Source organism: Uloborus diversus, chromosome 1 (assembly GCF_026930045.1).
Source record: "Uloborus diversus isolate 005 chromosome 1, Udiv.v.3.1, whole genome shotgun sequence".
NCBI lineage: Eukaryota > Metazoa > Arthropoda > Arachnida > Araneae > Uloboridae > Uloborus > Uloborus diversus.
The window spans coordinates 266980935-267053023 of NC_072731.1; the positions used below are offsets into that span (position 1 = coordinate 266980935).

The 72089-nt window shown below is 33.2% G+C and overlaps 1 protein-coding gene across 2 annotated transcripts; it reads left to right on the forward strand.

Moving 5' to 3' along the window:
- Positions 1 to 1409: 1409 nt before the first annotated feature.
- Positions 1410 to 37595, forward strand: LOC129227499 (protein misato homolog 1-like; the record flags this gene model as incomplete). Of its 2 annotated transcripts, none has more annotated exon segments than XM_054862079.1 (12): positions 1410 to 1496; positions 7462 to 7580; positions 13223 to 13284; positions 19963 to 20101; positions 21419 to 21533; positions 23333 to 23473; positions 28563 to 28715; positions 29860 to 29991; positions 31254 to 31438; positions 36063 to 36146; positions 36229 to 36338; positions 37321 to 37595. In XM_054862079.1, coding segments are annotated over 12 exon segments (1527 nt in total), but the record flags the coding sequence as incomplete, so codon positions are not given.
- Between the last annotated feature and the right edge of the window lie 34494 nt (positions 37596 to 72089).

Below are 72089 nucleotides of genomic sequence, written 5' to 3' on the forward strand. Positions count from 1 at the left end.
AAAACTACTTTTGTCATAACATATGATAACTTCTTGTGAATCTTTTCAATTTCGAAATATGGCTCTATAAATCTGAACTTCCACATTTATTGACTATTGCAAGTTAATCAATGCAAGCTGAATAAGCTCAAGTTTGCATTCAGAGTATTTATCACTGTTTAAGCTGCTTTTGTATATTTTGAGATGTAGAGACTGGACTGTGGACTTTCATAAACTTTTCTTACTTCCTAATTTTTAAATTTACTCGAGAACAGTTGAAATGCCTTATTGGCTGAACAGCTAATAATACATACATACAAATAATTGATTTGCATACTTATAAATGATTTGCAAACCTAATATTTTTAGAACTTAATAGTGCAAACTGAAATAACTTTCTGGGTAGTGTTTTTGTCCTAACCGCCCTTATATTGTAATAAACCACTCTATAGCTATTGTTAATAAATGTTGAAACCAGGGGGGGGGGGGGAGTGACTTCAAAAACTCCTCTCTGGCAATGCCATTGAACTTGGGTATTTTAGTTTCTTCCCATGAAAGTTAAAAGCACTTATGAAAGTTTTTTTTTTTTTTAAGTATTAATTTGCTGATTCTAGAAAATATACCAACCTCTGACAGCTGCAACCTTTGAAAAACCTCAAAATTAGACCTCTTGGTATCTGCTTCTCTTTATGACCAAACTTTTCAAACATTTTCAGAAAAACTTTCGACGTAGTAGATCTTTCATCAAAGTGTCTCTCGTTGTAAAAAAAGCAATTTTGTTTTCCTATACTTTTTTGTATTATTGCCTTATTTCTATGTGTTTGTTGTAAATGAAATCTGCATACAATATTTTTAGTACAAATTTCTGATATTGCCTTGAAAACAAATTTTTTTTACCTTGAAAAGTACTTGAAAAGTGCTTGAATTTTTTCTGGCTAAAGGGTATGAACCCTGAAACCAAAACTTTAATATAAATTCACATGCTAAGCATTGATTAAGCACTATTAAAGCAGAAATAATGATTTTTTTTAAGAGTGAGTTAATCGATTTGGCAACTGAGGCATCCATGTATCTTTTGCTTATAGCTTGAAAATGGAAACATTGCTAATGTTAATTTTACTACAGGTAACAATTTCTAGGTTAGGTATTTGTTGCTTTTTGTTCCAACAGTATTTTATGCTAAATTGCTTGACAAAGTGTTTAGCATCAGCAGTAAAAATTAAAATTTAATTTATTAATTCAATTGTTTATTGTTAATATATAAATATGTATGCTTTGAACATTTATTAACATGACTTTGGTTCCTTTTAAATTTCCTTTTCTTGATCATCAGAAGGTTTTTTGATTTGCTGAGTAATTATTTAACATTGTTGAAATGTAGGGAGAAGGGAAAAATAAAAATGCTTCATATATTTTTATTTGAATTTCAGGAGTCGTCATTTTGCTATGATCCCAGAAATAGTGCTGATATGGATATTGATCATGATGTATTGTTTCGAGAAGGATTAAACTTGCAGGTATTTAGAATTTTAATTTTTTTGCAATTCCAGTTTAAAAAATAAAACTGGAGATAGTTTATTAAACTGGGAATTGAATAACAAAAATTAAATCTTTTTCAAAATGTTTTTTACTACATTGAAGGAAAAATGTTCAGTTAGTAAATTTTTTTTTCTTTTAAGTGTTATGTTCGTTACTTACAAAGGAAGATTGAGTTTTGTCCTTGTTAGGCTAGATTTAAAGAAAACTTTCTGAATAAGAACTATTTTTAAGTAAATGGGATGGAAATTGTACAAGTAAACGGTGCAAATAGTTTTGAGAAATTAATGGAAATGTCCCAGGCTTTTGTGCCAGATTGTTGTTTTTGATTAGAGATGTTTAACTTGAAATTTTGAAGTGGTGGAAAAAAACTGGTTTTTTAGTTTCGGAAAAAATGGAAAAATTGATTTTTTTATGAATAAAAATAGGGTTTCTTAGATCTGTGTTTCTCATAACCAGTGGTTGGAAGTAGCGCGCTACAAGTAGTGACGCTACTGTAGTAGCTACATTTTTTAGCAGTTTGTAGTGTAGCACACTACTTTTGAAAAAATGTAGAGTAGCGAGTAGTTAGCTTCAAAAAAAAAAAAGTAGTTTGTAGCGATTTGTGAAAACTACGTTTGAAAAAAGTTTCAAGAAATAATTGACCCCCCCCCCCCCCCCCCCCGAGGTTTCAAACAATCTGACTGCTGCAAGTCTTACGCGAGTAAAACTTGCATCAATCAGATTCGTAAGACTGAAACATACGAGCTGTCATCAGACATATTTTGACGCCATACGTTCTATCTGTTAGACACCATTAGTTTGTTTGGCATCGAAATGTTCACATTTCCCCAATATTTGCCTTGTGTAGGGCATGGCTTAGAAAGAAAAGAATAATAACTGCCAAATAGTATCACGTTTGTGTTTTCTGTCAGCAGAGAATGTCCTGTGGATGAACATTTTAGATGCCAATGAGATTATTGTGCCAAAATATCCTCCTAATATGGAAGCTGCTGTAAATGTTATAGAAGAGGATGACATTGAACTGCCTTTTGACCGGCTGACAATAAATATTACAGTGTAATAAAAATGTATGATAACGGAAATGCTTCCGTTTCATGCAAAATTTGCCCGTTAAGCAAAAAGGTATGAATGTCATCTGCATTTACTAACGAATCTCTACTTAAGTGAGGGGTGAGTTCCAAAACGTAGGTTGACATTTCGCGTTGAGGAAAAAAGTATCTATACGATTTTTTTTTATGAACGTACCAATTATTTTAGATATTTGTAAACACCCCTAAAACTACATTATTTTAGTCCATTGCTTAGGTTCAATTTTCCGAATTTAAACATAGAGAACTGATATTTTACTGTATTCAAAAAGAAACTGTTATTGGATAAAAATACAGTTAGGATGCACAAAAGCAATGGGAGAGAATGGCATAAAATGAAACAGTACGGTACGTATTGTATGTAGCAATAATAAAATGCAGCACTTCAATAGTACTGTACAGTAGATACAGTAATTATATTCGACGCACCTTTTACTTGTTCAAGAATATCGAAAATCTTTTAATTTCTTTAGTTGTCAGGAACTTTCTATTATTCCTTTCAAAGCTTTAGATAAACAGCCCGCTTATGTGAAATAATGTTTCATCAACTTCATATTTAGAATGAAAAAGATGCAGAGTGGCGATTTGTAAATTAACAAAGCGATGTTTCGACTAGTAGAGTGTGGGGTACTTTTTCTTTCAGTGTTGCTGAAAGGAAAATCCATTTACGAAACTAATATTTAGGACCCAATAAAGAAGGTGATGCTTAGGCCTTGTGATTCCTTTCCCAAAATTTTCGTGTTACGGGATGAGGAATTCGCTTAGCTCCAAAATTCGTTACGCGAGAAAAACTCGCTATTTATCCAGTCGAGTGTCGACACTAGCACATTGAAGTAAAGTAAGCATTCTTAGTTACTTTTCATATTTCGGATATTTATTAATATTTGACAATAAATACTCGTACAGCTTGATATATTTAAAATATTTCTTTAGTTTTTCTTTTTTATTGATTGAGGGTTGATATATCAACAAAATAAAGGTCAGTTATTAAGTATTTTTAGTTTTCTAGGCCATTCGGTAAAATTGAAAAATGCTCTTAGTTCTTTTTATCATTGCGTATAAGAGAGAAGATTGTGTCCAGGTCTGCCCCCCTAACTTGAAACTCAAAATCAATTAACTAGTTCCTACAAAATATAAGTCCTATAAAATTAACTCCTATAAGGAAAATTAAGTTTTTCTCTTTTGTTTAAAAGGTGTTTCTCACCATCTAAATCTTCTGTACATATACACTATATGGCCAAAAGTATTGGTACACTTTCAAAAACTTACATTTTTAAGGATTTTTCGAGAATTAAGAGAACAATTGCTCTGTAATTCTTTCACATTAAAGGCTCACTCCAGCTGCCATTTTTTAACAAAAATTACGACTACTATTCATTTAGGAGACGAGCAACAAATTGAGGAAACAGAAAAAGTTTCTGATCATTTTCCATTATAAATATCTGGTAATAAGCTATAAATTTCAGAAATAAGTTAAAAATCTATCTAGAACTCATTTTTATACTTTCGTGGAGGTATCTCTTATACCCACAGAGATATAAGCATTTCTTTCAAAAATGCAAAATTTTTTGAAGGTTTTCGACTCATATCGCGCAGAATTTTCCGTCAAACGCTACTAATCTTTCAGAATATTTGACAGCATATTAGAGAAACATAATAATACAATTTGAAGCTAAAATATTGAAAATTTTCTAAAATATGAAAGGTTAAAACCAACTAATTTTTCACTTCGCATGCGCGAAAGATAGCAATTTATAACTTTCATAATCGGAAGCCCAGATACATTCTACAACTCATAAAAAAATCCCACCGTGATATCTTTAAAATGTTAATAAAAGTTATCAGCGATCTAATGAGCCGAATTTTAATATTTCTTGGCTAGACGACGAATCGTGAGGGATTGTTCGCCAAAAATCCATTCTGATCATGAATCACTCTGCAACGATAACAGGAAAGTGTGTCCTTACCATTCATCACCTATCCAAGAATTATAAAAAATTCGGCTCATTAGATCCCCAATAACTTTTTGAGTTTTAAAGATATTGAAGAGGATTTTTTTATGAGTTGTAGAATACATCTAAGCTTTGAATTATGAAAGTTATAAATTGCTATCTTTCGCGCATGCACAGTGAATTAATCGTTCACTGCGCTCGAACGTGATTAATTGCTTTAAACGTTCATATTTCATTAAATTTTCAATATTTTAACCTCAAATTTCATTCTTATATTTCTCTAATATGCTGTCAAATATTCTGAAAATTAAGTAACGTTTGACTAAAAACTCTGCTTGATTTGAGCCAAAAACCTTCAAAAAAAAAAAAAAAAAATGCATTTTTGAAAAAAATGCTTGTATTTTCGTGGGAGATACTTTCAATAAAATATAAAAATAAATGTTTGATAGTTTTTTAACTTATTTCTGAAATTTATAGCTTATTCCAAAGTATTTGCAATGAAAAATGATCAGAAACCTTTTTTCTGTTCCCTCAACTTGTTGCTGGTCTCCTAAATGAATAGTAGACTTAGCTTTTATTGGAAAATGACAGCTGGAGTATACTTTTTATGTAAAATAAATTACAGAGCAATTGGTCTTTTATTTCTCCAGAAATCCGTAAAAATTCTTTTTTTTTAAAAGTGTCTCAATACTTTTGGTCATATAGTGTGTGTATATCTATATGAAATTTTAATCAAATTATGACTGCATCTATTTACATTTTCAAGTAGCCGAGTTGCACTTCTTGAATGAAATACTCACTGTCAGGAAAGGCTTAAAAACTTGAAGGTTGAATTCCTTCAACTTTTTAAATCCTTTATTGCAGCGGATATTCGTAAAAAATGTTTGGAATGGCCTAGTAAAGGAATGAAACAATAAATTATTCTTAGTCTATGTTCAAGTGAGCAAATTTATTAGTCTAAACCAGTTTTCTAATTTTTTCGTTCAATCTTCACACGGTGTGTATATATATGCATTTTATTTGTTTATTTTTTTAAAAGTAGCGAAGTAGCGACTACTTTTCAAAAGTAGTTTGTAGTTGCTACATTTTGAAAAAAGTAGTTGTAGTTTGCTACAAAAAAAAAAAAAATAGTTTTTCCAACCACTGCTCATAACATGTAAAGAGTTAAGCATAAAAAAATACTAGATGCAATCCACACATTAACCCATCTTCTTTTTCTGCTTGACAGAAATACAAATAAAGGTAAGTTAATTCGAATTTTTTTTTGTTTGTTTTATAACTTGGTCAAACACTAGAAATAAGTCAAGTTGTCGTTCAAACTATAATATTGAGTATGGTGTATCTAATCATAACAATGACATTTTTAGATTGCCTTGAAACTTGAAATAATAATTTTAATTTTTGACTTTCAAACATGAATAATATTGTTTGAAAGAAAAATAAGTATGATTTCTCTCCCTTACAATGTAATTTTACTGTCTGAAAATGAAAGCTATTGAGTCTTGATTTTTTTCCAATCCAGTCTAAGCCCAAAGCAAAACGATATTTATTTTTCATTTTCTTTCCAACAGAAACTCCAAACAAAAACTGTGTAATGGTTTCTAAAGGTGATCCGAAACTTAAGTTGGAGTTTTAGTTTATTCATACGGCAGTGCTAAGCATAGTAGTAAAAGTAGTCATACTTGCACTTTGGAACAAAACTGAGTTATTATAACCAAGTTTTTCTCTGTAACTAAAAACTCTAAAGCTTTTGTCGGATGTCTTTTCATCCATAAGCTCATTACGTTTTGCATTGAAAAAGGCGTTCCCTGTAACGCCGAAACACATGTCTGCTGTAATCGGCAATTTGTGCTTTTTTGACGTTGTTTTTTCTTACTTTACTGTTCAGCACAAAGGTATTTATTTATCTTACTAGCCTCAATGTTTTTGTAAAATTAGATTATGACAGCCAGGAAACTGAATATGAGAAAAATTCTGGACATTACTCAAGATTTTCCTTGCAATATTAATTAAAATTCAGTAAGATATTGTGATCTTCTTTTATATTTGCTGTGTTGTGTAAAAATTTATTATTTCGATGTGTATTTATACCATATTACCCCGCATTATCCAGTATGCCGCAAAATTCAAGGGTCACCTGATTTTCAATAGCACTTGCCTGGCCCTTTCCGGCATGCCAAAAAAATCGAGGTTAGAAGAAAAAAATTAATACTATAAAAAATATATGTTCAGCTTAAAAATGAATATAAGTTCTATTCATATCTTATTAGTATTAATGAACAGTTTAATTTTTTTGGAAAAATATTTACTAACAATGTCATTTGTTATTTTAACAAAAAAAAATATTGCTTAATAACGAATAATTTTATAAAAAATTTAAGTTAAAATTAGGTAAGCAGACATTTAAGCAGTAAGTTACCGCCCCTTAACCAGTGCTAAAGAATTTACCACAGCTATACAGTAGATAAAAATTAAACTAACATAAAAACAAACCTAAAATTTATTAAAAAAAATTATGAACAAATCGCAACAACTTTGATTGCTTCTGAATCGATTACTTTATTGGTATATAATTAAATCCATTAATAATGACCTACCATAAATAACAAGCTCATATTGTAAGAAATACATATATATATTTTTTTGAACGAAGGTTTTTGAAGAATTTTTGGTTGAAAGAATTTTTTCCCCTTACAGTGGTTTGCTTTCTGATTGGAACTGAATGGGGAAATTTACTTTTGCTTTGTTGCAAAATGAACCTCAAATTATCCGGCATGCTGGAAAATTCGAATTTCCCGGCGTGCTGGTCAACCTCACTGTTTTTTTGGCATGCCGATAATGCGGTGTAATACGGTAATATTTTGTTATTTGGCTCCCAATTTCAAATTATTCTTTTACTTTAGCAAGAAGTTACGTATACACCACGTCTTGTTCTTCTTGATTTAAAAGGTAATCTTCAGAGCATAAGCACAGAGAGCCCCTTGTATAGGAACCCTCATGAGAGCAAAAACGAAACATTATGGTATGTCAGATAATATATTTTTATTATTTACAATAAAAGTGTTTTTGGTCATTTTTAAAAATATTTTAATGTGTTTAATGAATGTTTCACATTCTCACATTTGATTTCCGGAATTTGAAGCACAAGCATTAACTCTTAATATTATAATATACACAAGTAATATGCATATTCGTTGCATTTAAATAATTATTTACGAAAAAACAGCTGGGGAAGTTAAATGTTTCTAAACTTGTAGCATTCACTATACTATGGCTAATGTTAAATTAAGGGGTGATTGAGCACCCTCTTAAAATTTGAGTAAGAAGCTAAAACTTTTACAGCATAATATGAGTCTAAAAAAAATAAGGGGTGTTCTGGACTTTAGCTTGATTTTTTTTTTGAACCACTTTACTACACAGTACATTTTGTCCCCCCCCCCCCCCCCTCCAAAATTCAGTATGTGTGGCTTAAATAGGTAAATCCAACTAATTTTGTGATTCGTTAATTGTTATCAAAATCATTGTGTCTCAAAGTGATCACATTAAGTGGAGAATACTGTATTAAAGATTATTTTTACTTTTAAAGCAACATAATCAAATATGTAGCATTGTTTTTTCAATTCAATGTACTTTTTTTAACCCCCCTCCCCATGCATATGAAGTTTGGGGGAAGGGGGTTGAGCACCCTCTTTCAGTTGAAATAGGAAGCTTAAATTCTTCCAGTAGATTTCTATAAACAAGTCTAAAAATATTGAGGGCTGTCCTGTTATGTAGGAGAAACGTTTTTTTTACATGTGTTTTTGAACCACCCTACTGTGTACTTACAATCACTAAGTACATCAAAGCATGAAAATGCTACATAATTAAAGAAAAAAAGGTCAACTGTTGATTGTCTACAATGGTTCTGAAACTCATTTATAGCTACCCGTCTTATCAGAGTCAGAGAAGTCCGACTGCAATGGGGAGGTCCCAGGTTCAAATCCAGGCTAGGCCATGTACTTTCTCTCTCCTGTCCTTTCTTGGTGTGAATGTGTTGTTGCACCGTGAATGGTTTCCTACCCTATCAATGGGTTCTTATGGCATGTCTGTATGGCGGAAGTCGGACTTTACACCAAATTACAATACAGTTGGAAAAGTGAAGCAATGCATCCTCCAAATTGCTAGCTTAGCTGGCAGAAGACAACAACAACAATCAGGGAATGGACCTTTTCTATACATGATAAGTATTATATGTAGGCTTGCCAGCTTTCTGAAATATTCAACCGGGACACCAGAATACTCCCCCCAGAGGAGCAAGTATTCAAAAAGTTACAATTATGAGCCTAAACCAGGGGTACCAAATAATACATGACGCAAGCAAATACTTTTAAACATTTTATTTCCTACAATTAATTTTTTTAAGTTACTTTAGTAAGAAGAAAAACTTTGAACGGGAAATAAAAATTTGAACAGTATTTACAGGTTGTTTGTATTAACTAAGACTTTTTAGAAAGTCTTTTTAATTTTTAATCTTGTTGTAAAAATCCTCACAAGCTAATCTGGTAGAAATTTAGAGCCAGACTAACAAGTCACATAATCGCTATTTTACAGGAGATAGGGAAAACATTTTTCTGGCGCATGCAAAGGATAGGAAGTGCGCTCTTTTAACACTGATAAATAATTACCAATGATTTCTTTTTTTTTTTGCAATTTCGTTTGTGTGACTCGATATGAGCTAGGATTCTACATACAATGCAGTAATTATCTGAATATCGCAATTTTTGGACTTATATCAGTCTGGCTCAGGCAACTGTCAGTCTGAGGTACAGAAATGACAAAGTTATTATTTTAAATAATCTTTCAGTTGATTATTTTTGGTCATTTGTAATCAAATTTCTCTTTTTCCGGGACATGGAGTAATCCGGTCGGGACGCCGGGATTTTGTCTGAAAACCGGAACTGTCCCGGTCGAACCAGGATGGCTGGCAAGCCTAATTATATGTGTAGTATATTGAATGAAATTTTTTAAAGGGGTTGAGCTCATATTTTAATAATTATTATTTTTTAAAATACAGTAGACCCTCTCAATAAGGAACACTAAGGGGACCAGCTATTTTGTCCCTTAAATAGAGGTGTCCCTTATTTGGAGGTGGATGAATTGATGCATGCCATGTACTTAGTAGTATAACATCACAATAAACATTAACTCTTAACACTTATGATTAAATACTGAAAGGGTCATTCCATATCAAATCAACCAATAAAAAATAAATTTTGAAGGTTAATGTTTTGGATTGTTATGATTTTTTGTCTGTTTATTATATTTACCTCCAGGTTGAAAAAACTGAAGTTTCAAATTTTTTCAACAATTCTTTGCAAAGTTATGCATTTTTTAAATTTTGGAGGAATCCAAAATTTTGCATTGATTAAAATCTCTAAGGGCTATTATTAGAGTATTATTTGACTTAAAAGGTTAAAACTTGTGCTGTTTTGTTCAGTCTTTTATAAGGTTTTCAAAAATATATAACAAAGCCCAGTTGCTAAAAAAAATTTTTTTATAATTTTTTTAATAAAAAAGTTTTTTTTTAATTTGTAAAAATTCAAAATCGAAATTTTTAATTTTCTTGAAAAAAATATATGTTACTTAGCCTTTTGTTAGCAACATTTATTCAAAATTTCAAGACGGCATTCTTTTGGTATCATGCAGAAAATTTTTTTTACCTCTTTCAACAGTGCTTTAATGGGTCATTCCATGTCAAATCAACCAATAAAAAATAAATTTTTAAGGTCAATGTTTTAGAATGTAATGATTTTTTATCTGTCTATGATACACACCTCCATGATGATAAATCTGAAGTTTCAAATTTTTTCAACAATTCTTTTCAAAGTTATAAATTTTTTTAACTCTGGAAGCATCATAAATTTTACATCGTTTAGTAATCTTTAAAAGGCTATTATCAAAGAACTAATTGACTTAAAAGGTTAAAACTTGTGCTGTTTTGTTCATTATTTTAGGTGATTTTTAAAAATATATAACAAAACCTAGCTACAAAAAAAAAAAAAAAAAAAAAAAAATCATTTATTTAAAAAAAATTATTTTGTAAAAATTACAAAATCAAAATTTTTAATTTTCTTGAAAAAAAAGGGGGAAAAAAAAACAGGGTACTTAGTCTTTTTTAAGCAACATAAATTCAAAATTTCATGATGGCATTTTTGTGGTATCATGGAGAAAAAAAAATTTCTCTTTCAAACAGTTGCTTTAATTTTATTTATAAAAAACATTTCTTCTAATGAAAAGTAGTTAAAGTTTAAACCGGGACTATTGCGTAGAAAAACAAGTACTTGGCAGTATTGCAAGCATATTAACAAGTTCAAACAATTTTTTCGGTGAAAAAATATTTATTATTGAATAAAAAATCTAGATTTTATTTAAATTTGAAAACTTCAATTTAAAAGTTACTGAAGCTTTTTTAGCCATATTTTAAAAGCAAATTTAAGTTTTATTTATATATAATTTAATTGCTACAATATAAAATTTAATATTTTTTTAAAGCCCATTAAGAAGCAGTTTGAGATGTGTGTAACTCACTTTGCTACTATAGAACTCAATTTGTAAGTCCTAGTATAGATATACTTGATTTTTATGTAAGATTTCAGTTGCTTTTGCCATTTCCTCTTTCGAGACTTGGTATATTCTGCTTGTAGCAGTGACAGGATGTAATTTGCACAGAACAAAATTTTTAGGAATGATCAAAATGTCTGCTTTTCTTGGATAAATGAATGATGATGATGGTTCGCTAGGATGAAGGAAAGAAACCTGGATTTCTTCTTCTACCTGATCTTTTGAAATTACATATCTTATCCACCATTTGCTGTCATAAGCACAAGCAATATAGCCCACAATTTCTTCAAACTGTACATCCTCATTATGAGGGATCATGAACTCGGGATCCTCTGTACTAGAGCCTGGTTTTGGATCTTTGCTAAACTTACTCATAACATCATCAGTTTCAGGAACTGAAGAATGTTTTTGCTTACTTAATTGTATGCGACATGCAGTACAAATTTTCTTCCTTCTTCAATGCCATATGTTAGTGTTGTCATCCACAAGCTTGCAGTTCTTAGATCTTATTTCATCCAATGTCCTTCCTTTTTAAATGGATTGCAGCAAAATATGCTCCATATTGTGTATCCATTTTCAACTGAAAGTCGGCTCTCAACAACAAAAACATGCATAAATTTAACATTAAAATAACAATATATATATATATATATATATATATATATATATATATATATATATATATATATATATATATATATATATATATATATATATATATAAAGGAATCAAGCCAAGGGTACCAATAACACCTCCTCAAATACTGTACAGCCCCCCCCCCCCACACAGGGATGAAACCTCTTTACAGAGAAAAATGCCCCTTAAACATTCCCTTAAATCTTAATGGCACAGTCTCTGCCATCCCTCCACCCCCTTTGGATGATAGAGCTGATCAAGCAGTATGAATTGTTACATGAATAAAGATGTTGAAAGAGGAAATATTTTTTTTTCTTATGATACCACAATAATGCCATCATGAAATTTTGCATAAATGTTGTTAAAGTAAGACTTAATAACATAAATTTTTTTCAAAAAAATTTAAAATTTCGATTTTGAGTTTTTTTAAATTAAAAATTTTTTTTTTCAAAAAAATTAAAAAAAAAAAGAAAAAGGTAGAACTAGGTCATGTCATATATTTTATAAAACCTTATTAAATACAGAACAAACCACTACCAGTTTTAACTCTGAGTCAAATAGTTTTTTAATTACGGCCGTTTAAAGAAAACGTGTCGGGAAAAATTTTCAACTTCGTCAAAACTTTAAAATATTATAACTCAAAAACAAATGAGCGAAAAAATCCAAAACTTTGTATATTTTCTCTGTTGTGGTAATACTCCATTGGAACAAAAAATGAGCAAAATCTAAAGACATGATGTTTTGACCATTGGTTGATTTGATATGGAATTACCCGAAAATGTTTCATATGCTAAATAAAATTCACAATTATTCAAATTTCTAAGTTTATATTTTATTAATTAAAATTTAATCAAAAATTTTGTAATGACAAAGTTTTGTAGCATACAAAAATAATTTTGAAGTAATTCATTACATATATTTGCTTTACGTCACGTAATTTACAATGTGAATTACGATTAATGTTCACATTTAAAGTTTTATATACAAAACTAATTAGTTGCTGTGCACTCTACATCGGCTTTGAACCTGCTTGAATAAGTTGTTGAGAGGGCAAATCATGCATTTAATTTCAGCAATTTTTTTTTCAATACATTACTTGTTTCCTTCATATATGTGTTTGTGTATGTCAAACATGCCTCAAATAATTTTTAGAGGAATAGTGGAACTTGAATTCCAGTAAATTCACTATTTCTTATGTGCTTATACATTATTTTTTAGACTTTGTGACTGTCTCTTAAACAGAGTGTTCCTTAATTAGCGGTAAATACATGGAAATCCCTATTCAAAGGGACTGGTACCAGAAAAAAAGTCCCTTAAATAGAGGTGTCCCTTAATAGAGGTTCTACTGTAACTTATATGTTACATTTCTTGAAAAAGAAATTTTTTATTTATCTAAGCTAATCCTTCAAATGCTTGTTTTTTCTTCAGGGAAGGGGCAGTAGATGTTGTGAAGCAAAGTAGCAAAAGAAAGAATCCATTTTTAGAAGAATGTAAACACACAATTACTTTATCTTCTAACTATGCAGTATGTTGTTTTAATAGTAACTACTGTAATTTTTTTAAGAGTTGTGAATAATTTAGTGTTTTATATCTACCTCAGAGCCTTACTAACGTAAGTCCGAAAATTGCGATTTTCGTATTATTAGTGCATTGTATGTAGAAATCTATTTCACATCGAGTCATATGAACATATTCCTAAAAAAATCTTGTGTAATAATTTACCAGTGTTGAAAGATCGCAAGTCCAATCTTTTCTATGCAACCATTTGTCCACTCAACTGTAAAGTAGCAGTTATGTGACTTACGCTACTCTAGCACTGAGGTACAGATATTTTGATTTGATTCTGTAAAAATTGTTTTTTTTTAGTTTAAAAGTAATTTTGTCTTTGAGCCTTGCATGTATGCTTTATTTTTAAAAGCTCCTTAATTTCTGAATCCTAATATTGTGGTTTTATTCTGTTTTTCAAATTAATATCATGTTTTTTTTTTTTTTTTTTTTTTGCAGTGAATTTAACTGAATATTTTATCATGCATTTTTATTGCATACCTTATTTATTATATCTTGAAAGCCGTTTGCTTAGTTTTCTGGGCTTTTCGTCCTGGTGAATGATATTTTTTACTAATCAGTGAATTTTTGATTTTTCATTTTTTAATCTTCTACTATCAAATTCAGCTTAGCATTTGGCTAAAAGCTGTTCAGATTTGATGTGGTTGTCATTCCAGTGACTGCTTAGAGTGTTCGTTTTCCACAACCTAGTTAGAATGGAAATTAAAAAAAACCCCTCACTTTTCTTCTTTTTAAGCAAAATATTCAAGATGAAAAAAACTGAAGACGGTTATATAAAAGGAAAAATAAAAACTATAATATTTGGTGTGAAACTACTCCCCCCTCCTCTCTTTCCTTTACAAGAAATAAAGGGTAAATTACATGAAAGGGATCACTCCCTTACCCTTGTTGACCCCAAAAGCAAAATTTGAAATCATACTGGTATGACTGGCATAGCATTGTTATGCATGCATTATTACCTTGGTAGAAAATGATCAAATGATCCATGAGTTGGGTTCAAAAAATGAACATTCATTTAAAAAATATTAATCTACTTTCTTTATCTATTCTTAAGGTAAACAAAAAGAAAAAAAACCCAGGATCATGATTGGACCTGGATTTAGGTTTTTATTTGTGATTTTAAACCAAACCACAGAAAGATAAACTGGAAGTTGAATAGGTGAAAATCATCTATTGAGAGGAAGCATTAGCATAAAAAAAATATAAGAACTATAAAATTTACCACATTATTTCACCAAAAAAAGTTTCTCTCACTCCAAGCTCTGAGCTTGCAGTGGCAAATTTAGAGGTTTAGTGGCTCATCACAATGTACTTTTCAGGCCCTGCTGTGTCTATCACAGAACTATATAAAACAGTCATCATGTGCATTTTTGTATTGCCTTTAGGGCCCCTATTGTCACGTGGCCCCTTCACCATTACGACATGGTAAATCTGCCACTGCCAGCAAGTACTTCTTGCTGCCACAAAATTTTGTAAACAAGCAGAATAACTGACTGAAAACACATGTCTGGTGGAAGCCAGTCAGTGTGCTTTGCACCTAACAGACTTGGAGTGAAAAAAATATAGTGTTGCAGGCTTGTAAAAAAAAGCAATGGTCATGCCACCACCAGGAGATTCAAGAAAGTTTATGAATTAAATCAGAAGCAATATGAAAGAAAATTAGTTTAACTTGAACACAGGGTTGGCCGAAGAGTTGACGGCGCCTGGGGCAAAAGTTTCCTGTTGCCCCCCCCTCCCCTTACAGACAGAAAAATCAATTTAGTTATAACATCAGTGCATCACACGCGTGAATGCGTCATACTTGCATTTTTTAAATCTTAAAGAATAAAAAATCAGAGGGCTATGGATAATCATAGCTGCCAACTTGTAAGATTTAGCCTTACAATGTAAGATTTTTGAAGGTATTGTAAGTTTGTAAGATCTTATGGCATAATTGTAAGATAATTAGGTTTTAGATCTCTGGAGGGTATTGCTTTTTTGTAATGAGTTTCCTCTTATGTTGCTTCAGAAGAATAGAGAAACTGCAGATGAAGGTCCTAAGATAAGCTCCAAAGTGAATTTCGCTCTGTACAAATAGATAATTTGCCCGATGTTGTGCTAAAAAAGGGGAGGATCAATAAGAAATAGCTTGCTTTGGGAAGAAATTAGTTGATGTCAATGTTTCATTGAAGTAAGAAAGGTTCTCCTTTTCTATGCTTTCCATTCTAGCAAGCCATACCTCATAGCAATGCAGAGTGCAAAAGAATATTCAGTAGTGTCAGAAAGGCGAGGACAGAGCTGTGCAGTTCTCTGTCTGATAATAACCTGGGTAACATTTTAATCATTAAGAACTTACAAAAAAAAAAAAACTTTTGTTTTGAATAAGTTATTGAAATAAAATTTTTGAATGTTGCTAAGTCAGCAACTTAAGAAAGCTTAAGTTCCAGTTAAAGTAGTTTCAGCAAAAGCAGCTGACTGCATTAATTTACGAAAGAAAAAGTAAGATAATACAACAAGTTATTAGTTTCTTCCAAAAGAATATTTTTAAAGATTAATATTAAATGATGCATCTTACAGAAAAATATTAGACAATATTTTAAAAGTGCACACTTGTATTCTTAAATTTTTAAATGCGCTGGCCTGCCTTTTTGAAACTAACTGCTTGATGTAATCCTATATTTCTCTATTGTGAATCCAGTTTTCTTTTTTCGTTTTTTTTTCTGTGCTGATTAATTACAAGTAAAGATTTTAAAATATAATGTTTTTAGTTTTAACGGTTTGTTATGTGTTGGTTAAAAAAGTGTACAAATACAACCACGACATGCATTGTAAGATTTTTAAAGTTGATATGTTGGCAGCTATGGATAATGCAAATTAAAACATTGTTCTTAATACACTCTAAGACAAAAAAAAGTTGCACCAGGAAGGTGTGGACCGATGTGAATGAAATTTGGAGGGATGGTTCTTCTGCCTAAGATATGCAAATGATTAAATTTCCAGGTTAGGGTTGCGCATGCAACGCGCGCAGGGTGGCCCTAAGCACAGCGCAAGACCAGCCATATAAGGGCGTCCAGTAGAGCAGCAATTTTAATTTAACTCAATCTGATTTGTTAGTTACATCGTTTAACATTGGATTATGCCTTGAAATAAAGTTCGCAAGCAATTTACACAACCAGGAGTGTTCGAAAGGGGTCGCATAATTGGCCTCCGAGAAACTGGATGGTCATTTCGACGGATAGCACAGCACGTTGGTTACACTGATGTTACTGTTGCACGCATTTGGCGGCAGTGGACTCAACAAGGCACATATCAGCGTCAACCAGGCTCAGGGAGGCCGAGACAAACCGTACCGAGGGAGGACCGGAGGCTCGTAAGGCAAGCTCGTAACGATCCAACCAGCACAGTTGCAGACATCCAACGGGCTGTGGGACCTTCCATCAATCAGCCAATAAGTGGTCGCACCATTTGCCGACGGCTGCACGACATGGGACTGCGCTCACGTAGACCGTTACGATGACTGCCATTAACAGCATTGCATCGTCGGAAAAGATTGGAATGGTGCCGTACAAGACGGACATGGAGCGTCGAATGGTATCGCGTAGTCTTCACTGATGAGTCCCGCTTCTGTCTTGGTGGAGACGACAATAGAATCCGCGTGTGGAGGCAACGTGGTCAGCGCCAAGATTTACGGTTTATTCTACAGCGTCATACGTCCATGAGACCTGGTGTCATGGTGTGGGGCGCAATTGCATATGATGCAAAATCACCTCTAGTGTTCATTAACGGTGCTTTGACCGGCCAACGTTACGTTCAAGAGATCCTGCGGCCAGTTGCTTTGCCATTCCTGAGCACCCGTGTTCGGCCGCTATTCCAACAAGACAACGCTCGACCCCATATTGCTGCCGTCTCTAGAGCTTGTCTTCAAGGCCTAGACAGCATGGAGTGGCCGGCATATTCACCAGACCTGTCCCCAATCGAGAATGTGTGGGATGCCATGGGACGAGATGTCAACACTCCACCCGTACCTCGAAATCTGCCGGAACTCCATAACAAAGTTAAAGCAGCATGGGATAGACTACCACAGGACTTCATTAAGAACCTGTACGATTTGTTACCAAGACAATTAGCATGTTGTATTCGGAATAATGGCGGCCATACCCTATACTGAATGTTACCCATTTTGTGTATGTTGTTCAATAAATTTTGCTTATATCGTTCTCATTTTCTAATCATTTACTCTTCCATATACACTTAACATACCTTCCAAATGTCATTGTATTCTAAGACTTCCTTCATGGTGCAACTTTTTTTTTGTCTTAGAGTGTATTTATTATACATTGATACTCCAAAAACTTTTCGAAAAAGAAAATGTTAAAAATCCAAATATTTATCTTGTAAAATGTCACTCTAAAACATAAAAAATAAACAATTACAACTGAATTAGATACTCATATTGATCACACTAAGAACACGAATAAACAATTTGTTGATTTTAAATAGAAAATGTTTTTATCGAAGTAAATTATGAGATTAAAAATTATCGAAGATCAAAATTAAATTTTGATCTGGACTCATCCAATGCTTTGTTTCAAGAGGTTTTTGGTTTTACTTGTACCAACTTAATACCAGCTTTTATATATATTAAAAACAAAGATGTCATTTTTTGCATCAAATTTTTGTAAATTTTAGAGGAATTCCAACAACATCGAAAATCGCTTAGAATTGGGTTTTAGGAGCTTTAATTTCCGGAAATTACTGGCTTTAATATTGAATAATACTGCCTTACAATTGTATTTTTCAGACTTTAGTTTCAGAAAATATTCAGGCAAGGGTCTCCATACCGCCTTTCTTTACTATCACAAGCAATGGGTTTTTTAAACGACATTTACAAAACATTTAAGTGGAACAGCCCCTGAATATGAAACATTTCTTAAGCTTTTAGGACCATAATTTTTTGAAATTTTCCAAGGAAGGGCTTCAGATCCTCCTTCCCTTAAATCTTCAAAGTTTGTGTAAAATTGCGTTTTTGAAACTTTAATTTCGAAAACTTGCAGGGGAAAGAGGAATTGATTTCAACCTTTAAAAAAAAAAGCGATCAGGAATAGTCCCTGAGCTCCATCCTTCACCCTAACGTCAATAAACATGGCTTATAATCGCGTTTTTAAGGCTTCAATTTCTAGAAATTTCTACTGAGACCCCTATACTTTTTTTTTGCTATAGCATCTGCAAAGAAAGTCTAAAAATTGCGTTTTTAAAACTAAAAGTTTTAAAATTTTGACCCCTCCCCCCTTTCCTATCAGATCAAAAAAAATTTTTTTTCAACGTGCCGCCTTAAAACTTTTTTCTGGTTGCGTCACTGGACACGGAAAGAATTCCAAGAAATTTGGCGAGAACTAAGCAAAGGAGATGTGCCTTTTGTTTGATTCTAAACAGTTATATTCCCAGAATTTATTTGCTTCAATGATACAAAAGAAATGAATGTTTTTGAGACTGAGAGATAGGAATAGCTTCATCCACTAGGGAAAAGTTGAGAATTGTTGCAATGTTCTCCGTTTCGTATGTCTATGACTACATCTACGTATCTTCTTGCGTATTATCCGAGGGCGACCTATAATCCGCAGATCCTAAAATCAGCCTGAAGAAAAAAGCTTCATATAATCCATGGATAATACGATGCTAAAAAATTGGATTTAACGTACCAATTGAGCAACTATACTAAAAATGTGAAAAAGTAATGACTTTGAAGTTATAATCAAAATTAATCTGAAATGTAGTCTAAAAAAAGATTTCTTCTTGAAATAATGATTATAGTACACTAATTACTAGAAAAACAAAGAGTCCAGACAAAGGAGCAAACGGTCTAATTTTGTGCAAATGAAGGCTTCCTCCCTCACTGTATTGTTGTTTATTTTACATGGCCTGAATCGTGTAAGAGAAACATTCAAAGAATGAAAAATAAGCAACTTACAGGCAGCCTATGGTTTCTATCGGTAAATCCTGCTGTAAATATTGAGGTTTATTGCGTTGGTGTTGAGGAAAAAAATCACAGATAACCCGCGGCAGCGTATAATCCGCACCTCATTAACTTTGCACTTTTTTAACAGATAATTAATCCATGGTTTGTACGCAAGAAAATACTATGTTACATAAAATTGGGGGGGGGGGCTTGCAGCACCCCCCCATTTTGTGGTGTACGGGGCAGTTGCCCTGCTCCCCCCCCCTCTTGGGACGGCCCTGCTTGAACATAACCCAGCATATTGTACATTTAAAATGCATTGAAATTTATAAAGAATGTTAGAAAGTTAAAAAGAATTGTCCCTATGAATTATAAAGCCTAAAATTTAATTTAAAACAACTTTAAAAAAACATAGTCAATGGAAGAGGTAATATTTAAAATACACTATATTTTGCAATGAAAATTCTATTGAAAATTAACTAAGAGCAGCCTTTAAATTGAAAGCAGTGTTGAATTTAAAAGAAAAAAAAGTTTATGGTTTGAATGATTACAAATAAATTAGAATGGAAAATTTGCCCAGAGAACGGTAATTAAAAACAATTACTATGAAATATAAATAAATTGAGACTTGTAATGTCACTTTATTAATAGTTACTTATTATTTTAGCAAATGAGACCCCTGAAAAGAGTGAAGATTTAAACATAATCGAAGCTGTTGATTCTGATTCAACAGCATGGTCCGATTACTTGAAAACAAATCTTCATCCAAGAAGCTTTTGTCTTTTTCAAGAAAATTCATCTTCTGAGTAAGTTTTTAAATTTTCACATTTGTACCAGTACAATTTTATTGAAAGTGTTTTGGAAAAATCATTAAATTTTAAAGAAAATGGTGCATTGGCACTCCTGCCATATTACATAGAATATGATTCAGAATATGATTCAGATCCATTTCATAGCATACTGTATGTACAACAAAATAATATTTAAAATTATTTACTTATAAACAGTGAAGCATTTTTATTCTTGACTCAGAATCTATAAATCTGTTTAAACTTGAACTAATTTCTAAATAAATTTGTTACCATTGATTACAACATATAATGATGTGGCATGTTATGAACTCAATTCCCCAACAGCCCATGGGGGCCAAGGCCTACTGTGCCCATCTCGTTTTTTGTGACTGAGGGCTTTAGGAAGCAAGGCTCCAGTTAGGTGGTCAGTCAAACGTAGATTCCCTAGTGCTTTGAGTTTCCAAGCACGCTTGGTACTCATTTTATTGACTCACTGAAGGGATGAAAGACTGAGTCAACCATACTCAAACGCGAAGTGGCATGATATTACTATTATTATAACATGTGGCTGTTTGCAGGAGAAGCATACTGGCACATAAACCTTCTCTTGTACACTAGCCTGTCATCTCATGCCCAACCTAACAAAAGAAGAATCATGCATATTAATAGAGTAACCCCTTGTTACATCGCACCTCATTGTATCTCTTATTCGGATATATTGCGCTTATATTTACAAAAATGTTGCTTTTAACAGAAATGTATATAATCTTCAGAAGGAATGTTTTCTCTCTGTCTTAAATCATTGAACAAAACTGATATATTTTCCATGCATGTAGATTTGTTGCAGTTTAAGCTGCAAATTTTATTTGTATTCCATCATAAAACAAAAAATACTTAAAAGCATTTTCTTTGTATTAAAATAATAATTAGCAAGCTACTTGTCTTTGGTTTTCATAAAGAAAATTCTCTTATTGTGATAAAAAAAATCTTTTTTTTTTTTACATCTGTACGTCATTAATGTGTACGTTAAATTGAAATTGAATCGCTACTTTTTATGACCTCAGTTATATCGGGTTTTTGGATATAGCACGCTTTTTTGTTGACTCCTGGCAGGTGCAATATAACGAGGGGTTATTGTAGTGAGTTTATGTCAGTGTTTATGTAGTGTTTGTTTGCAATAATTGGTATGACTCTTGTTAAAAAGTGCTTTATTTGTACATGTACTAAATGGTGTAATTGTATCTATTCTCTTTATCATTTGTTTATTTAAAAATACAACTTTAATTGCTTGAACGTTTTAAGATCAGTCAGGAAGTAAATTTCTCTTTAAAGGGATCAACCTGCTCTTGATATTTACAGTTCTGGGGATGAAGTGTATATGGAGACTGGGAAAGATATGGTTGAAAATGCCTTACGAAAAACGATTGAGGAATGTGACTATCTGCAGGTGTGAAATGTATCACAGTTCTTTATATTCATGCATGAATCTTAGTATTAATTTTTATTTTCTACTTTTTAAAATTTCATATTCATTAGTAAATTAGCATGCAACTGCTGTAGATTTTGTGTCTAGAAATGTGGCCTTTAATTTGTTTAAGTGAATTTAAGTTTGTGCCTTTCATTGTTTAAAATTTTATCCTTTATGTAAAATAGAGCTATTGTTCATCAGATTATTTCTTTGATGCAAGATATTGCTATTGTTTTCCAAAACTTTTTCTGAATGTATTTTAATTACATTGACTTTGATGCATTTCCTTTGATTTTCCGCCTACTTGAAATTATCCATTCAAAAATCATGTCTTGTGTTACTGATTCATTGCCCATTCTCCCGTTACATGATTAGTCCATTGTGTTTTTTGTCAGGAAAAGATAGTCTGCTCTAATTATCAAGTAAACAAGCCCATATCTTGATGCATAATCAAATCGAACTGTAAAGTTTGTGAACGTAAATTTGCTGCATTAATCAAAAAGTAATTGAATTGCTAGAAATGTGGGCATATCTTTTACACAGCTTAAATTACTCATTTCTAAGTGTTCTGGTGGAGAACTGGATGTACTTTGTTCATTCTGGAATATCAAAGACTTAGGCAGAAACTATTTGCACCATTATCATTTACTGAAAAAATTTTTTTTAGTTAAAGCATTACAAGTAGTAATTGAAAATTTGTTGATGCAAGGTTTCTTCTCTCACTCTCAAGCAAGAGATCAGAACTGTTATCTATCTCTGTTAACAAACCATTAAAAAACTCTAAAACTATGATTTGGCACTGCACTATGTGTAGCTATGCCACTATAAAAAATCCTACCTCAGTGGCAAGACCAGAACAGGGCAAGTGATATTTTGAAAAACTTTGTGCATACATATAGTTGTAAACCTATTTTGGATGAAAATTTTGATCATATTCAGGGAAATGAAACATAGTGGTACAGAGATATACTGAGCGAGTGCTAAGATTATCAACTGGCAAATAAGGTTGAGACATAAATTTTTAAAAAATGTTAACTTCTTTACCTACCAAACAATTCACCATCCACCAAAAAATAGCCTGTGCTTTGCAAATATGTGCGATCCTGTAAGTACCATGTAAGGCTGTAGAAACTACTTCTGCGAAGTTTTTAAATTTTTTTATTTGTCCCAATTTTTCAACCGATTTTTTTCCCACAATGGTTTTTGTCACATGAAGCAATGCAATTGATAAATTTATGTATTTTATGTTGTCCATTATAAACATGTCATATAACTTCATGTTTGACTTTTTAACAGTCCCATTCATTTTGACTTTCGTCAAATGTGTTATTTTTCCTAAAGCCTAATAATTTCTATTTTCATAATAGAACATCTGTGAATGAATGTACCTTTTTATAATTTGCTGGAAATTTTTCAATTTTGATGCAAAAGGTACAATAAAGAGAAAGAGAGCAAACAATGTTGTAAATTTAGTTTTAAACATGAAGGAAAATTTAGTGTTGATTTCAAGGAGTGTCTGAACCCTTTAAGCTCTCATTTGATAAGTCTTGCTCTAATTTTAAAAACTGTAAGTGCGTTAATAATTTAGTATTTATTTTTTCAATTTGAGTAAATTCATAATTTCACTGAAAATACTGGAATACTAAATGCAATATCCAAACACAATATTTGATCTAAGTCTTCTCTCATATTTCTCTGTTCATTATTGTATTGAATTTTAGATATTCTTAGCTTTCTTTTCTCCATGTATTAGTAACAATTTTTTAAAAATGTTTTAGGGATTCAATTTTATTTTTGATGCACACAATGGATTTTCTGCAATCTGTAATCATGTTCTTCAGCACCTTGATGATGAGTATAGTAGAAGTCCATCATTGTGCTTTCCTGTATTTCAAGATCATAAAACTGTTTCCTTACAGGTAAGGTGTTATTTGTTTTTAATCTGTCAAAAAAAAAAAAAAAAAAAGGTGCTTAATAAAGGAGAAATTAGAGACTTTTACTGGTGATTCACTGGAAATATTTGATCTTTTTTTTACCGATCTTTTTGGTATGTTATATGAATATTGATATTTACTGGCAAATATCGACATTTACCTAATTTTGAACTTTTACAGTAACATATATACTATATACATACAGTGAAGTCTCTATTTAATGAACATCTGTTTAATAAATAATTCTGAAAGAACTATGCATTTAAAAAGTACTTACAATCTATTTAATTTTTATTGCACTAAGGTAATTCAATAGTTTCAAAAAATAATTATTAATGAAAACAAATAGTTTCTATGTAATAAAGTGTTATCAATTATTATTATTATTTTGTGAAAAATTTAAATTTTTATCATTCTCCAATTTTATGCCTAACAGAATGAACCAAATCAGTTTCCATAACATAATGTGCTCTACTCTCTTATGAAAAATTTCCTTGACAAAAAGAGGGATTTCCTAAGAAAGCTGTAGAAAAACTCTTTAATTTTCATCATATTGATGATGACATTGGGACTTACAAAAAATAACAAATTTAAATTTTAGGAAATGTAACAAATACACGATGGTGAGTGATACTGATAATCAAAAATCTTTCGCCTAAACAAATGTTAGCACACTTGATAACATGCCGTTTTGAGATAATGCTACAGACAAAGCATTTTAAACTTTGCAAAAAGATGAAAACGTTGATGGAAAATGCTCTTCTATAACAATCCAGTACAAGGTATGATTACAGGCTTTTTCAGTTGAAAGTAATGTAAAGAAAGTCTATAAAAAGTACAGTAAGGCTAGTTGTTGTTGAATGTTATGCATTTTCTTCTTAGAAGTGTAATTGACCAATTTGCTCTTCCTGACAACAAAGAGAGGGAAGAACCAGTAAAATGTAAATGATGCGTGGAAGATCTGATTTTTTGGAACACCAACAGTAGAAATCTTTAACCCCTCCCCCCCCCCTTTTTAGGATAGGAGATGAGAGGTAACAATTTTTTTCCTCGAGAAACATATTTTTAATGGTGAAAGGAGGGCTAATCTGTTAAATGAATTCCTTTAAGTTATCTTCTCGCCGAATGTACATTAGGGTGGGTGAAAAAAAAATGTTTTTTTTTTTCGAAATGTTAAGGGGCACGGATTAAAAAGGTGCTAAATGGTCTCAAACTAACATGTGTGAAATTTTATTCCATTCTGATAAGTCTTATTGCCTCCGGATTGAGTTTGAAGTTTGGATTTCTTAACCCAAATAGGATACGTTCCATGTAAGATTGCAATAAAAATAATTGTTATTTCGTTTACAGAAACAAGTGATGAAACTTTCAATTTGCACCTGGTTTAAATTCGTGCTTACCACTTTAGGTGTTGGAATTGGCTGAAATGTGTGAAATAGGTCAAACGCTCCCTGCCTACTCTGCCGTGCTAAGCGCAAATGTGGTATCTGCAGCTGATGTCAAACCGAAAAACTACTATTTAAAGTTTTACGCCTCCATGTATTTGATCCAGATTCTACTTTTTTAGATTTTTTAAAAAAATAATTCCAATTCACAAATGACAATAAAACATTGCATAGGGGTAAAACATGTTATAAAGAACCACCTCGTGACAATAACTCAATTTTGACAAAAAGTGTAGATACCACTTTTGTGCTTAGCACGGCAGTACTGTGCAACGTAAATGAGTAAAAGATGCTAAAAATCTACCTCTTGAAATGCAACAGCAATCTTTTGAAATCCTATCCGAAAATAACTAAGAAAATAATCAGAATCATTTTACCAAGCTAGTAAATTGCTATTTGACACTTCATTTTGCAAATGCAAAGATATTAACAACTACATTTGTCCGCAAAAAAATAAATAAAATAAAGTAAAGAGAGGGAGAGGGAGAGAAATTGCAGCTTCAGCCTCAAGAAGGAAATGAAGACAGTTTTAGTATCAATACTTCATCGCGTCTCTTCTGTCGGATACGGACAGTGAGGATGAATTCAAGGGACCTTTACACGCTTCAAACCACAAACGCTTATATCGATAAATTTGCTACTATAAGCAATACAGTGGACTTTAATTTGCTTTCACGGACGTGTGATAGAAATGAAGTACCTGACAGGGCTGGAATAGTGATTGCTTCAGCAGTTACTTTACCCCGCTACTTCAGAAATTATTGAGAAAAACATGCTTCGTTGGAAGCACAAAATAGCACAAAAATCTGCCCTGGCAAGAGCCACAGCCTAGCAAAATGTCTCATGTTCTATGGCTAACTCGTGCTAATCAAAGTCTACGTTTGTGTGTTTCAGTGGAATCTCCTTTGCAAAATTTAATAATTCTTGCAATATAAGTCGTCAACGTTTATGCTCCAATCTGGTTTGCTATCAAAAAAAACTCTTTATGTGCAGATTGGCTCTGCAGTTATTCAAAATCACTGCAACTAGATATTTATCCTCTGAGTTGAAGTGCAAAATATGTCCCACAATCCAAAGAAAGTGTTTTCGTATGTTCTAAAAAGTAATTTATTACAATGCTGACAGACTTGGATCAGCACATCTGTGAATTGGCAGCCTGTTGGATTTTAGAAGCTCATAGTGTTCAGCAAAATAGACTCCCAAAAGACAAATTTTTCACATTCGTATTGTTAAGCTTGATGCAGAATCTTACATTGATCTCAATGACTGAAAAAATGTGTCTGATCCACCAATACTGAAATCAATCTCTGAAGAAGAGATTGGTTTCCCAGAGATTGGTTGGATTGGTATGAATCGGATTTTTTTTTTTTTTTTTTTTTTGTTTTAGGCAAAAAAGAGCTGTTTACTATGCCTGCCATGTCATACGCACAGGTTATTGAAAGGCAAAGGGGGTTCATGGCGCAGACTGTGGCATTAAAATTTTTAAGAGGGTTGATTTTACAGATTTTTGACCTTTTTTGGGAGGAGGGGGGGGGGGCTCTTGCTCTGCTGTGTTCTTCCCAGCAAGTGAGGGGGTTGCTATCACCCTATGGGATAGGCACTCCTGTAGAAGGGCAGTTAAAATTGACGTAGTTTCAATTACATTCTGCAAAAAGAGAAGCTTTAATAAAGAACCAACTGGAGTCCCGGAAACTTATGCTACAACTAGATAGTAAGGACTTTCAAGCTATTTTAAGATAAATATTTTTAATTTTGAAAATTAATGATTATCATAAGCATTTTCGTAAATAAATGATTAATACTTGGCCAACCTTAAGCTGTTATATATATTTGTAATTTCTTTTTCAGTTTTTTAATGAAAATAGACTTTTTTCCTTAAATACGGTTTTTTCAAACACAATCCGGAGGCAAAAAATGAACTCTTAATCGAATGAAATTTTATATATAACCCTAAAACGTCATTTGGCACCTTTTTATTGCCCTGCTCGATGGAAATCGGATTTTTTTTTTTTTTTACTATAGGATGAAGACCCACCCTAATGTACATCATCTTTATTTTATGCAAGAAAAAATGGATATTTATACTTTAAAAATGAAATCTAGTAAGTAATACACAATTATTATAAGTCTTTTAGAGCATGATTAGTACGTTTTTAGTTAGTGTTCTAGTGTTTAGTTAGTATGCTGTTAAGTTAATTGCTATAAGCTCAAAAAGCAAAATGTTCACTAAGTAATCTTTCATAATAGAGTACCCCTCCCAATAACAGACAAAGTTTTTCGACTCAAAACTGTTTGATATTCAGAGGTACAACTGTATACTTTAAATTTCCTTTAAACTTGGTACTTTTCATGTATTTCGTGAATGAGAAAAACTATATTTTTTAAAATTTAAAAATAATGAATAATTTAGAAAAAAATTTGGTCCTTAAAAATTCTTATAGGTACTTAAGAAGTCCTTATTTTTCTTTCCCCAAAAGAGTATGAACCCTGTGTTTACATATGCTGGTTTTCAAATACATTTCTTTGCTTGCATGGTTATGATCAGAAAGTACCAAGTGCTTTTAGTAACCACAAATATGTTTGCTACGTAACAGTCTATTAAAATTCCATCTTGGATATGAGCAAGAATCTTGAAGTCTCTCCCCCCTCCCCATGCACACCCCTACTCATATGCAAAATTAAAGAAAACACTGCTGCTAATTAAGGAATTTCATATGCATTGATAATGAGTAAAAATACGACAACATGTATGCATGCAGAAATAAAAGCAATTAATAAGAGTTAAGAAACTCTGAAAACAGCTGCTTCGAGTTTATAAAAACAAATCCCTTCATCAGTGCATAAAAGAAAAATGGTACACAAAGTCTGATGACGGGTAAGTGAACTAGAAATGGAAGCCTCGTCTTACATTTCTTGTCATGTTTTTACTCATTTCATTGTACAAAGTTTTCGACTGTTTCTTTTACATGTACTGATATAATGTTTGCTTATTCCCCCCCTCCCAGTATACTTTGGAATTGTTGTTAGATTTATTAATTCTCTTATTTGTTGTTAGATTTAAACCTTTAAAGTAGTCTAAAACAATCAGTTTTATGTAAATGGTTTTATTTAATAATGTTTTTATCTATTTTACAGTTTGGCAAGTTTTGGCTCTTTGAGTTTTTATATAGACTGCTTTCTTTTAAATTCACTTGAACAGTTTATTCCTTGTTTTTGATGTGCCCTGTGTCTTCTTTATGTTAATTTTTTAGCATGTTATTTATTTGCTGTTTTTTACTTTTGGTTAAAGTAAAATTTGGTTTATATGAGAATATTGGTGAACTCTGCTTAATAGTTTAACAGTTCCTACTAAAGAGAAAACTAACAAGAGAAATAAATTTAATGTGAATGTTTCATAAATATAATGTAATTTTTTTCAGATTTTTTTTTATGTTGAATAATTTGATGTATTCAACATTACATAATTACATTTTATTTAATAATTTATTTGAATTGACATTGAAAAAATCTAAATGATTTGACATGTTGAGTTTAAAATGCATAACTATTTCTCAAAATTAGGTACCATTAACAGTTAGTCCTCACATGTTTTCTGCTTTAAAATCTCAATTAACTTTTTTACCTTCTAGGATGTGAGAAAACAATTACATCGATTATTTGCAGTGACAACGACATTAAGCAACCTGAATAGTTTTGCCACATGTTTTTCACCTTTATCATTATGTGATGATGTTGTAAGACAGACTGAACCATTTCGAAAGTTTCCTTATCTGCAATATAATGTAAGTTGAATTATTAACTTCAAGACTATATAACAGTGAGCTTTTAAAGTGAGCTCTAATCTGTAAGGAAACAATTAACTTTAAGGGCTTAATATCTCCAAACCAAGTTTGTTTATTCACAATATTCAATCCTTGACTTTTTTTCCCCCTTTATAGATAATCTTCCAATCTCAACATTTTTTTGGCTGTTTTTTTTTTCCTTAATTTTAAAGTAAGGGGTGATTATGTTATAAATATATTTCAGGGAATAGCAGTACAAGGGTAGATACAGACTAGCATTTTAGGGGGCGTGGGGGTCGTGCTGAAAAATATAGAGTTATGGGTACAAAAATTTTCTGGAAATGTTTGTGTGTCAATAAAAGGAAAATAGGCCAGGAATAAGGCACCTGCCTAAGATATAAACTTTATACAATTTTGGTGGAAATAAAAGTGTTACGTATTTATCATATTTACATAAATCAAACATGTAATTTTTCAGTATTTTTTGAGAGAGCAAAATACTGTGCATGTAGAAAAAAGAAGGGGCATTGAAAACCTGAATTCAACATGTTCCAGCTAATTTCATACATCCAATTAAAATAGTTTGCTATATAGGTACAAAAAAGAAAACATGGGAGAGTTTTCAGATGCAGTACAATACACTAACAGTGTTGTGTTAGTTCACCCAGCCATGCAATTTCAGTATTTTTCATCCTGTTTGGGTCACAGGTCTGTTAAATACATAATTTATAAAGATTAACGCAAATACTTTTGCATTTTATCCATAAAGTATTTGAACACTATGTGTAATAATATATTTACATAATATTCTACATCTTGCATGCAATTATTAAATTATGATCACATACAATAATGATGAATGGATAATATTGTCGATGGTTTGGGAGGGGGGGGTCAAAAACCCCATGACCCTCCCTTTGTGTTCGCCTCATAGCAGTATTCAAATAGTGCAATGAAGGTTGAGCATTACAGATTGAAAGAACAAAAAAATATATTTAGAGTTGTATTTAATCCAACACAAAGCTCATAACTGAGTACGACTGCATTAAATTTTAGAAAATTTACTGTTATATCAATGTTATAAGCTTTTGTCGATGGATATATATTTATTTCTTCCTCTTTCTTTCATTTTTTCTCAACAAAGGGAAACCGTTTGTATCATTCAAGTGCTATATTTGCTACTGCAATTGAAACACTCACCTCCCAGTGTCGTTTGAAACGCAGGAAATTCAGTCTATCTGATGTAACTTCTGGCATGTCTATGTATAGCAGAAAGGTAGGACTTTTATTTAAGGAAAAATTTGTTGTATACTTCAAGTTAAATTAGGGTTATTTACTATTGTAGTAAAACTGGCAAATTGCTTATAGTGCTAAGCAGTTTTATTGTAATAATAATATCTATTTGTTTTATGTATTGAAAATGTGTTTTTTTACAATGTTATGGCCATTGATCTGTAACACTAAGAGGGGAGCGAACTAATCGGTCCGTTTTTTGCCCAAGCGAGTATAGCAAAAGAATCGCACTTTTAACATTTAAACTCAAGTTTTATCATGTAAAGCCTTTTGTCATGCATTTTTCAAATCCTTAATATGTTCAAATCGTTGTGGCAAAAGAAGCAGTCTTTTGCCATTAAACAAGATGTTTTATAATGCAATTGGTTTTGCCAAACTCGCTCGAAATTCAGACCTTGAGCCTCACTGTAGAAGAATGGGAAGTTCTCTCTCCTCTTAGTGTTACAGCTCAATGGTTATGACAGACTTTTGATCTTTTTGAAACTCCTAATGTAATATGGTAAAATAATGAGTATTACTGTTACAGCCAACACATGTTATATGACTCAGGAGTGCCCATTCTCCAAAGAGCAATGGTACATCCCCAACTACTTTGAAGACCCCTAAAAACAATTCAGTCCCGTGCTGAAAAAGAGAACAATACCCCCAGTAGCCTACATAGACTTTGGTATACATTGACCCCTGCACCATAATTATTACGGGGGTGCTATGTACACCACTGAATACCCCCTCTACTTAATGTACTTTGCTGATAGTCTCATTAAAATATACTTGCAAATATGCACTATACCTGTCTGAAAAAAATGCTAAATATTTGAAATATCCACTAATTTTTATTTATTTATTTATTTTTATACCTAGAGAAAGTCAATCACATGTGAATAAAAAAGGATTGGCCATTTAAATTTTGCATTTTGTTAAGACACTAAATATAATATTACATTAATATCCACTAAGAAACTTGTATGCTTATTTACTTTGATTGCAGTAAATTACAATATGTTTTTCAAGAATTTCTGTTTTTAGGCAGTGGTTTTTGCCATGTAATATCATTTTTAATTCTGTAAATGTTAACAATAAAATGAAGTATTTTTCCTATTTTTTTTAAAAGAAAATATCCTACTTTTTGTCCATCAAAATGGGCAATGACCCCTGTGTTTCAGAAATGTGTTAAACATCTAGACATTTTTTAAACGGTCTATTTTGTCCGTATTATATTTATTCTTTTCCATTTATTTTGTTTAGCTTGTTTGCTCAAACATTGCCCTTCCTTTTCCTCTTGCTGAAGATGCTTATTTAAGCTGTATGGTGCGAAAGGATGTGCCAGAGTATTTTCCAGTATCATTGAGTCCATTCCATGACCCAGGCTCAGAAAAGAACCTCTTTCAATCAGCAGTTTTGAGAGGAATTCCTCACACCAAATTTCAGAAGTATAAAATATTTTGAGATTCACTTAAGATATAAAGTCATAAACTGAAATTATTTCTTTTATTTTTGCAGAATTTTAAAAATTGAACACTCCTATCTTAAAAAATCTATCATTTAAAATTAAGAATGCTCTTTTTTTGTAAGATATTTTATGAAACAAAATATTAGATGCAGCTATCATAGATACTTTTGTGAGCTCTTTTGAAATACTAAAGAATGAACAATTGCTCTTCGTGATTGTTATTGTTTTTTTTTTATTACTATTTCAGTTTAAATGTATTTTGTTTTGTGCTACCAAACTGTTACTATTATATATTCAAATTATTGCTTTAAATTTTAATTTTTAGATTTATGTATTGTTATTTTACTTTTAAGTTAGAAAGATATTAATGTATCTATTTATTCATTTTTTATCGGCTGTGAGGCATAGTGGCCTAGCAACAATGTTTAAGCATCAACCTCGTTCCTCTTTGGTCTTGGGTCCTGAACAGTGTTCAGTTGACAAATTTTTGAAATGCAGAAAATTGTCAGTAGCCATATCACATGATAAAGTGGCATGTTTAATTACCTGTGAGTGCCTGTTATACACAACAGGGCCGCCGTTTGGAAAGGGATACCGGACCTATAGCACTGGGGTCCGAAGCTTTAAGGGGCCCATGAGGTCATGAAACTGTTTGTCCAATAATAATGTTAACAGTTTCATTGGGGGAAAAAATGAGTTTCTGAATTTCTCTGAAAAAAATGGAATTTGATATTACTCAAGGATTGATGAATTGCTTTAAAAGCCATAAAATTTCATTAGAAGATTGCAGAGAAAAAGGGTTCGACAATGGGTCGAATATGAAGGCGCTGTGAAAAGAGTCAAAAGCAAAATCTTAAACGAAAACCCATTTGCTGTTTTTTCACCCTGTGGGATCCATTCACTAAATTTAATTGGACTAAGCTCAGTCATCTTAACTATTTCACTTTGCCCTACATATCCCTACTAGGGTGGAAGTATGCTAGTGCAAGGTGGCGATGGAAACTGAAAAAGGTTCCCTGATTAAGTTCACCTAATTTCCCTGACTTATGTTACCAATGATAACAGTTTCCTTGCTTTGCCCTACTTGAAAACCATTGCATATTAAGTAAAATGCAGTGTTTAAAACGTTTTAAGCTCTTAATTAAAAATGTATTTTGAAAAGATGCTCCTTTTCTAGTAGAAATAGTACACTAAATTACAGGGAAATATTATAGGAAATCTAAATCAAATACACTTTACTTCCAGTCAGAGGCGGCGATTGAGGCTGAAAAGTTGGAGGGGGGAGTCAAAAAGAAAAAAGACAACTAAAAGCCATAAGTCTTTTAGCGACAGCAAAAAAATTAAAAAAAAAAAAAAGAAAAGAAAAAGATAGAGATAGAGAGAGAAAAGTACAAAATTTTGCTAGGGCTGGTTTTGAGAGCAGATAAGTGGTAAATGACGTAAATCTAGCAAGTAAACTTATGTTTTTATTAATATTTTGATGAATTTTGTGCACATTCCCCAAAGAAACACTTAGACAGGAATTAGACTTACATTATTTACCACAAAGTATTTTGAGATGTCACAAACACTTGGTTATAATTCCATTGAACAAGTATGGCTTGTTTATTGAAAAACTGATGTTTGAATGATATTTTTGATTATTAATTTATGCTTTCTGGCGGTTGATTATCTAAATCAAATGTAATATATATGTGTGGTGTTAATTTCAACACTTAATTCAATGTTACTTAGAATTATATTACGCATGCCGGTACAATTGTTCTGCTTTAATTTTTACATAAGATGCTTTATATTTCAAAATTCGGAAGGTACTTTTTATTTCAAAATTCAGACTTTTCCTTGTACATCCGACTTTGCCTCACCGAAAATTCCTAAAATATCATGTTTCTTCACAAATCTCAGACATGATAAATTATCCAATTTTTACTGTATAAAGATTACTGTATTTAAAAATATTTTTTTATGCAAACTTCAAATTACAGTTTTTAAATTGACATTAAAACTGAAAAATTCAATTTTGAAGAACTAAGCAATGCAACATCACATATGAATGCAATTTTAAACTTTTCATTTTGGATTTAGTAGTCAGGTTGAGGAAATGAGTTGACAGTATAAAAATATGAAAAGGAGGTGGGGGGGGGGGGGGGAATCATGCAGGGCCCGTAAAATTGTAGTGTAATTTTGCATTCTGATAGCCCAGGTGCCAAGCATCTAGAGAGAAAACTGGGCTTCTCAAAATTCTCTGTGGCCTTAATAGTGATGCATAAAAGACTGAATGTCATAACTGGAATTGTACCAAATCTGAAACAGGAAAAGGTCTTTTACTAGTGATTGCAATACCAGATCAAAAATGTATATTGATTCCGTCATTAGAAATTTCTCTGAAAAGGATCAAAAACATATTTATTTGTTGCCATATTTTGTAACTTTTTGTAACAAGTGTACAATATGTACATAATCCGTTTGTAATAATGAGTGATTCTTTTTTCCTTTTATATGTATTTTTTACACATACAGTTATTGTTTTAGCTACAGCTTGAATGAATGTAAGTGTTATTGATCCTTTTAAGGTTTTGCATACAATAGCATCGTTTTTACCTAACTTTCGGATTATCCGTGGTTACCGTGCCCAAGGCCAATCCTAGAGTGTCGGTCGCCCGTGTGCAAAGGCCTAATGAGCCGCCCCTGAAGAGCAGTTGGAATGTTTTGACTAATACTTAACGCCCATATAAATCTTTCTTCAAATTTCTGTATCAAGTTCTAATTTAAAAAAAAAAAAGACAGAAGAAGGATGAATGGGGGAAGGATCGCCCCCAGAAAATATTCAAAATTGGCATATAAAAAATTGATGTAATTAATCTTTGGTTGCAAGGGCAAAAGAGTCAGGACCACAGGAACATTCAAAGTCCATGGGGACATTTTCAATATTGACGTCAAAAATTGCAATTTTGGGAAATTTTTTGAGACTTGAGGGGAAAGTAATGTTGGAGTTCTTTCCTAAAATTCTTTCAAAATTGATGTCAAATTGCAGCTATTTTTTGTGACCTTAGTTTAGGAAGGATCGGCGCTCTTCCTGAAAATTTTCGGAAACTTAAGTTTTAAACACGTTGTGGGTTATCTTTGTTGACGTTGCTGGAGGGAGGGAGATTCCGTCGTCTCCTATCGAAAGTTTTCGAAATATATGTTTAAAACTCAAATTTAGGCTATCTTTGGTGACGGTAAGGGGTCTGGTATCTTTCCTCCGGTAATTTATCGGTACTATTGTTTCAAAAACACATTTTTGGCTAGATTTAAACACGATAGAGGAAACTGGAAAATATTCCGAACTGAAATATTTTTCGGAATTAAAATAAATTTTAGGCTTTTTGTGAAGAAAGGGTTTTGGGGCTCTAAAAAGCGCAAATTTGTACTATCTTTGGTGACGTTAAGTAAATCGGGAAGCTTCAGCGGATCTTTCTGAATATTTTTCGATGTTAATATCTGAAAAATATAACTAAAGACTTTTCTCCGATTGATGGGGGATGCCGGATGCCCCAACGCTCTGAAAATTTATGTAAGCCATCCAGAGTTTTTTAAAAATGGAAGTCCCAAAATCGTATTTTAGGCATTGTTTGATAACGATGGGACAAAGAGCGGGCGGGGGTTCATTGTGCCCTCAAGAATTGTTTTTTGAAACTGAAGTCAATTTCAGGCTAGTTTAGGCAGGAAGGGTTTGGTGGCTTCACGTAACCATCTAAAAATGAAATTTTGAGCTTTAGTGATTACATTGGAGAAAAGAGGGATCTGCGGTATTTTCCCCTAAATTCTTCGAAACTGATGATTAAAAATCGCTATTTGAGTTTGTTTTTGAATACGCTAAGTGAGAGGGGGTGGAATTGGGAGCCTCTCTAGAGACACTAATTCAAACTATCTTTGGTAGTAATCTTAGGGAATGGATTTCAGGGCCCTCTACCGCAAAAATTTCGAAAAAGAAATTCAAAAAATACCATTGAGCAATTTTTGATGACGTTAGGAAGGACTGTCCCCAGAAAAGACATTTTGGATTTTGGAGCCATCATTTTTAGCCTATGTTTGATTACATTAAGGTAGAAAAGGTGAAGAAGAGACTTAATTGGATCCTTAAAATCAGTGGTTCAACCAGCGAAATTTTTCGAAATTAAAGTCCTAAAAACGCAGTTTGAAGCTTTCTTTAGTCTCGTCAAGGCATCCTTTTGGATCTTCGTTTTGGAGCCACTCTTAAAATTTGTAACCCGGGACAAGGGCCCTGTCCTCCTGCCTGATCTGAAACCGGGCAGTTCATTCGTGATTTTAATTAGAAAAAATTGCTGTAAAGGGGGAAATTAAAAATGTTAGTTCCTTGATTGACTCAGAGGGGAGTCAAAATTTTCTATTGTCTCTCCAGTCTTAAGAGTCAATAAAAGCTTGGGAGGCTGGGGGTAAGCATTAGTGGTCTTTAGAAGGCACCCTCTCATTAGAACATTTTTTTTTTTTTTTGCTTTGGCTTTCTTAATCTAACATGAAACAAAATGCAGTTTAGTGTGTTGCACTGACTACTTGTTTATTGTTAGAAATTGTCTTTTAATTAATATTTTCTTATTTAGGCGAGATATATGTCAACAATCTATTCTTCCTGTAGAAGAAGTGTTTGCTGATTATCTGAAAATATATTCTGCAAGTTATACAACGTAAGTGATTTTAAACATCTCTGATTTTATTTGAAACATATTTTTTCTCTATACTGCTTAATTCTAATAACTATTTTTGCAGAACTGCTACAGTATTTTCTGAAAAAATCAGTGTTGATTCACCATTTCCAAAAATTTTCAGTGAATTAGTTGGCACAACAGGGATTTTGAGTTCTGCTGCGAACAACAAAAGTGAGTTGAAAAATGCAAACAATTGTTGTTGTTTATTCATTTATTCAAATTTTTTTTAAAAATCCTGTCAATGATTTTAGTTTTTTTTTTTTTTTAATTATTTGCTGTTTGTGTGGGGTAGAGAGAGAGGGGGAAGAGGGAGGGAGGTTCAAAGAAACTTTTTTTCCAGCAAGAATCCAGGACGACACCCCCTATTTTTTTAAGACTTGCTAATTGTATTATGCTGTAAAAGTTTTAGCTTCTTACTCAAATTTTAAGAGGGTGCTCAATGACCCCTTATTTTGACATTAGCCATTGCATAGAAAATGTCACAAATGTAGAAACTTTTAATTTCCCCAGCTTTTTTTTTTTTGCAATTATATGCATATTACTCGGGTATATTATAATATGTAGCATTGTTTTTTCAGTTCAATGTATTTTTTTAACCCCTATCCCCATACTTATGATGTTTGGGGGAGGGTTTGAGCACCCTCTTTCAGTTGAAATAGGAAGCTAAAATGCTTCCAGTATATTACTATCCACAAGTCTGAAAATATTGAGGGGTGTCCTGTTATCTTGGGGAAACTTTTTTTTTTACATATATTTTTGAACCACCGTAGGGGGGGGGGGAGTAGTGGAAGTATTTTACTGAAAACCTGAATAATTTAAATTAATCTTGGTGATGATCTAAATGATTTGTGTTGCTGCATATTTTACATTCTACCATTGCATTTAAGTACTGTGTGTTCTGAAGTAAAAAAAAATAATTAAATGTGCAATTAAGCTATAAAATTGCAGTTTTTTTTGTGTATTTAAGATATTTTTCTATTGCATTATTTCTTTACAATGGCAACCTTTTTATTTGTTATATTATATTTTTCCTGCTTGTCTTTTAACAAAACACAATTATTTATTTAATTATTTTTTATGCATATTTTTTTTTCTGGACAATATGTAATTGCTAAAATTGTTTTTGATTTGATTTTCCAATTTTTTACACAAGGTGTGGACAAAGTTCCTGTAGCTGCTTCATTCAGCAGCTCTAACAGTGCAGCAACATTTATTGAGGATTTGCTGTCTCAAGTTTCCAAGACAAATTTTAAAGAATACGTGAAAAGTGCTGAATCATCTTTTGAAAAAGATGAGTTTCAAGAAGTATTGCAAAATGTGATTAGTTTGCAAGATAATTACCAGAACTATTGAAATTAAATTTTTGTTCAATGTAAATTTTGTATATGCTGTTCATGCATAATTTTCATTAAATTATTTTAAAATTAATGTGTTTATTGAAATTTCTCTTTTCAATTTTGATTCTAAAAAATTAATGTATTACTATTTTTGCTGTTCTTTGTTTCCAACAGAACCATTAAATTTATCTATTATACTTTCAAGAGGTATTTGATAGCTAAAAAACGTTTTTTAGTAGAATTGGGTTGCTTGGTGCAAGCAGAGGCGAATCATGCTATTGGTTTTGGAGGGGATCATTTTTCTGGGTACTGGCAGAAACAGGAGGTCAGAGAAAGGTCAGGAAATTTTGCTGAAAACTCAGCGACATACCGGGGGAATTTCGTAACAATAGTAAAAATTCTTAAACAAGAGGGGGAAAAAATCAATATTGCTAGATGTGCAGATGAATACAAAATAAAAATAATTAAACTTCAAATATTAACATTGTTTCAAGTGTTCGTTTAAAAAAAAGTATTTAACAGTACTAAAATTTTTATTTAACAAAAAAGGTAGTGATTTTAAAAGGTAATTATAAAATGCATGATTCATCTTAATGTGAGGTGCAGCCATCAGGTAAAAAAGGTTGGGCACTACTAATAGATATTAATAACATAAAAGTCAGTAGAAATTTTCCTGTTTAATTTCCTAAACATTGCGGATGCACAGGAGATATAAATCTTGGTGTTTCATGCATCCTACCTCACCACTTATGTTAAAGGGAGAAAAACTCGCATCACCATTTAAGGGTTTAGGAGGAAAGGGGGTGGAGATGCAATATTGCAATATGGTCTTTGAATCTGCCAAACCGTCAGAGAAATTTTGCCGAATAAGAAAAATATATCTTGGGAGGTCATACTGAACTTTCATTGAGATTGTGACCATAACTCTCTTGCATTAATAGCCTGGCTCAAATAAGTGGACTTCCGATCTGCTGAGGCTTAAATGATTCCGTTTGTTATAATAGGGTTGAGTGAAGCAGTAACTGTTACAGTAATGGTTATTGGTGTTGTTCCAGTCAAAGAATTTTTCCTCTTTCAACCCGAACATAAATGAGATCGTCCAAGCTTAAGCAAAAAGTTACCAGAGCCACACTATAATGAGCAAGTCTACTTCAGCGTTGGAAAATTAGCAATTTCTAAAAACACTGCACTTTCGGTTTCCGGAATTATGAGAAACCCTTTAATCCATCATAAAGTTTAAAGCTAACAAATTTGTTGATATAATAAAAACATGATTTGTGTTGTAACGACGTTTGCTTATTATAAACCAGTGCTGAAGCTAGAAAAAAAGAGAGAAGTAAATAAAAAAAAAAAAAAATTCAAAAACATCCAGCATTCATTTGAATTTTGATGTCTTTAATTATTAATACAGAAATTATATGCTTGAATGAAGTTTTGCTGTTTATCTATAAAGGTGTTTTTTCCTGAAAAAACATAATTTTGCACCCACCCCTCTTTTTTTAAATGTAGAGTCTGCAAGAATCCTAATGAAATCCCGAACAAGAAGACCACCAACAAGATGAATGGATGATATTAAAAATGACTTTAAAAATTTAAATATTAAAAACTGGCAATGAGATGCTGCATATGTTTGAGTTGGAGCTAGCAAGCTGTCGAAGCAGCCAAGAGCTGCAATAGGCTGTTGCACTTGTAAAGAAGAGGAAGTCTGCTTCAGTTAATTCCTGAACAAAAAAAAATGAATAAAATCACACCCCAGACGATTTGTAACTATGATAATGAAAATTTCACTCTTTAAATAAATATAAAAAACAACTGGCAATCTGAAAAATCAGTGCAACATCCACTTTGGTCGAGTGAGGGTGATAAGCAATTCGTAATTGCTCAAAAAAGGAGGGTGGGGGGACGCACAGATTATAGGATAGATGTCATTGTTGACAAATCGTCGTTAGGGAAAAAAAGGTCAGTTTAGAGCACTTATGCCAGCTTTAATAATTTAAAAAGCAGACATTTATTTCATTTTAAAAAAGTGGTTTGAGACTAAATCATATAAAATTTACATTATTTTTTATTGCTTAAAAATATTTACGGGAACCGCATTCCACCCCAACCAGTAGTGTAACTAGAGGTTGGCAGGAGTAACTCTCAACAGGGGCGCCGCAGCCAGGGGGCAACATTTTGACTGATTAAAAAAAAATTTTAAGTTTTTTTTTTGATAATAGAATTTTAAAATTGCTTTAAAAAATTTGAAAAAAAAAAAAAAAACTTGCAAGAAAAAGAGCTAGGATGGATATAATATATATATATATATATATATATATATATATATATATATATATATATATATATAATATACACATACATATAACATCTTCAGAGAAGGAACATTGGGAATCATTGAAATAATTATAAAAATGAAAATTACGATGCTACGGAGGAGGTCACAATGACCTCCGGTGATTTCTCATGTGGGTGACCCTGGAGGTGCAGGGGTGCAATTTCTTTAGTTTGCCAGGGGCGCTGGACCCCATAGTTATGCTACTGATCCCAACTGCAGTTGATTAATTGGTTTTATGGAGCAAGAGCCTTGATAGGCTATACTGCGCTAAACAGACCTAAAACTTCTAGAACTTTGAAAAGCTTTGCCGAAATTCATTCATTTTCGAAGTTTTTAACTCTGAATTACAAGCAAAAAGAATAAAATGAAAACTTTTGAGCAGATAAAAAACATGAATAACAGAGCAAAAAAGAAACGAGAACTATGTATGACAAAAGGACGAACATCAAATTGAAGGGAGATTCAATCTCCTGAAGGAAGAGGAACGATTGAATCGTCAGGTTAAGAAGTCTAAAAATGAAATTTTTGAGAAATCGAACTAATTTGTATAAGTAGTAGAGTTTTCTTTCAACGACCACTTAATTTTTACTGGGACTTAAGAACCCTATTTAAAACACAGAACAGAGTAATTGAAAGCAATTTATGTCTGCCCAAAATGTATGCAAAGCTAAAAGAAACTATTGGATTTATTTTTTCCTTAAAACTTATGAATTGCCAACAGGGTAAAAAAAGTAAATTGCTGTAAAATTGAAAATGAAAATATTTTTTTCCTTTTGATTACAGTATAAATTATGTGAAAAATATAAAGACTAAGACAAAATTTAAAAGGGGCGCACACATTAATTTTTCAAAAAGAAAGGGGGCAGGATTGAAGGTCTGTCATTCTCATATCATACTCCAACATGCATTCAAACACATCCTTTTGATTTTATCGATTGGTGGGAACAAAAAACATTTGAAAATAAAATATTGAATAATTACTTAGCATTAGTTAATAAAATTAATTTATTAATAACAAATACAAAATTAAAACAATAGAAAGCACAAGAATGGATGTATTTGCTTTTTTCATTATTAAAAATAAAAAACAGCGAAGTATAATCATTATAGAACAATTTATGTTCCCATACAGTTCGATTTTGCAGGGAAAGAAAGAGAGAAATTTTTTTTTATTTTTTCGTTTATTAAATATGAAATTATTGTTACCCTTGCTCAGTGGCGTAGCTAGTGTTTGCCACCCAGGGCGGTTCCTCAATTTGCCGCCCTTTCGTTGTGAAATAGCTAATACATTAAACTGTCAAGGGTGTTTAAATTAAAACTAGAAATTTAGTTAAAGAAAAAAAAATACGTAATTTATTTCTACATACATGCAAAAGAAAAAAGGGGGGGGGGGGGCTTAGAGAAACTTGCTAAATTTACTTAAAAAATCGAAAGTTTTTGGCAATTTTCAGTAAAGTAAAAGGAAAGGGCGGGTTGGGTTTGCTCCCGATTTTTTTTAAAACTAAAGTCTTTTTTTAGTGTTTCTTTGTGAACGTTAGGGGATCGAACACCTCAAGGAAATGTTCCAAAATCAAAGTTTAAAAAGCAGCTTATGCTGCTTTGTGGAGAGGTTAAGAAAATCGGGAATGGTCGGCAATTCTGAAATATGCAATTTTAGGCTATCTTTGGCAACGTAATTACGTGTGTATTCTTGTATGCACAAGAGGAGAGAGAGGAGCTGAGATTTCTTGTTGAAATATTTAAAAAATTGAAATCAACTTTAAGGGTATCTTAGGTAGTTTGGTGGAACGGGGAAGGTTCGTTTTTTTTCTTCGTTCGGTATCAAAGTCTCAAAAACGCAATTCTAGGCTATATTTGGTGACGTTAAAGGGTTCCCTAACACCTAACGGCACCAAAAATGTTGCGAAGCCAGGTGGCACTCTCATGGAAAATTTCCGTAATTGACGCCCGACTTTTAGGCTTTGTTGAATGTTGATAATGTTATGAGCAAAAAGGAGCAGAGGCAGGTTTCCCTCCCTAAATTTTTCTTAAAAATGAAGATCATTTTAGGGTTTCTATGAGCGAAATTTTGGGCTATATTTGGGAACGTTAAGAAAAAGTCTGAGGAGTGCTGCTTTCCTTCCTCGAAATTTTTCAAAATTGAAGTTTCCAAAACGCAGTTTTAATCTTTGGAGACACCGCACGTCAGCGGTTCTGACGTGCGGTGGAGGTCCGCACGTCAGAACCGCTGCGGACCTCCACCAGAGTTTCCTCTGGCCTCGTCCTGAGTTTGGAGACATTAGATGGGGCGGGGTTGGGGGAGGGGGGGTGACTAAGGTATCTCTCTCGGAAGAATTCCGAAACTGAAGTTCTAAAAATATATTTTAAGGTATCTTTTCGCACGTTAGGAGATAAAGGATAGCCAAGGATCAAATGCTGTATTCGCAAATTGATTTTGAAGTATCGAAGTTTTAAAAACGTAATTTTAACCAGAGCCGTGTCCAAGGGGAGGGTTTTAGGGGTTAAACCCCTCCCATTGGGGAAGAGAAGAAGTAGAAGTAGAATGCACGCATTTGACTTAAAACTTTAATGTCAAACAATTTGTGTACAGCATCGAAAAGAAAAACGTTCTCTTTGATGTTTCTTGGTAATTTACAACTGTCCTCTCTTTACCCACAAAATCCTATTTTGGAAAAACAGTGATGGAGGAACCCTTGGATGGGCTGTCAATCCTTCACTGTGTTTAATATTGTTTCTTATAAAGAGGTTATGATGACTTCATATTTCACAAAGAGAGAAACATGATGCATTATAATTTTAATGCTAATGAAAATATCCCGACCAAACTTCAAAATGCATATATATGAATACATATTTTCATCTAGTATATTTACAAATTTTCAAATTGGCGGCCTTTAGTTTTAATAAAGCTTTAAATGTGTCACAAAATTTTTGGCTATGGGCAGCAACTTATTTGCTGATAATTTATCCCATTCCATGCATAAGAATTTCTTTAGGGATGCCAAAGTTTTATGTGGTTTAGCTCACACTCTTGTCTCCAAGACCTTCTTTCATTGTTGAGCGGCGTCAACGACTCCAATCTTTCATAGTTTTGAGGTGGAATAAGTGCTAGTGGGAAAACATCACTTGTTTTTGTTGATCAAGGGATAAAAATTAATCAAGAAACATATCGCAAACTCATTTTGGAAGATGCTGTCTTGCCTTGGTCGCAAAAGTTCTTTGGAAACAAACGCTGTATCTACCAACAGGATTCCGCAGCTGCACACAGAGCTAAAGATTTGTGCAAGACACATTTTCCGGACTTCATTGGAGCTCTCGAAAGGCCACCGAATTCATAGGCGGATTTAGGACTAAGTTAGTTCCTGGGGGGGGGGGGGGGGGGGGCAGGAGCAACATTTTTAATTGCTCTCCCACCCTCTTCCACGTTTCTGTCTGTTTTCTGTGATGCATAACGCCATTCTTTACTTTTTTATGTGTCGTTTTCATTACTGTGTGTAATGATGCTGTCCGTTTTGAATTGACCTTAAAAGCGAGGGGGCTGGTATTAAGAGAGTGATGCAGGGCTCCCTTTTAAGTGGGACATAGAATATCTCTAATTTTGGGGGGCCCGGGGGTTACTCCCCCGGAGGAAATTATATAAAATGGATATAAAATTCTGCATTTTGATGTCTTATAAGGGTTAGTTGGAAATAATAGGCAAATATATTTTTTAAAGTTTTATGCTTTAAAAGTGCTTTGTGATGCAAGTTAATACTTTAAAAGAAATGGTGCACAGATTTAGAGAATAGGTATCAAGAGAGTAACATACTACCCATTTGAACTATTCTTAATTTATACACTTGATAAGAAATAAAATTGAAGCACACTTTGCTTAGGAGTTTCAAAGACTTGTCTAATTATTTTCAAGGTTTGGTTGGTTAGATTGGGTTTTTGACTCAAGAGCCCTGGTAGGCTATACTGCGCTAATTCTTTTCGGGGATTTTAGAACCTATCAATAATTTGCACTTTCCAGTCTCTGAAATTGAGTAGTAGATTATACAGTTTCACAGTATTGTTCTTTGTAAGAAACGGCTATTTTACGTTTAAAAGAAAAAATAATTTTTTTTTAAATTTCTCATTATAACTTTTTATTAATTATAAATAGTACAGAAAACGAAAAGGAATAGGGCTAGTGTATCATTTTTCCCCGGGCTAAACAGATTAACAAGATGCAGTAAAAGTAAGATAAAAGCAATCAATACAAAAGAATTTCCAAAATTCTGCATTTGGGAATAAATAAATAGCAAGCTATGAAGCATGTGAGTCAAAAAAAAAAAAAAAAATTATTTCAACTAATATGTTACATACGCGAGAACCATGATTTTTACATTTTTGATGCAGGATGTAGCAAGGAGCTGAATTTGATACATTTTGGCATTCCTCCTCCTACAATTTGTTAGAAATTTTAAAATTTAAGGTTTGTAGCCAAACGTTTCCAAATATTCAAGGTTTTCAAGTACTTGAAAATGAAATTAGTTTTTCAAGCACTTTCCATTTTTTTAAGGAACAAATCACAATTTTATGGGAGTTAGGGGCCCACTTCAAAGCAGGGACCCTAAGTTATAGCTTGTTTATTTTATAGGCAAATCCGGCACTGCATTAATTCACTCTTACCTGCAGATTTTTGTTTTATTTTTTGTAATTGTAACGAAAATTCGTCAGTTTTTACAGTCAAAGGATTTTTACGATTTTACCAATCTGTGTAAGGTTTTTATCGGTTTTTAACAAATTTCAACAAATTTTTCCGAAACTTTTGATGACTGAACTACTCAGATTCCAATAATGACAATAACTGTCTCATTTAGACTTAGATGATTATGACTTACCTTAATTTTTAAACAGTATATAGAAAGTAAGGAAAATGGTACTTTCCCTCTAAGTAAAAAGATTCAATTAATCAGAACGTTCAGATAACTGAAGTTTATTTAGTTTGCGATAGTATTTACTTTTCTTTCTCAAAAAAAAAAAAAAAAAGGCAAGCCGAAAATTTTTCAAGCGCATAAAGTACAGTTCTAATTATTAGTTTCATATATACAAATTTTTTCCTTTAAAAAATAAAGAAAACACAGTTATAAAAACATTTCATCAGGTAATAATGCAATCTTACAAGAGTTGTGCAAAATTTTCGTGCCGGAAATATATCTCCCTCTTTTTTTTTCTTTTATTCAGACGTTTTCCTTACATTGTATGATTCTGGAAAATCAGAAATTTAGTTTTGAACTGCTAAGGATTGAGATTCCTATTTTTTTCACCTAAAAAAATTAACGCATTGTTTACAGTGATTTTACGTTCTGTTTGTTTAATGGTTGGATAATTTTTCCAGTTTTTTGTTTCATTGTTACATACATTCGTTGATTACGGTGTTAACTGTTACATTTGATAGTATTTTGCTGTACAAAAACCTTTTAGCTATGTACTTTTGCAATAGCATACATTTCAGATCAGCCAATTTCATTTGAACGTGTGGATCCAGAAGGTTCTTCAAAATCTTTCGTCTGCAACAACCCAAAACATCTAGTTTTTGAAATCACGCAAACTGAAAATAAACATTCTGAAAAGAGAGAAAACAAATCGTAACGAGTAGATCGTACTGTTAGCGCAAATTGGGGATTGGGGAGGGAGGGTCCCAAACGTCAATTATTATAAGTGTTGCAGCTGAATGCATAGCTCGTTTAGCCTATATATTTTCATTCATATACTTGTCAAAATGGTTTTCAGTCCAAAATAGTAAATTTAGACTAATTTCCAGTACCCCAGTGACAGCTGTACTATTTGTATTTAATGTTCGGTTTTCTTCATTTTCTTTGCTCCCTTCAGAAAAGGACATTCGCTATTCTCTTCATTTTAATTAAACTATTCAAAAAAGAAGAAATCATGATTTTTTTTTTTGTTAAAGGATTTTGGAAGATAAGTTGTTACTATATAAACTCCTCTCAAAACTGGGGGCATTTCCCCCTCCCCCCCCCTATAAATCCACACATGCTCTTCTGAACTATTCAAAAACGAAAAAATAATGATTTTTTTTTTCATTTTTGGAAGATGTGTTGTTAATACATAAAGTCCTCCCAAAACGGGGGAGACATTGCCCCCCTCTGCCCCCCTCATAAATTCGCCCATGACCGAATTCCCAAGATTTGCACCCAATAGATTATTCTGTTTGGTCCATCTTGGAGACAAGGGTGTTTGCTAGACCTCATAAAACTTTGGCATTCCTAAAGAAATCCTTACGCAAGGAATGGGGTAAAATATCATTGAGTTGCAGCCCATAGCCGAAAATTTTGTTAAATGTTTAGAGCTGTGTATTAAAGCTAAAGGTAGCCACTTTGAAAATTTGTCAATATAAATCGACGAAATAATGTTTTCATATTTATGTTGAAGTTTGGTCGTAATATTTTCATTAGCATTAACATTGGAGTTATGACGTATCAAGTGTGTCCAAGTTATTTCTTGTCACCCTGTATATGTCATAAAATAATTTGTGGAATTTTTGAGCAATCACGATTGCTTATTGTTCTCACTTGACTGTTTTTGGCGTGCTATGATTTTATTTTCCCGCCAGCACCCTCAGCAGCATCACCGTCGACCGGCTCCTCACGATGCTGCTCCTCTAGCGAAAGCCATCTCTAGGTTGCGTCAGTATCCTACACTTACACGCATACATACATACACGCACGTACAACCAAACACATACACACACACATACATACACCTATACACATGCATAGATACAGACACCTACACATACACACACAACTACCCACACACTCATGCCTGCACACAGACACAAACATATGCCTACACACACATACACATCCCCCCCACACACAAACACTCATACACACAACTACCCACATACTCGTACACAGACTCATACACAAACACACACGCCTACATACACACACACACACTCGTGATTGCGAAAAACATAATTTGAATTCCAGAAGTCAAAATTCAAATTAATTTTTTATAATTATTTGTTACAATACACCGCACAGTAAACATATGAGGTTTGAATCGAAACAAGCTGTATAAGGAATGTATGATGTGGTTACTACTAGCGCAACCAGAATTTACCATTTGGGAGGGCAGACAGTCCAGACATGTATATAAAAATACAATAATAGAATGAATGTTATTACTTAAAATCATAACTTCTGGGAATTTGGACCGTCCCCCCCCCCTATTGCTTCCCTCATTGTGACTATTAAATAGAAATGAATTATTTGGGGAACACTGTTGTATTTTCCTGACAATGCAAGAAATAATGAAAAAACATGGAAACCAAAATTGCTCCTTTTATGAAATTCTGGACACGGGCCTGTTGCAGGGTATAATTTCAGAACATAAAAACTGATATACGTTCTGCATTATAAAAGAATTTGTGGAGAGTTTTTACTGTATTTATTGCATATTTATCGCAGCGTGAACAGATTTAATTAAAACGAAACAAATATGGTTTGATTAAAACGAACCTGTAAAATGAAGGAATTCTTTTGTCACTTGTGCAGCCATAATTATTCTGCTGGGGGGGGGGATGTACAGCATTTTTTACAGGTGTATAAACGCCATTCTGAGATCAGCAATTTGTCGTAAAACTAAAGTTTGGGAAGGGTTGAATTGTCCCCCCCCCCCCGCCCACAGATAAAATTAAAAACCCCTCCTTTTATGAAAATCTGGACACGGGCCTGATTTTAACTATATGTTGAGATTGTAGAAGAGAGTGTAGGAGTTTTATCCCGAAAACTTTTCAAAATTAAAGGCCTAAATATGTACTTTTTGGCCGTGCTTGCTACGTTAGAGGAAAAGACAGGGTTTGGGGTTCTACCCAGAAATTTTTAAACATTCAGGTCTAAAACTATTTCTAAGCTATCTTTGGTGATACAGTGAAACCTGTGTAAGTTGACCACTTGCGGTGCACTACTTGAGTGGTCAACTTAAACAGGTCAACTTACAGAGGTTGCATTACATGATATAGATCTAATTCTGTGCTTGAAAACAGCGGTCAACTTAGGCAGGTAGTCAACTTACAAAGGTGGTCAATGTTACAGGTTTTACTGTATTAGGAAAAGAGATAAAAGATTCGAGAGCTATCCCTGCTAAAAACATTTTGAAGCTATATTTAACGCTGTTGGACTACAGAGTTGAGACGTTCCCAATCGGAATTATTTGAAACTGAATGTTCTAAAAAGCAATTCTAGACTATGTTTGGCTAAGTTGAGAGACCAAACCAAATGTTGAAAAATGAAAGTCGCTTACCTTCCATAACAAATAGACTAACATGTAATCCAAAGTTGTCGGATAGATTTTCTACACTCAAAAGCGAGAAATCAACTATCTCTTTCAATTCTTTTGAAATAGAGAACTTTTGTAATGAATGAGAAATCAAAGTAAACTCTGCAACATATAAAGCCACCCAAGTGATAGCAATAGATTGTTTCGTGCACCATTTTTCATCTCCCCCTCCCTTTCTTATTCTTGTCACCATTTTCCTCAAAAAAAAAAAAAAAAGTTTCGCTAGAAAGTTTTCAAGAAACTCTCTTAAAATCCAGTTTTAACTCTTTCCTTTATGAAAATTGGAAAATTTCACTGTTTCTTTCCTCCTTGGAGTTAACTTCTGCAGTCTTAGAAAACATTGGTCCCATGACTGTCCACTGCCGCGCCCTCAGAAAAAAAAAAAAAAAAACAAGGAATTGTACTGATATCAAGAAAGACTTTTGAAAGAAAGCAGAAAGTTTTGTATAAAAGAAATTTTTTAATCTGGTAGTGACACAAAAGTCTTTCATTTCAGAGATTTTCTTTTTGTCTGCAGTAACACACAGATTAAGTTCATAATTTCCTTATTTAAAAATACGTTCATTTTTTTTCACATCAAAATGGTTAATTTGCCGCCCCTCGAAAAGTGCCGCCCGGGGCGGACCGCCCCCTCCGCCCCACCCTAGCTACGCCACTGTCCTTGCTTGGAACTATTTTACGTACTACATACATAGGATCAAGGGCGATGGGAGAGGTCCGGACCCCCTGAACCCTCCCCTTGTAGTGCGCCACTGATTGAATGCAATGAAGATATACAACATTAATCATCCACTGATCGATCTTCATAATGGTGGGAAGTTGTACGTCAAGCCAGCATTAACTCGTAGAGTGGTTGCTTGTCATCCAGAATATATTTGATTATTTTTTTGAGATCCACCAAAATTTTGCTATTGAATAGCGTATCAAATAAATAGCAGGCAGTTATGCAATGTGTACTTGAAAAAGCATACTGCAGATGTCAGTATTTCGAAACAGAAAATGTCTGTGTTTTATTTATTGAATTTTGGGTTTTTTTTTTTTTTTTTTGAAATACTTGAGGTACCAGTACTTAAGTAAATTAGCAATTTCGAGCAAAGTGTTTGTTACATAACCGAATCAATTCATTATATTCCTCAGATGTGCATATTCGGTCCTAACTTTTTTTCCTTGAAATATAATAGAAAAATAAGGTTGAAGGAGGAAATAAGTTTGGAATTCATTCCCTTCCTAAACCTTGCGCTAAATTCTAAGTGCTATACCTGCCTGTATAGGGACTAGTTTTTGTTTCTTCTTTACCACTCATGTGTAAACCAATGCTTGGAGATAATTTAGAGTTTAAAAATTCATTCCCTTCTTAAACCTGACGATTCAATTTGAGACGAGGACATAGGCGGAGTTTAAGAAGGGTAAAAATGTAAAAACATTTATTCTCCAGCCATTAATGAATAAGTTATTAAAAATGAAATATTTTAATGACTCTAATCTGCCCTGAAATCAGTTTCCCTGGAGAAAATATCCTCCTAATCCATGGGGAAAATATCTGAGCGCCCCCCCCCCCTACAATTTCGCGTATGGGTGCCCTTGAGTTCCTGGAGGGTGCAGGTTTTTTTTTATTATTTTTTTTGAACAAAATTTTTTATTGCCCCTCCCCCCGCCATGTTAAATCTGAAATTAATTTTTGAAGTGCTAGGGGTTGAGATTCCTACTTTTTTTTTCCAAAAAAAAAAAAAATCAATGGATTGTTATAGTTCTTTTACTTTCTGTTTGTGTAATGGTTGGACAATTTTCCCAGTTTTTCATTGTTACACTAATTTGTTGAGTATGGTGTTAACTTACATTTAACAGTATTTTGCTGTGCAAAAACTTTTTAGCTCCGTACTTCTTTTGCTATAGAATTCACTTCAAATCAGCGAATTTCATTTGAACATATAAAACCAGAAGGTTCTTAAAAATCTTTCGTCTATAACAACCCAAAATATCTAGCTTTTGAAATCATGCAAATTAAAAATAATCATTCTGAAAATAAAGAAAACGAATCATAACGAGTAGATAGTTCTGTTAGCGCAAGGGGTTGGGAAGCTTTTTTCCCTTTGTTTTAGGCTCTAATTTGTTAAAATAATCGTCAATTTTTTTTAAATATTGCAGCTGAATGCATAGCTTTTTTAGCCTATATTTTCATTTATATATTGGCCCAAATTGTTTTCAGTCCGAAATAGTCAACTTAAGACACATTTTCATCACCCAAGTGACACCTTTATCATTTGTATTTAATGCTCAGTGCTTTTTTTTTTTTACTAGTCTTCCATCAGACAAAGGACATGCTCTCTATTCTCTTTATTTTCCCTAAGATTGAATAAAGCATTCAAAACAGGAAAAAAAAAAAGAAACAAATCAGAATTTTTTGCTTAAATATTTTGAAAAATGTGTTGTTACTATATAAAGTCCTCTTAAAACGGGGGGGGGGGGCATTGTCCCCTTTAATCCGCCCATAGGCGAGGAACGCCCTGTCGTAGTATCTTTAAAGACAAATGATAATAGAGGAATTTCAATCAAATATGATGGGAAATTGGAGCCCCCCCCCTCTCTCCCCGCTTCCCTTTCGTATGGATGCTATTGCGTTTGACAAATTAAATATAATTAAAATATTTGGGAAACTTTTTGTTTGGCGATAACAAATCGCTCTATAACACAGTTGTATTCCCATTAAACAGTTGAAATATAGAACAACAGACTGAGAACTACTTCAAAGTTCCTTTGCCGTTAAAAACTGTTTAAAACTAACGCAAGTAGCATGAAAAAACTGACGCGAGTCCGAGTGAGAAATTAGCAAAGAGATAAAGCCACAAACAAGGCTACAAGGCATTATTTGGCGACCAAATTAGTTTCTTGGAGCGCCCTTTTTCGTTTTTAGAATAAATACCCATGCCGTAAATGTAGCTTTAGTTTCTTGTGATCAAAATTACATTATTTCGCTAAGTAATCTCTTTCTAATGTTCGATGAAATTGAACGTTTTGCTTTTCAATTGTCTTGGAAAGGCTATTTCTTTTAGCGTTTTTAACGAAAGAACACATCAAAAAGCAGCGGGTGTTGTGGGGGATTAAAAAAAGGATATCAAAACAAGTATGTATTTCTTTGGTTTTTAAGGGCTAACTTTTGTGCGGGTTCATTGTTATTTAATAATTCATGTTTGTTTAAACATGTCTGTCAATTGAGTACTTAATTGCTATTTCAGAAACACCATGAGGCATTTTTTTTTTGAGGAAACGCGTTAAGAGTGGTTTTTGTCGTATTTATCAAAGGAGGAATCGATTGATGCAGAAAAGAAATAAGTCCCAGAATCACAGCTATAAGCTCTATTTAGGGGTCATAATCTTCATTTAGTGCAGAAAGAACCAGGGGTGCCCCCCTAAAGGCAAGTGCGAACCCCCGACAATATCGCGAGACCCTCCAAAGCAAGAGCCCCCCCCCCAAAATGAGAAAAACACCCCTCAAAACAGTCCCCCTAAAAATTTCAATGACGCAGTTCGCACCATGACCCCCCCCCCTCCCCCAAGTGGACACCACTGGAAAGGACACAAGTCATTGATACGATTCCCAACACAAAAAAGTTTCATTAGTTGAACTCATGCACGTGTTAAAATAACTGATCCATTATCTACAATATTGTTTATTATTGCAATGCGAAAATTTGAATCGTTTAAGTCAAGTAAAAGTCTACTTGCGGTCAGTAAAAAAAAAGACTTTTGTTCCGCTATAATAACCAGATAAACAGATCCTTAACAAAAAAAAAAAAGTGTCTACATACAGGAATGGCGACCACGAGGGAGGGCAATGCCGTAGATTACTACATTAAAATTTGAAGGGGTCTTCGTTTCTTTTTGGAGGTGGGTAGCTCCTTAGGGATTTTAGGGGTAGTATTTTTTAAATACATCAAATACAAACAAAACTTATTTTCGTACGCAAATAACCTGAATTCCGTCAAATGCGTGAGAAGTACGGCAAAACGAAAATTAAGCTCTGTAAACAGGTATAATTATAACGAAACTGCTTTAAATGTAAATGACTAATTTGAGCAGATTGAACTAGAAGGTATCGCACCTCTCCAAGGAAAGTGAGACACATAAACATTTGGGAAAAACGTACTAGCTATTGATTTAAAATCAAAATTTAATGCTTTTTCTTCCCACAAAACTCGCAAAGTTAGCTTAAATTTTCTGGCGCGTAGGAATTGCAATACCGAACCAGAAACTCATACCGGTTTTCGCTATTTTAAAACGTGATACTGGAATATCGGTATTAATACCAAGCTGAAATTTCTCAAAAAATGCTTGAAAACACATTGTTTCGTTGCCACATTTCATAATTTTGTACAAAAATTGTATTATTTATGAAAACGTAATGTGATCAAATATAAAATAAAGGAACAAGTATCATAATAAAAAATCAACAATAGTAAAAACCATAATACATCTATTGTATTGTTTCTCAGCCTGGAACCTATTTTAGGGCTGAACCTTCCAACAGTTCAAAATACTCTTTCTAAATTCACGCAAGTACTGTTAACAGTGTGCGATACACCTCCTGTAATTGTTTAGAAGTTCTTCATCTTCTAATAATTTGGTCTCTTGCGGGTTATTTTTGGATAAATAAGTTAAATTGAAAATCCTTTAATTGAAACTATATATTATTTTCAACTAAAACCGAAAATACCGGTATTTTATCTCAGCAAATTGCAGAATTTGCTCGAAATACCGGTATTGGGTATTCCGGTATACCGGTATTGCAATCACTACTGGCGCTTGACGGCGTAAAAACTATACAATCAATAGTGACACATCATTAATAAAAAGTTCCTAATTAAGAAATTTTTTTTCGAGCTTCTAAGTGGGCATTATCAATTTAGACAACAAAACTAACCCAGTAAACATCACATCATTTTTTTTGTCCAATTGAAATATTTGAGGTTAAATTAGGGGCGTGCACGGGGGGGGGGGGAGAAGGGATACTTGTTAGCCCGGGCCTAAGCCTGAAGGGGCCCAATATTTTAAAAAATAGGGGTGAAATATAGGGGAAACAATATGGAGGGGCCCATAAAAAGTCATTTGTGACAGGCCCCAAAATTTCTGTGCATGCCCTTGTGCTAAATCCCTTAAAACTACTGTAGCGTAAAACTTTGATTTTCACAAATGTTACTTTTTTGAGTTGTATGACTTTCCTTGCCAGGGCGACTTGCCATGCGATAAGTAATTTGATTTCAGACGAAATGGGGTTGTATGGAAAGCAAAATAGTTAAAATATTGAACTATTTTAACTATTTTGGACTTAAAAGGTCTCATAGTGTATGATCGTAAATTATAGTTCAATCATGCATCACATCTGAATACATGGACAGCAACGAAAATTGAAATAGGAGAGCCAAAGTAGACAAAATTATGTCAGAACCAAAAGTCGATGTCTGCCTGAAAAGCTATCTAACAATAGCATATTCATTTAACTTCAGTTTCTAAAGAAAAAAAAAAGAAAAAGGAATATATAGTTGGCAGGAACAAAAGGATAAATGGCGAATGCCGAAAAGGAAATGAAGGGGGTAATTATGAAACTCAAAAGGAGGAAAAGTCACTTATAAATAAAGAATCGACTTTTTTCTTGTTGAGATACGCTTATCAGTGAGCTTACAGAGCCTTTTCAGTTACTCGAGTTGTAAAATTTGTGTTCAGTTTTAAATTATACAGAATGTGGTGGCAAAGAACTACAGAGCTAACGTAGGTAGTAGGCCATTCGTATGCGACTTCATTGTTAAGAGTAGGGAAACTAGGGAGACTTGATCCAATTTTTGTGGTTTTATTTTCCGTTTCTTTTGTAGAGTAGTTAAAACGAAATAAAAAATATTCATAAATAGTTTGTTGTTTTCCACATTATTGTAGTTAAAAACAATAGCATAAATCTAAATAGAAATGGCGAAAAAAAAAAAAAATACATTCCTCAAGTCTGCATATGGGTCAAGTTTCCCTAGATCTAGGGAGATGGGAGATTTGACCCACAACACTTGGGAAACATAATCCTCTTCATGAACGTAAAACTCAAAGATATTGAAATAAAAAACGCAGGCTTGATGGTGTTTTTTTGTTTTAATAAGTCATACTTGAAGTAAATCCACAAAATGTTCACTCTTTAAGTGAAGTGTTACATATATTTGTTAATTATCAGCAGAAAAGCAGAGATCGAATTCGAAACTTTTGTCAGCTCAAACCTAAACAATATTTAAGATATTTTATTAAGTAACAAATCATTGGGCTTGGAGATTATTAGTATTTTAGTTATTTGTCAAAAAAAAAAAAAAAAAAAAACAATTTATTCACTAAAGTATTAGACATTTTAATCATTCATTAAGTTAAAAAAAAAAAAAAAATCAGGCCTTCATATTCACAATACTAGAGTTATTGCTTAGATAAAATAAAATCATTAAGCCTAAATCAAAATATTTTAGTTATTCATAAATAAAAAGTCATTGAAAAAACATCAAATTTGTCTTTGGATCAAGTCTCTCTAGTTGGCTTGGGTCAAAGCTCCCTAGGTAGCTTTCTTTTGTTTACCTTAACTTCTTAGCAACTTAAAGTTATATAAAACTTCTGGCATATCAATATATAGGGTCGGTGGTGGTAAAGCCCCGCGTGGGGTAAAAACCCGCCCCGACATTTTAACTTGATCACCTTGGAGTAAGAAATTTACCTCTAGGTGCTGGGTTTGTCCTATTGTCCTATGGAAACCTATTGATCAATGAAATTTTGTCCTGACTAGGCACTCCAGAGACGAGAAAGAGGGATAAGTCTGTTTTTTACTACTTTGATCTAACTTTTCTAATAAAGGGTGTCCCAAAATTAACGCAAGATTTGAATTTGCCACCATTTTTTTCCATAAATTATTGGCAGCCATGAAAAAAGAACAATTTGACAGTTGAAGAGTTTAGGGTTAGTAAAAATGGGGGTATTATTGTACCATACAGCTAGAGAGAGTGAAACATTTCAATTACTGCATAAGGCATTTCCTAGTCGCGTACTCTCTCATTTCGGTGATCAGAATTGGCACCCTAGATCGTGTGATTTAACATTATTAAATTTTTTCTTTATGGGGTTATTTGAATTCAAAGGTCTATGTCAACAAACCCACAACCACCCGTGCATTACCGTGTTGCGATACCGAGCGCCAATAACAGTAACTGCTTGACCAGCCTCAACTTTCATTATTTTTGAAACAATTGTTCAATAATGAAAGCGCGTTATTGTATCTTATAACGCTCCATTTTTGATTACCCTAAACTCTCAGCTGTCAAATTGTTCTTTTTTCAGGGTTGCCAACCATTTATTGCAAAAAATAGCGGCAAATTCAAATCTTGCATTAATTTTGGGACACCCTTTACATTATTTTGAACATTGTAAAATGTAGAATTTGAAAAGAAAAATCAATGAATTACACGTTCATACTGGTACATTAAAGCTTCACTTTCGCGTGAAAACAGTTATTCTATAATGGCTGCTTAAAAGCAACATGGCGCGTTTTTCAGAAAGTGACAAAATGGGGAAAATCCCCGCAGTTGTTTTGGGGTAAAACCCCGCATCTCTAAAAGGGGAAGGATTCTCTCCATTCAGCTGAAAATTGTCTCTTTTTTGAAATATTATTAATATTTTTGTTTAGCATGTGTTTCGTAAAACTTATTCAACTTAAAAAATCAATTGTTGGTGGACATTACTCATGAAGGATTTACTCATGGATTTACACATGAAGTTTTAATTTGGATAAGTTTGTTAGGAAAAATCTTACATTCAACACTTACATCTTTTACAATTAAAATGTGCTTTCATTATGTAAAAATTTTTTCTCTTTTTTTTGAACATTTACGTATATTTAATTTTTTGTTCTAATACCTTCAGAAGAAAAAAATTCAGAACCATGATAAATGTCGAGCTTAATGAAGCACGCAACTACATTCTTACATTCTTACATTCATCATTCATCATTCTTCATTACAAATCTTACATTCAACACTTACATCTTTTACAATTAAAATGTGCTTTCATTATGTAATAATTTTTTCTCTTTTTTTTGAAAATTTACGTACATTTAATTTTTTGTTCTAATACCTTCAGAAGAAAAAAATTCAGAACCATGATAAATGTCGAGCTTAATGAAGCACGCAACTAAATTGCAGGCATTTCTTCGTTCTGCATGGTAGACATTCAAGTTAGGTTCAAAAATATCGATTGAAGACATCTCTGAAAAATGGAACAAAAGCTTGGGACTTCAAAGAAGAAACAGATTTTCCTATCATTTCGAGTTGAACCGAAGAGAATAACTCGAAGCTTATCCCTGCACAATGAGGCCCAGATAACTTCAATATGACAAAAAGGGGGAGGGTACACTCTCAGAAATGGACTTTCAAATTTGACGAAATTTTCTTCGTTTTTGACGAAACCACTTCCAGGGATATGCTCCGAGCGAACATTTCGTCAAAATGAAGAAACTGCTTTTGTTAGTGGTTTGAGGATGCGAATTTCGTCAAATGTAACGAAATATTTCTTCATTCTAGTTTCATCAAATTAACAATCATTTTCGTAGTTTTGAGAGCATTAGTTTCGTCAAATTAATTTCGTCGTATATGAGGACGTTAATTTCGTAAATTTTTAAGAAAATTTATTTCCTTTTTTTTCCCCTTTGAGCACATTAGTTTTTTTTTTTTTTTTTTTTGAGAATACAGTCGAACCTCGTTAATTCGAACACGCTTAAAACAAATAACTGCTGAAATGAACTTTTTTGCAATCCTTGTCTTATTGTTTATTGTATAAAGCGAACCACGTTTTATAATAATCGATTTTAATGGTTCCTTTAAGTTCGTTATAACGAGGTTCGACTGTATTTTAAAAGATTTGTGTGCGTGTGATCAAATCCTAACTTCAGAATCTTACCACCGTAGTTTCCCACTTTATTGCATATAGTCACTTTCACAGGCCCGTCATTTACGGGGTCAGGGGGTCAATTGATCCCCTCCCCCCCTCCCGTCGTGATTTTTGAACATTCATATTTTTACACATGATTGGCCGTTGTTTTAGTTCGTTTTCTGTAAAATTTTTATTGAGTACAGACTCTTTGTCATATTTGGGAAAAAATTGAAACAACGGGCCTGCAGCCCCCCCCCCCCCCCCATAAAAAAAGACAAGTAATTGTTAAAAAAAGAGGCACATAAAATATGTCAAGCAAATTTTTATTTATGTAAAAATGCAAACAAACAACTTCTTAAAAAAGGTAAAACAAATCATAGCAGATTGAACTCCCCATGGTATCTAATTAACCTCCCCCCCCCATAATGGGGTTTTCCTTCAAAAAATCTAATTTTTGTCGGATATTTTCCAAATTTGGCACAGAGGTTCGTTATTTGAGGCTCGGGAATTCACACAAGGTCGTTTATGTCCCTCTATGTGGGGGGGTGGGGGGGACAGACGACCCCGCATTGGGGGTTCTCCGTATTAAAAAAAGTTTTTGTCCGATCTTTTTTAAATTTGCCACAGAGGTTCTTAGATGCTCAAGAATCACGCAGGGTAGTTTTCATCACTTTATAAAGGGGGGGGGGGGGGTCCTTGAAAAAATCCAATTTTTGTCGGATCTTTCCAAAATTTGACACATAGGCTCTTTGATGCTCGGGGATTCACGCAGGGTGATTTTCGGCCTTCTATGGGGGGGGGGGGCAACCCCTATAGTAGTTTTCCTATAAAAAATTCAGTTTTTGTTGGATCTTTCCGAATTTGGCTGAGTTTCGTTATTTGATGCTCAGGAATTCTCATAGGGTGGTTTTCTTTCCGCAATGGGGGGCAACCCCCATACGGGAGGGGTTCTTATAAAAAAACAGTTTTTATCATATCTTTTCCAAATTTGGAACAGAGGTCCTCTGATGCTCGGGAATTCACACATGATAGTTTTCAACCCTCCATGATGAGGAGGGGGGAGCAACAGCAACCCCGCATTGGGGGTTCTCCTTATATAAAAAAAGTTTTTGTCCGATCTTTTCTAAATTTGCCATAGAGGTTCTTTGATGCTCAGGAATTCACGGAGGTTAGCTTTCCTCAATGTATGGGTGGGGGGGCAACCCCGATGGGGATTTTCCTTGAAAAAAAATCAGTTTTTTGTCAAATCTTTCCAAAAATTTGGCATAGAGGTTCGTTCATTGATGCTCAGGAATTCTCATAGAGTAGTTTTCGCCCCGCTACGGGGGACAACCACCAAATGAGGGGTTTTCTTACAAAAAACCAGTTTTATCATGTCTTTTCCAAAATTGTCACAGATGTCCTTTGACGCTCGGGAATTCCCGTTTTCGTCCCGCTATGGAGTGGGAAACCACGTGTGTGTATGTGGGGGGGGGGGGGTCTGATCTGTTCCGAATTTCGTACATTTGTCTTTTAATGTTTCGGAATTCTCAAGTGTAGTTTTCATCCCGCTATGTGTGGCAAACCCCATAGGAGTTTTCCTTATAAAAATCCAGTTTTCGTCGGATCTTTTCCAGATTCGGCCCAGATATCCTTTGATGCTGGAAATCCACATAGGATAGTTTCCCATGGGGTAGTATTCATATGGGGTACTACCCCATGTGATTAAAGAACCTATGTGCCAAATTAGAAAAAGATCTGACAAAAGCCTGGATTTTTGTAAGGAAAAACTTCCCTAATTGGGGAGGGGGTGCCCCTAAAGGGGAAAGAATATTTCAAACTGTTTGAACTTTATCGCTACACCGCGATGCAAGGATGGTGATGCATCACGATGTGGAAATTCCTACATCACCCTGCCCCTACTAGGAATATAAAAGTGCTACTTCCTCAGCAGATATTGGGTTCTGGAAAAATAAATCATGTGCTACTTTTATGCACAGTTAGATCGATAGATGCTCGAAAGAAAATTGCTGAAAAGTTTCTTCTTCATTGAATCGCATGAAGAAATTCCAGAAAAAAAAAAAAAAAAAGATTTTTATCCAACTTATACCACAAATTTCAAAGAAAAAGTACAATAAAATGGACACCTTTAAGTTAGTACATATTTGTTCTAAAATTAGATACAGAAAATAAAATTAGATAATCTTAAGAAAAAGCTTACCTTTTTCAAATTAATTATTTGTTTTATTAATTTTGCTTGTATGTAGAATGTTTATTTGGCCAAATTTATGTTTAATACAGGAACTTTATTATTGCATGCATTTCATACTTTGAAAACAATTCTCTGCCAAAATTGCAAAAGGTATTTGAAAATATAAATCTTAAAAAAATGCAGATGTGAAATAAATCTTTTGGTAAAATTAATTTAGTGTAATGTTTGTTAAATAATTATAAAAATATATCTTTGCTTTTTACCCCTAAGTTTTTATTTTTATTTCCAAACATGTGTAACATGAAATCAATGTATAATATACGAACACTTAGAATATTGTTATAATTAGGAAAAAGTCTTCGTCTGTCCTTGTTCCGATTATCTCCGTGATGTTGGATCCATCCTAAAAGAGTTTTAAAAAGAGAATATATACATAATAAGTAAAAGTTTAAGTCGATGGGTGTATGCCCTCATGCACATGGATCTTTTTTCTATTTCGAGGAAAGTTTTACGATTAAATTCAGCAGTTTATTTCTGAAATAAAACATGTTTTCACGATTTCTTTCAAAATCTGAGGGTTTTTTTTTTTTTTTCTTAAGTTAAAATGCTACGATTCGCTTGTGACTTTGAAAAGCATCTGATTTAATTTTCATATTTTTCAAAATATATGATTATTTCAATGCTGACAGCTTTTTTTCAAGCAGATTGCAAGAATGAGTTATTTTTACAGCGGATGAACAAAATTTTTATTTAGGCAGCTAGACTCTCAGTTAGTTTCTGAAATTAATTTCTGAATAATATTCTAGAATTAGAGTTTCTTCAATTTATCGAGAATCATCATTATTTAGCCATTAAACGAGTTAATTCTTTTGCACATCAAGTCGTGAATTTTCATTTTTTTTTTTTGAGTTATAAAAAAAATCAAAAGTGCGAAAATTGTTGATCTGTGATTTTTTTTAAATTTATTTTTTATTTTAACCGATAGCCAAAATACACCGTTTTTTTCCGATTCTCGTGTTCCGTTTTCTTCACGAATGTTTTCTGAAGTACTCTCCTCCCCCCCCCCTACCTAAATTAGTTCCAATAAAGTACTTATGAATTAAGTAGTACTGAAACTGGTGATTATGATTTTATTTGCACATTTTTCAGAGATTTTATTGTGCTATGTTATCAATAAACAACATTTACTTACCGAGCTTTACCTTCTTAAACCACTATCAAATTAGAGTCAAAAACCCAGGGCTCCAACACTCGAAGCCACGCTCCATTTCATAAGATAACTAGTAATTACATAAAGCTACTTTCTAGCTGATGGATAGGGATTTAGTAGAAAAAAAAAACTGATTTTTCTGCTATACTGGGGATAGAGTACTTACAAAATGAGGCGTAGCTTAAGGGAGTGTGTACTTCGGATTTTTTTAACTCAGCTGGTAATGATTTTAAGAGGGAATGCTTGCCAAGTAAAGTTGTTAATTGATAGTATGGTACCTTGAAATCTTTAAAAAATATTCAAACAAAATCATAAAATCATCAGAATTAATCACTAGTACAAAAATATTCAAACGTAGCTCTACTTACTAGTTTGGGACGGAGACGAAGGGAGTATGACTTTTTAACTAAGAATATTTGATTTTTAAAATATGCAATTTTCACGCAGTAAATAAAAAAACGCCAAGGAAGAAGAGCTGCCAAAGATAGGGGAAACCCAATAACAAAGTGCACTTTCTTGTTTGTTTGTGTCTTGAGAACTAATTGACTGATATCAATGGATTTTTTTTCAAAGGTATATAATGAAAATAGGGACTAATGTGGTGAGCTAAGCTTGTTACATATATAAAGCTTATCATATATTTTCATTATCCTTTTAATTTTTCATATATTTTCATTATCCTTTCAATTTTTCAATTGAAGTTCGGTTAAATTTTCAGACATTTTACTTTATATCCAGCAAAATCACAACTTCAACTAAAAGATTTGGATTTATTGGAAGTTCATCTATAAAATGCTTCTTAGTCTGATTTAATGTAGACCGGGATTTCTCACTTTTTGTTGACAATATCTTGAGGCGGCAAATATGGCAATAAAATTAATGCTGCATTTATTTTAGCTGTAGAAACTATGTATAATGGAAAAATTCATAATTATGACAAATCATGTAACCCAAATTGACATAGAAAAACTTATAAATTTAGTGCATGAAGTGGGAAAATAAACAACAAAAAATGCTTATTATTATTACAATTTTCAAACATGCTATAGGATCTTTTCTTTTTTTCTTTTTAAATCGAGGTTAAACATTAAAACTTCACTTCAATAATTTATTTTAATTTGCGGAAAAATTGAAAAAATATTGAAAATATTCTGCTGAAATATCAAGCACAAAGATAGAGTTCTTTATGGAAATTAATATTTTCTCTATCTTAAAATGATTTCATCAAATTGATATTTACTTTACTTCATGTTTTATGCAAGTAAAAAAAAAAGGCTGCACAAATAATGAACATAAGCACCTATTGCTAGAAACATCTGCCGCAGGGAAAGAGATTATATAAACAACGTGGGGTAAGCTGGTAAGCATATTGGGGGATTGGTATATAGTATTTGCTTAAGAAAATAAAAATGCAGAATGAAACAAATTTGAATTATTAAACTAAAAAATACACTTCGTTTAACAGAATTATTTTCTTAAAATTCATTGAGGAGAATGAAAACACATAACCATGTAATATATTCCATGTTGAAATTAAAAGTTTCAAAGTTCTATGCCTTTTATAAAAGCGCTGTATTTATCATCTGTGTTAGTTAAGCTACGGTGGAGGGTTTTTTTTTTTTTTTGTAAGTTTAAATTCGTACAAACTCTTTAGTCATGTTTGTAATTTTTTGTAACGAAATAAAGGAAGTACGCTTTTGGAAACAAATGTCAACAAACCAACATTTTCTTTTACAAATAAAAAAAAAAAAAAACAACGCTAGCTAAGCCTAACGTGGAGATGACTCAAAGTTAACACACACAGAATTCTAAACCTAATCGAACCGTTCATTTTCAATTTTAATGTGTTTTAAATACTACTATAAACACAACACTAAACAAAAATGTAACAATACACAAAAGAAGGCACATTGCACATACAAATTTCAATAAATACTAACCTTTTTTATGAATCCTTTAGAATAAATTGAGGTAAGATAATTTAACGAGCAAGTACAAGATTGAAACGAAAACTCCCAGAATGCACTGCAATGTGATGAAATCGGGACGAAATAATTTCGTGAAAATTTTGAGATTTCTGGTTTCGTCAAATATCACGTGATTCGGTGACGAAAGGATCGTCGAAAATAACGAAATAGTGCTCGAGGATTGCCGGATCGTCAAAATTGAGCGTTTCATTTTTGACAGTGTGGGGGGAAATTATTGTTAATTTCGATGTAAACTCAAGTGGTGTTATAATTTGTCCGACACTTGGCAATATATCGCCAGTCTTTTGGTCGCCAAGTTTTGTCGCCAACTTGGCGACAAATTTTTTTTTTTAAATCTGGTTTTAATTTGGTCACTGTTGGTGATATTTAGAGAGTAAACTATTGAATCACATTAAAATTGCCAATAATGGGAAAATGACATTAAATTGGAGTTAAAGGAAGTCATTTGATGCACACATCAGCTCGTTTCTTTATACATTAAAATAGTTTTGTCATTGCAATATTTCACTCAATCGTTAAATAAAAAAACACTAAAAGATTCAACTCTTGTTCTAACTAGCTTACAAAAGGTTGTTCGAATAATTTCGTCTATTACACGAACAAAATGGCTTTGGAGTGATAAATAAATTTGATACACGCAAAACTACCCTTACAATAGAGACTTTCTGAGAAAAGTTTGCTCAAAGTTGGAATTTTAAAAAAATCTAGAATCGAAGATCTTTTATAATCGTCTCTAATAAAAACAAAGTTATATTTTTAGAGCAATCCACTGACTAGTTTCCTTTTATATACGTGTTAACTTTTTGCTAGTAAAAGATACTTTGTTGGGTCTTATTTTCAAAGGAGAAAATAGGGCATCGATGCGAAAATGTATGATACATTTTCCACCCAAAATAAATTTATCCGGTTTTGTATCTCTAACTAGTACATTACTTTCAAATCGTGAAAGATTTGATTCTGATTTTGCCGTTCAAGCGGACCGCTTTATCTTATAATGAGGTTCAGATGGAAGAAGATAAAGATTCGAGTTTGACATAAAACAAATAAATCGAAAATATGGCTTTTACTTCGAAGATGCCGGTCTAAAATTTATATCCCATAAGAGGATAGTTGGAGAGAATGTATTTTTAGATGCTTTTTTTTCTTGAGCAAATGCTTTTGCTTGGAGTGATACATTTTGAGCTTTTTTATTCGAAAGAGGGTCCTTTAATTTTTTTTTCGATATTAAATTTATAAAACACGCTATTTGTATTAAAAAAACTTCTTAAAGATTCGATACCGAGGGAGAGAAAAATTAATTCATAAATTGTACGAAACTTGATTTTACACAAAAAATTTCTTGGTTATTAGGGAGTGTGTTGACTCAAAGACATGCCATCGTTTCAAATGCTCAAGACAACGACTAACTGCGCATGCTTTCAATCTGAAGCTTGTACAGTGCTGGTATAAAAAATTGCATCACCCTCGCATTTTCATAACAATGGGATTATGTGAGAAGTTTTGGTCGACCGATTAACGATGAATGTATGTGAAATTCGGCAAAATTAATGAAATAAACATTTAACAGCAGGAATCCGGTCATTGTTTACGTAGATCGGAGCGGTTTCCGGGCCAAGGCAAACTGCTGACCCCATGCTCATTTCTCCATTTCTGAACCTGCGTGTGAGTTTAGAGGAAAAAAAATTCTTGTTAATTTAAGTCTAATGGCAGGATTAAGGTTTTTGAATCGTTACTTACCAGTCTTGCCCTATGGAACGGAGCAGAATCATCCTGGAAAATGACGTTTAGAACTGAAGTAATGCGAACCCGGATAGTAGGAAGCAATTTGTTCTCAAATGCCAATATACACCTGGGCCTCGCACAAAGTGAAGCCCAGCAACTCCTTGATCAGAAATCCATCCCCAAATCATCTGGGATACGGGATGCTTGACTGTGTGTTGAATGCAGTCGGGATGATATTCCTCTCCTTTGCGGCGCGGGTGATGCAATTTTTTTACCACCACTGTCCATTAAGGAGACTTTGAAAGGTTTTATCGAGACAGCGTGAAAATGTATAAACGCAAACCTTTATAATTCAAAGCAAGTAAAATATGAAAAAAATGGAAAACGACTACCATTGAGAAACGAAGTAAGAGTAGGAAAAACAGAATTACGAAAAAACAATCAACAGTTTGGAGACACGTGTTTCGGGGCTTCAAGAAACTTTTTTTTCAATGCAGGAAAGTGAAATTTCGGTGAATATTTATTCGACAAAAACACCGAGATAAACGGTTTAAATCGTTCTATAATTTAAATAGCAAAAAATTCCCCTTTTTTCTCATCAAAACTGTCTTTTGTTCCATCACGCTGTTCTTGTGGCACGATTTTGCATTTAGAAGCACACTTTTTAGCTTTGAAAAATGGATTTCTGAAAACCGCGAAACATGTGTCTGCAATCTTTTGCTAATTTGTGCATTTATACCGTTACTTTTCCTACGTTTAGTAAAAATATGATTACTCAAAGAAAAGAATTTCAAGCTAGCCCAAAAGTGCTAAATAACGAGTCAATAACGGAAAACCAACAGAAAAAGTCATTTTTCGAAGGAAAAAATACACACACATTCATCTTGAAAACAACTCAATAAAATCTGGATTTCGGCAGTTTCAATAATGAAACAAATCTGTCTCAAACTCTTTTATTTTTAAGGCACTTGCTTCGCGTTGCTGAAATCTTTGCGTTGTTTCTGTAGTACGTGTAAGGGCTATTCTACCGTCAAGTGCAGGACAAAAATACGCTTAAATTTAATTAAAATTTCGTCATATCACTTAATATTTTGATAAAACAGGGGTAAGCAATTTTTTTAAATCTTTATATTTGATAGAAAGAAACTCCTGACACAACTATATTTTTGATAAACAATTTTGTTATATTTAAGATAAAATTTATTTCCATGCGTCACGTGCGGGACATCCAAAGTCAACCTCTGGTAACTTGCTTATGAATAAGCTTATATTTTTGCTCTGTTAATACAGCAATACGAAACAGATTGTAGATTTTGAAAGCTATGGTTCAAACGTAAAGGAAACACATCTCATTAGTTTAGAAATAATTATTTAAACCATTGAAAAAAGATATGCATACATCCATTCCATTGAAAATGGTCATTTTGTCCCGCAGGTGACGGTTCCTGTATTTCATAAAAAAAGAAAGAATTTTTGAAGAAAATTTTCGCTTAAGAAGTCACACATGCGTTTGTGATTTCTTAAGCAGCAAAATTTTGTTCATCATACTTTTAAATTATTATTTTTTTTTTATGAAATATATGAAGCGTCACGTGCGGGACAAAATGACCGTTTTCCGTGGAATGGCTCAGTAACATAAAATTTGCTTCTGTAGCTGTATTGTGTATAGGTATCTGCTGTTTTGCAAACTGCCCCAAGCAACAAAATAAAGCAACTAATGTTCTCCAGTTCATAAAACGTAGACTCAAAAGTATGTTTTTCCAAAATACTTATTAAATTCCTCGTCCAAAAGTTAATAAACTAAATTGTATTATAGATCAATATTTAAAAGTTTGCAGCGGTACCAGATTTTTATTCGCTCGAGTACATTTGGATTTCCTTCGATTCAAGATGCAAATGCAAATTCAAGGGCTGAGAAAAGAAAAAAATACCGCCATTGTTGAGTTATATTGTGACTTGTTAAGTTGAAATGTTCAGTCAAAACGTTCAGTTGTCGAGTTTTGAAGCTGCTATGTCGTGAACCCTTTTCTATAAATATATTTACTACTTTTAACTACGAGGGTAGATAAAAAAGTCTTTGCGCCTATTTTTTATTCGCCAAAGACAGGTACATACAGATATTTACAAATATATGTAGCGTACTACTAACTTAAATTATTTCTTCACATAGTCACCACACCGGTTAAGGCAGTTTCCCATCGTAGCACTAAACTAGAGATCCCTCTGCAGTAAATTCTTCCGGCTGCCTGTGGAACCACTGTCAGACCGCGTTCTTGGCTTCTTCGTCATATGTGAATCTCTGTTCTGCCAGAAACTTCTTCCGTGAAGCGAAAACGTGAAAATCACTAGGGAAAGGTCTGGACTGTAGGTGCCCCTTTGAATTGCTATGGGCATTTGTCCGTTGCTTCATACAAAACGAGTAACACTTTTCTGCTCATAAGTTGTGGACGTATGAAGAACAACCGTCATCCTAAATGACTGATAGCAGCTCCGCTCTTGTGAGCAAAAAGTAGATACGGTTGGCACGGTTCAAGGAACTGTCACTGCTGGGAATGTATCTGTTTGCTTCGTATTCACAGCCATATTTTGGCTAAAAAAATAGGCGCAAAGACTTTTTGATTTGCCCTCGTACATATGCACGTAAAATTTACGAAAAAGAAAAAAAAAAACTTTCGAAAATTAATTTGAATTCTGAAATCTTGAATTCAAATTATGTTTTTCGCAATCACGTGTTGCGACAGGGCCCTACTCATTGGGGGCTATTGTTTCTAGAAACAGCTCCTGTCCCCCCAAGCCTACCCCTCCTCCTGGGCGGTTACGTGTGTATAGTTGTGTGTGTGTGTGCAGGCGTGTGTGTATGTGTCAGCACGCGTGCGTGCAGGTGTAGGCTTGTGTGTATGCACGTATGCGTGTGTGTATGAGCGCGCGTGTGTGTAGGACATGGACACCATCGACCAGGAGAAACGTGTTCCAGGAGGCAGTGCTCGGAGCCGCGCCTGCAGAGGCCGGTGGGAGGTGGTGCTGTTGTCCCTGGTCCAAGCTGAAAAAGGAACCACAACATCTAGGACGATCAAATGAAAGCAATAAGCAATTGTGATTGTTAAAAAAAAAAATACCGTAAAGGATAATTGAATTAAATAATACAAAGAAATATAAAACATTGCAAACGGTATTGAATTACTATTTCAAAAATGGCGGCTGTAAGAGGTAAAACCAAGACTGACCTACTCAGGTAGAATATGCCCAGTCCGTCGAGACATCTGCCTAGTCCGCACAAAATTGATTTTCCCCCTTTTTTGGCTAATTTCTTAAATCGCAACAAGATGTCGTATTTGTTCTCTAGAACTGAATTGATCTTTACTAATAATAAAGCTGAAATTCTCTCTGTCCGGATCTCTCTCTGTCTGTCAGGATCTCTATGACGCGCATAGCGCCTAGACCGTTAGGCCGATTTTCATGAAATTTGGCACAGAATGAGTTCGTAGCATGGGAGTGTGCACCTCGAAGCGATTTTTCGAAAATTCGGTTTTGTTCTTTTTTTATTCCAATTTTAAGAACATTTTCCCGAGCAAAATTATCATAAGATGGACGAGTCAATTACCAAGTTATCATAACGTGGAACCGTAACATGGGCAAGCCAATTCGCAAGAAATTCATCATACAATATTTGTAAATATAAAGGCAAACGAAAAGACCTTTTGATTTTCTACTACAGGCAAAGCCGTGCGGGTGCCATTAGTAAATAATAAATGTACAGCAAACGATAAGTTTGCAAATAGCAGTAAAACCAAGATTGCCGCACAGTTATAGAGTGCTGCCAAATAGGACATCATCAGTTTCCAACTGCGATAAATCTGTTACATCGCTAATGCACAGCCACTTTATTTTAAACTCTAGCGGTCATTTCGAATCATACAATCTACTATAAGCTATCACCGCAACGACAACTAAACTGCATGGCTATTGTTCGTTATTTTATGAAATGAAGAGTTAAAAGTATTTTCTCCTAAAAATTTAGTAAATTATTTCTCTTCCGAAAGTTAATAAACAAAACTGCATCATAGCTCAATATTTAATCTTTCGCAGCGGTAGCGGGTCTTTATTCGCTCACGTACATTTAGATTTCTCTAGCTTTTAAGATTCAAATGCAAATTCAGCGTTGAGAAAAGAAAGAAAAAAACCCGCCATTTTACATTGTAGTCACGGAATGAAAGAACTAAGTTCTTTATAAATTTCGGCAGAAGATTTCCACCATGTGTGAAGAATTATGATAATATTCTCTTTTAGTAGTCTCACTAAGTCAAATGCAAATTTTGCGTCGATGTTAAGCGAGTAAGTCGCGATACTTTTTTCCGATGTTTAACATGTTCTCATTTTCTGTCTGCTGTTCTTTCTTAATTACGAATAAAATGCCTTTTTTTTTTCGGAAAACATTAAATATTTGACTTTACGCTTTTAACAGTAGTTAAAATGGTTTTCTTTTATGCACGTTACGGGAGAGGATGAATAAAATAAAGTGAAACAAAGTATTTTACAGCTGATATTTAGGTGAAAGTGGTGTAAAGAACCTGTTCTATTTTTCGATGTCTTTACGTTAATAGTTCATGTCATTATTTAAGTTCATATGCTCAGTTGAATTGTTCAACTGTTGAGAGTTGAAACATTCTAACTCATCTAATAGATGAGTTGAAAATTGTTGAGTTTATTTGAGTCACTAATGGGATTGTTTCCTCCAGTCAAAAGTACAACTTTCAGTCACTGAAATTGAGAGAAAAAGCAAATAATAATAATAATAATAATAATAATAATAATAAAAATAAATAAATGAATAAATAAATAACATGGACCCAGAAAATGCTTTCATTTTCACAACAGTTGTTTTTTATTTAATTTTTTAAAACGTCCGATTTTTTCAAACAAGACGTGGTCTTGATGACGTCACAAATGATGTGCTTAGGCGCAACTGTCTATCGCGTTTCCACGTTGTGATAATCAAGAAACTAATTAAATATTGCGCTCTACGCTTGTTATCAACCACATCTTTGACAATACGCGTGAGTTCAGATGCGAATTAAATATTTTGCTTTGCGCTTTGGTATCAGCGAAAGGCATTTCATCATTTGTGATGTCATCGGCAGAAGCGTAAACAATGAAAGTGCACCGAGAAAAGTATTTTTTTTTTTTTTTTTGAGCAATCACGATTGCTTATTGTTCTCATTTGACGATCATTGGCGTTTGGTTCCTTTTTCAGCTTGGACCAGGGGCCTTTGCAGCACCACCGGCCTCCGGTCCTGAGCACTGTCCCCCGGTAACCGTTTCTCCTGGTCAGTGGCGTCCATGTCCTACACACACACACGCTCACAAACATACACGCTCACACACACGCATCGTTACGCACATACACACTCCACTCACACGCCGTTACACACACACTCCACACACACGCCAATACACACATAAACACACGCCTAAGTGCATACACACAGGTCTACGCACACACACAAGCCTATACATGCATGCACTTGCGTCTGTACACAAAATTATACACACGTAACTGCCCAGGAACCGTTTCTAAAAACAATAACTCCAATGAGTAGGGTCCTGTCGTAATTGCGTAAAACATAATTTGAATTAAAAATTCCAGAATTTAAATTAACTTTATTCTTTCTTTTTTTAAATAATTTGACTAAGTTTATTTAAAAAATTGTTAGTTCCTATGTTTTTAAGCGTGCATTTTAAGAAAAAGATACTTTTAAAATTTTGGAAACGACCCCATTCAGAGAAGAAGCAAAGGAGTTCTTTTTTTTTTGCATGTGCCACCTGCAATGAGGCAAAATCAACTCATATCGCTCAAAGCAACCGTAAATATTTAAAGGGATCAGCATCCCAATCAATAGTTTAATATCACAAACGCCTTCCAACAGTAATAATCAAACATGAATATTAATCTCCCCATCACGCCCGAATGTTACCGTGCGGGCGTTCTCCCCCCCCCCCCTGTTTCTTAAAATCAGTTTTGTGAGCCATTATCTTCGCCGCCCCATCTCAGGGCGTTTCATCTTCATTATGAGATACCTCCATAAATCTGCATCTGTTTCTCCTTTTGAAAACGCGTCGAAAGTGATGCGCTCAATCTTTACTCTTTTGAGAGATTTATGAAACCTCTTTTGGCGGAATTGACGGTGTTGGAGATTAAAGAGGTCCGATTCAATTACGTTGACTAACAGCGCCGTTCTTTTTCTTTAACGTGTTTCAGTTTTGCATGCTTGGGTTTGGTTAATTATCCTCGGGAATATAATAACGAATTCACTGATCGAGTAACGCTGAAGTCACCAACAATGAAACTCGCGCCACGGCATGAAAATTTAATAACATTTTTCGGTAATACATGAAATACACCGCCAGCTCAGTCATTCTAGTCAGCTCAGTCAGAATTTTTGAATCTAGAAACTTACTTTGACCCGCAACTTACCCATCACAAAAATAGTTCATATTTTGCATAAACATGCTGATGGTAAACATTTAAACCCATAGAACGCAGTTTCTTTACTTCCAATTACGTTCATGTCTTCAATACTTTTGAAAACATGTTTTGAAAAAGTTAAATAAAAAATCACAGTATCCATTGCAGTCAAAATATACATTAAATTTGTGGCATCACCTATGTTAAATTAAAAAAAAAATTATACATCCAATTTAAGCTCCAATGCAATTTGTGCTACCTTCTTCTTAGTTGGACTTATGAGAGTTTCTATTTGTATAAGCGTAGAAATGAAGATTTCATTAGATTTCTGTTTTTTGTTGTATAGCTCCAACTTCAAACATCCAATATATTTACTTTTTGAAAAACTTACGAAATCTGAAATTTTTTTTTATAGTTTTAATCATGAAACACATTTTTTTCTTTTGGCTTTCCAAAAAGTTATCGAATTAATTCGCATGCTCTCGAAACGGATGTTTTTACTTTCTTAACTATGATAATTAATTCTTAAATAAAGAAAAGTAAGCAAAATATTTTAGCTAATCGGCTTCTGAACAGCCATTTTTTTCCCGAAAACAATACTATTTTAGAGCTTATTTTATGCATCATTCTTCTTTAAAAAAGTCATATAATCTTTTAAACAGTAATTATTCATAAGAGTACATAAAAAAGCAAAAGCAATTGTTATTACTGTCGCAATTGATCAAGGTTAGCCTTGAACTTTTATTTTTTAAACTTTTCCTTCCGCCCACCGCTTTTCGGATCTGAAGTGAACTGAGAGAGATCAAAAATAAAATAAGAATTGATGGAACGCCGAAAATGATTTGAATAAAGTCCGATTTGTAAAGCTTGTTATTTGAAGTTGTAAATATTTGTTAATATATTGAATTTTTTCGTTTAGATAGTACTGTGAATTTTCTTCAGTCAATTTCAATATCTCACCAATTAAAGATGCAAACGCCCAAAAAGAATCGGAAAATGGTAAGATTTTTACCTTCCATTTTGACTTGAAGATACCGATTAGTACAATTACTAGCTGAACCGTGCGAAGCAAATTCGATTTCAACGCAACTGCAATTTATAATCGTGCCCTCAATGAGTTTTATGTACGATTATTTATTTTCACAGAAATTAAGATTAGACTTCAGCTGAGAAAATTTAGTCATTAAAAAACATACTTTCTGGCCCATTAGAGGATCAATACAATCAGATTTGCGATATTAGTTGCCTGCTCTTACCAACTGAGCTATAGCTTGAGATACTACACTCTACTTACAGCAATGCGTCATAAAGAAAAAAACTAAATTGAAATCGCTAACTCTATTTTGTCTAAATATTTTTTAAATCTCATGCTGCCATTTACCATGTTCAAATTGTCTTGTTTCCTGATTTT